At 43.7% G+C, this 72,089-nt stretch overlaps 1 long non-coding RNA gene across 1 annotated transcript; it reads right to left on the bottom strand.

Moving 5' to 3' along the window:
- Positions 1 to 41,704: 41,704 nt before the first annotated feature.
- LOC307212043 lies at positions 41,705 to 56,920 on the bottom strand. The gene is made up of 3 exons (XR_013836762.1): positions 56,482 to 56,920; positions 48,678 to 48,737; positions 41,705 to 42,108 (listed from the first exon to the last, which is right to left on the bottom strand). It is a non-coding gene; the product is annotated as an uncharacterized lncRNA (long non-coding RNA).
- Positions 56,921 to 72,089: the final 15,169 nt, after the last annotated feature.

Raw genomic sequence — 72,089 nt, 5'->3', positions numbered from 1 at the left:
GACCGCTTGTGGCCCATGGGCCCTAGGTTGCTGACCTCTGCTCAATACCCCCCAACAGTTATTCAGTGAAAATAGGGACATCCTACCATACCCTGCAACGTTGCTCCAAAGAAAATAGGTAAAAGTAAAGGGACCCCGGACCATTCCAAAGAAAATAGGGACACCCTAAAGAAAAGTGGAATCAAATCAGAAAACAGGACGGCTTCTCTAAATCAGGGATATCCCTGGAAAATAGGGACACTTGGAGGGTCTGCAAAACCTGGGAGCTGGACTAGGGTCCAACTCTACAATTCAGGTTGTTTTACAAAGGAAGGTGACTTTATAATTTTTAAAAAGCGCAGCACTGGCTCCCTTCCTTGCTTGGGGCAAGATATGCAGGGATGAGTTCTGAACAAAACAATGGAAACACCGTGGGAACAAGGTGATAAATTGCTGAATTAATTTTTATATTTTGGAACGTAGGAGAGGGAGATGTGAGGAAGTCCAAAAAGGATAAGAAAATATGTTATGAAATGTGATGTTTTTTGTATGTTTTGTTTATTATGTTATAATTAAAAAAAAAAAACTATTAATAAATATTATATTAAAAAAAAAACACAATGGAAACACCGAAAGTTTCTAAAAAAAATGAGGCCCCCAATCGTACACAAAATCTGACTTCTTTTTTACCACAGTCCTCTGCACAGTTAAAACAAAGCAAAGAACTGCATTCTGAGTTCCACTGATTTCAACGTATCACTAGCAACTCTTCTTAACTTTGGCTTAACGATGAGGAAATTTCTAAGAGAAGATGGAGTTTGTCAGTGACACTCTCCAGCATCTGTCTCATTATACATTTTTATTATTTTCTCCAAGGCCTTTAAAATAAAATCCCATCAACACAGTGCTATTCACAGCTAAGAACAGGAGGGTTTTAAGGCAATTTGCTTATTTGACTCCCCCCCCCCCCCCCGTGTTTGGCTCCCCTTGAGGCTGAGGAAGGTTAAAATATATTCTCATCACTTCTTTTTTTTCCACAGTATGCAACAGGACACAATTTGCAAGGCAGAATCATGGACATGCATTTCCTCCAATATGAGACTGTCAGATAACTCAGATTGTCACCAGAAATGTGTGCACATTTGAAATGCTTTCACACATGCAAATGCACACACTGTTGCACATTCGGGCTCCCTCTGAGATGGTGCTGGTGACCACAAGCGAGTGTCTAATTATTTCCCCTGGAAGGCTGGTTTGTCTCCTTCCCTGCTGATGGGGAAAACCATTTAGAAATATGGAACTTTAGGCTGTCATTCTGTACTATAATTTCAATGGCAACAAGAACATGCTGTAAGGTGGAAGAGTTTAAGTTACATTCAGGACAGAATTAAGTGTGCATGTGTGTTTTTCAAATGGCCTTTTTAATTAGCATTGATGATTATTTGTGCTCCTGTTGGTATCAGGGTGTTTATATGAGATCCCGTTTTCCATACTGTTTGTGGTAGCCAAAGATTTCAGGCGGACATACTGTTTTGTTTCTGACTGGTCCATGCCCTGTAGCTTCCGGCTGAAATTTTTCATACCACAGAGCATTCAAGGGCGGGGTAGGGGGGGGTTCCTGCTTTTGTTGTGCTATAGCACAAGAGTGGTCCTTCAGGCAGCAAACAATAAAGTGGTAACATTGAGGGAGCATTGTGGAACAACTAATAAAGTAGAATAATGTGTAAATCCATTGTGAATGCACTGTTATTGTATCAATGACATGTTGCAGAATACACCCACCTGCTCCCCCACCCCCTCAAAAAATAAACCATGCAGTCTGGAGGGGCCATAGATCTGGGTTAGGGAATTTCATGAAAAGCAAAAGCTCAGGAATTTGTATCAAGTATTGTCCTGTATTATAGGGCTTCAGATAGTGATGTATAACACTGAGGTATTGAAGCCAAGGTTTTATATAACATACTATGTTATTTAACAGATGGCATTTTCATAAAGCTTGGACACACACACAAAAAGAAATCTAAAAGAAGTTAAAGTGTGCAATGGAAAGGGAGGAGAGATTTTAAGATGGCTGCCAGACTCAAAACCACAGTGGATGTCAAGTAGGGACCTAGTCAACATTCTGCTACCCAGCTCCAACCAAAGAAGGGAACTGCCGAGATTCTAACCAAGGAAGGCTCCGTATACCAAAAGACCAGAAGGGGTCAGCCCTTGGAAAATGTTCCAGGTCAGACCTGGTGGCTGAGCTGCAAACTTCATTTCTCTTCACTCGGGTCCATACAATATGTATAGGAATCAAACCCTTATTGTGATGGCATCTAACCCTTTGGAATAATCTCTACAGCGGTACAGTATCTTGGTTCTCAAACACCTTGGTTCCAAAACGCCAAAAACCCAGAAGTGCTCCAGTTTTCAAACGTTTTTCAGAAGCCGAACATCTGATGTAGCTGTCGGCTATTGTTTCCGGGGTGCCTGCACCAATCAGAAGCTGTGCCTTGGTTTTTGAACATTTTGGAAGTCAAATGGACTTCCGGAATGGATTAAGTTTGGCGCTTTTGTTTTTGCTATTTATTTTGCTTTTTTGTTTTTGAGGCTTTTTCGGTTAGTTAGTTTTTGTGAACTGTGTGGAACCCAGTTCAGCTACTGATTGATTGATTGATTGATTGATTGATTGTGTGACTGTGGAAATAGATAAAAGCCCCCCATCCAAATAATGACTATCAGTGCAGGTAAAAAAATAATAATAATTTTAATGTTAATCATCTACAATACTGTCTCATTTATTTTATAGTACAGTACATTGATTATTGCTTTATTGATTATTGCTTTATTGATTATTTCTCCTCGGGAAAAGCCCCCAAGAGCCACACACACACTCCACGCGGCTCTTTAAAGGGAGCGCTGACAGAGCCTCCCGCCTGCATTCTCTCCATAAGATGCACACACATTTCCCCTTACTTTTTAGGAGGGGAAAAGTGTGTCTTATAGAGCGAAAAATACGGTACTCCCAGCATGAGAAAAATCAGCGCAGGCAATGTGAGATTTAAGGAGCTGATTTAAGAAGCAAGACAGCGGCTAATCCACTGGGTTCTTCTGCCGATGTCAAATTAGAGATAAAATTAAAAGTGGCAATGTCCAAAATCAAACCAGCAAGCCTTATGGTGCCCGTCTGACCTACCCTCTCTCCTGCCTCCTGGGGAAAAAAATGGGACCAAGGCTAACAAGTCTATGGGCATTCAGCAGTTTATCCCTATTTATCCCTCTTTAAATCGCTTAATCCTATAAGGAACTTGTGCAGTCTTCTTCCAGTTTAGATTTTCAACACTCTTAAGGGAAGGGGTTATAATTAGAAGCAATGTAATTTATCAGACAACACAGCCATCTATTCTAATTGGAAAAGTCCCGTTGGCATAACTGTGTGCTGCCACAATCTATGCTTCATCCTCTAGAAATATGAGCTCCCGGCTGAAAAGTTTCTTTCAGTTCTGGCTCTGGCAGTGGCAATTTTCAGTCTGGGATTCCATGCCCTTCTTCCTGTCATTATCAGGGCCGTATGCGAGGGACCCATTTCCAGATGAAGTTGGCGAATGCTCTTGGCTGCTCGGATGGAAGCAGCCAGCTAGTTTATACAGGTCTTCCATTCTGAAATATGCAGTTCATTTGGCCAAATAGGACTGATAAGAATCAATGGCCTGTTTCTCAGTTAATAAACAGCATGCAAAGAGGAGGAGGTTCTGCCAGTGTATCTTGTTTACGAGAGAGAGAGAGAAATGTTTGGCGTCATATGTGAAATCGGAAATGAGCTCATCCTTTGATTGTTTTCACATCAAGGAATTAGCTCTTGTTGTTGAGGGACTGGGCAGGGGAGCTTGTCTTCAAAAGTCCTTGGTATGATGGAGTGATTTGATTATATAATATGTAGGGTGAATGTAAAAAGTGCTTTCATTTTCACAATAAAACTGGTTATAATTCCAAATCTGAACAAACTGTTGGGAAGAAAAGTTTCCCTTGCTTGGTTTCAACATTTTTGGAAAGAAACCCTGAATGATTAACAGAGGCCCTGTATCATTGACCGCACAGCAGCACTTTAGGATTCATTTGCTATCCTGAAGGGCACATCTGTAGGGTAGAAAGTGGAACTTTCAACAAATCGTTCTGAACCATGCTGCCCTCTGAAAAGTCTTCCCACTAGTGACAGTGAAACCCATCAGAAATGGCTCAGGAACTAATGCCTCAGAATTCCCTTAGCCACTCCTGAGTGAATTCTGGTCTAGCCTTCTAGAGTATCAGTTTCCTTTCTCCAACCCTTTATAACTTTTGCCCAAACCTACAAATTTATTAGAAGAATTGTGAGGGGTGCGGGGAGACAGAAGCAGCCAAGGGAGCTGTTTCTAAAATTTCTCTGTTATGCTTGTATTTATGTCATTTCTAGACTGCACCATTCCTAGGAGCACAGAATGGTTCACCACAAGGAATCTGGAACATAAAACAAAATATTGTATATTTGGAGTAAATTTGAAGAAGAATTTCCTAATGGTACAAGCTGTTCCACAGAGCAGAAGCAAATGTTGTCTTGGAAGATGGTGCACTATTACGATGCAGTTCTCGTGAATTTCCTGCTATCTCCAGGCATTCACCTTATTTCCTGCATTGGCAGGATTTGGCCTAGATCAGGGTTTCCCAAGCTTGGGCCTCAGCTGTTTTGGACTACAATTCCCATCATCCCTGACCACTAGTCTTGCTAGCTAGGGATGATGGGAGTTGTAGTCCAAAAACAGCTGGAGACCCAAGTTTGGGAAACCCTGGCCGAGATTCTCAGATCATCAAATGAGGTCCTTCTCTGTGTGTTCCTCCACCCTTGGCCGAAACAATCTTTAAATGCATACAGACTCTACAAATCATATATACAGGAGACGGTACAGTTGACTGAGTGAACAGCAGAATGATCCTGTTCTCTCTATATGCATTCACCATATGCATGATGTTTAAATGAACAAGACTTGTAATGATGACTACTACATACCCTTCAACATTTATCTGATGAAAATAGGGAAGTCCTATTCAATAATGACATGGGTGGCACTGTGGGTTAAACCACAGAGCCTAGGACTTGCCGATCAGAAGGTCGGCGGTTCGAATCCCCGTGACAGGGTGAGCTCCCGTTGCTCGGTCCCTGCTCCAGACAACCTAGCCAACCTAGCAGTTCGAAACCACGTCAAAGTGCAAGTAGATAAATAGGTACCGCTCCGGCGGGAAGGTAAACAGCATTTCCGTGCGCTGCTCTGGTTCACCAGAAGCAGCTTGGTCATGCTGCCCACATGACCCGGAAGCTGTACGCTGGCTCCCTCGGCCAAGATGAGCAAGATGAGCGCTGCAACTCCAAAGTCGGCCACGACTGGACCTAATGGTCAGGGGTCCCTTTACCTTTTTATTCAATAATGATAATAATAACTATTATTATTATTATTATTATTATTATTATTATTATTATTATTTCCACCCATCTTGGCTTCCAACACATATAAAAACATAATAAAATGTTAAACATTTAAAAACTTCCCTATACAGGTCTGCCTTCAGATGTCTTCTAGCAGTTGTATAGTTACTTATCTCCTTGGCTTGGGGAGTCACATAACTCCATACCCTCCAACATTTCTCCAGTGAAAATAGAAACCTCCTAAGGAAAATCAGGACATTCGTGGAGCAAATAAAAAACCAGGATGACTTCCATAAATCCAGGACTGTCCCTGGAAAATAGGGGCACTTGGAGAGTCTGTCACCAATATTCTGGAACACTCTGGGAGTGGAAAGGCTAGACACTATTCTTATCGTATTCACATAAGAAAACAGGAATAAAGGCTTTTCCTGACTCCTCGACCTCATAATATTTCTCACAGGCCCATTTCTTATTACAGCAGAAAAGCGATTGCCACCAAAACAATTAAGTGTGGGTTCTTCTCCAAGTTTCCATGTGACTGAGACACATTTAATCACACCAGCAAAGTATTGCATTACTGGTACTGGATAGCACTAAGGTTATGTAAACATAGTGCTAAGGATAAAATCTAGGTGTTCTGGGTTTTTCTGGAAGAAAATTCATCTGGAAAGGTTCTTAATGCAAGTGAAAGCAAGGAATAACAAGCTTAGGAGACATTTTTCTGCTGTCTTTGGACTATTCGTGCACATACATTTTGATGTGGTGTCTTTAATGTGGCCCAGTCCTCCTGTGGTGAGCGCAGCAAATCAGTTTCACGTGGGGAGGCATCTGAATCGACCCCCATATGAAAATGACAGAACGTATACCCAGAAAATAAGTTCGAAAAGTTGCTTATGCGTCTTACAAGAATGGACATCTGTAGTCTTGCATATCCTGCACTATTTGAATATCGGCAAGCAGAGTAGATCAGTGATTCGAGTGTTGGACTAGCGACCCAGGTTCAGAATAAAATTAAAGGTTAAGGTAGGCTTACCTAAACTCCAACTTTAGCAGGAGTCATAAACAGTACAAGAGAATTGATTCTGTCATGCTAAGCAAGCGCCCTCCCCCTCATGGTAATAAAAACCATTTTTAGTCCTGCTTAATGGTAGGCCTGCGAGAAGCTCCCAGCTCTCCATAGATTAGTGAAACTGCACACCTAAATAATATACACATTAAGAAAACACCAGATTGCTTTCGTCCTATGGACTGATATATCGAGATTTCAGGCACTGTGGCATATTCAAAGTTTCCTCTCTCACTCGCATTCTGTGGAGTTCCTATAAACTGCTTTCCTTCCTATTTGACAGCCAGTCTAAACCCAGGAACTGGCTGGTCCGGATGGCTGTGTTTGTATTGCCCAGAGGCTCCCCGCCCTGGCAAACTGCCACTCACGCTCCTGAGGAACTTTGCCTCACCCCGCCAGTAGAGAAACACCGAGCTTTCCCTCGTCTGAATTGTTTGCTCTTTGATTTCCTATCTGATGCTGCGTCAGCACTCAGCTACACAACCAAACAATATTTCCAAAATGTTTCTGAAAAATTCACTCTCCATGCCACTCCATCACAACCCAAAAGTGTCTCACAAGGCCCCAATGTCTGTCATAAGTGTAGTGGGAGCTTTATTAGCCCCTTTACAGTGGCTTCCCTCTTTCAATGTTATAAACAACAGAGCTGGCTTTCAAATGGGTCATGTCTGTTTTTCTTTTTTTTTGGGGGGGGGGGTTACAATAAACCCAGAAGCTGGTTAGAATCATAGAATCGTAGAATCATAGAGTTGGAAGAGACCACAAGGGCCATCGAGTCCAACTCCCTGCCAAGCAGGAAACACCATCAGAGCACTCCTGACATATGGTTGTCAAGCCTCTGCTTAAAGACCTCCAAAGAAGGAGACTCCACCACACTCCTTGGCAGCAAATTCCACTGTTGAACAGCTCTTACTGTCAGGAAGTTCTTCCTAATGTTTAGGTGGAATCTTCTTTCTTGTAGTTTGGAACCATTGCTCCGTCTCCGCTTCTCTGGAGCAGCAGAAAACAACCTTTCTCCCTCCTCTATGTGACATCCTTTTATATATTTGAACATGGCTATCATATCACCCCTTAACCTCCTCTTCTCCAGGCTAAACATGCCCAGCTCCCTTAGCCGTTCCTCATAAGGCATCGTTTCCAGGCCTTTGAAACGATGTGGCACCCCACTAGTCACTCTTCTCCAGGATGAAGAGGAACCATTGATGAGCACCCTGGGCTGCATCAATAGGAGTATAGCATCTAGATCAAGGGAAGTAATAGTGCCACTGTATTCTGCTCTGGTCAGACCTCACCTGGAGTACTGTGTCCAGTTCTGGGCACCACAGTTCAAGAAGGACACTGACAAACTGAAACATGTCCAGAGGAGGGCAACCAAAATGGTCAAAGGCCTGGAAACGATGCCTTATGAGGAACGGCTAAGGGAGCTGGGCATGTTTAGCCTGGAGAAGAGGAGGTTTAGGGGTGATATGATAGCCATGTTCAAATATATAAAATATAAAAGGATGTCACATAGAGGACGGAGAAAGGTTGTTTTCTGCTGCTCCAGAGAAGCGGACACGGAGCAATGGATCCAAACTACAAGGAAGAAGATTCCACCTAAACATTAGGAAGAACTTCCTGACAGTAAGAGCTGTTCGACAGTGGAATTTGCTGCCAAGGAGTGTGGTGGAGTTTCCTTCTTTGGAGGTCTTTAAGCAGAGGCTTGACAAACATATGTCAGGAGTGCTCTGATGGTGTTTCCTGCTTGGCAGGGGGTTGGACTCGATGGCCCTTGTGGTCTCTTCCAACTCTATGATTCTATGATTCTATGATTCTATGTATCCCTCCATTATTACATTCCAATCGTGGGACTTATCCCACCAGGTTTCAGTGATGCCTATTATGTCATATTTAATTTGCTGTACCAAGAGCTCAAGCTCATCTTGTTTATTTCCCATGCTTTGCGCATTAGTGTACAGACATTGAAGTCCATTCATCATTCCCCCATGTCTCTTATTTAAGGATTTTTTCCTCCCACCACTAGGTCTGCGTGCTGTTTGCTCCATTTGGTCTATGGCATTTGGATGATCATCTTTATCAATTGATAGACTCCTACCTTCAGGAGCACTGTCACCCTCCCCCACATTAGTCAGTTTAAAGCCCTCCTGATGAGGTTTCTGAGATTTTTGGCAAAAACATTCCTCCCAACCGTTGTGAGGTGCAGCCCATCACTTGCCAGAAGTCCATCTTCAAGAAACTGCAGTCCGTGATCTAAGAATCCAAACCGTTCCTGTTTACACCATTTGCGAAGCCAGCTGTTCACTTCCACTATTTTTCCCTCTCTCCCTGGGCCACGTTGTTCAACTGGGAGGACAGATGAGATGACAATTTGTGCATTTAATTGCTTCAATTTCCTGCCCAGAGCCTCGTAGTCTCTTTTGATCTTCTGGAGGCTATTGCTTGCAGTGTCATTGGTTCCCACATGAACCAAGAGGAAGGGGTATTTGTCAGTGGGTTTTATGATTCCTTGCAGTCGTTCAGTTACATCTTGGATCTTAGCCCCGGAGAGACAGCACACTTCTCGAGACATCTTGTCAGGCCCACAGATCACTGCTTCTGTTCCCCTCAGTAGGGAATCCCCTTCACCACTACACGCCTCCTCTTAAGTTTGGTCGGGGTTCTTCCGTGAGCTGTCCGTTCCAAGGACGCCTGCACATTCCCTGAGGACTGACTTTGCTGCTCGTCTTCATATACCTGATCGACTGTAATGAGGGAGAGATCCTCAAATGGAGTCTGCTCTTCTTCTTCCATGCTAGGGGAGAGGACCTCAAAGCAATTGTGTTATTCTAAACAATCAGAGCGAACCCTGGGCCTCCTACTTCTTTGAGTCACGTTTCTCCATATATCTGGCTCCTGTGTTGGTGAACTAGCCTGCTTCTCAGGGGAGTCCCCTGTCTCCTCCTTGGTGGAGACGGTGTGCTCTGTTGCTTCCAAGAAGAGCTCCAGCTCTCTAATTCTTTGGAGCGTAGCTACACGTTCCTCCAGTTGCTGGACTTTGTCTTCTAAGAGGGCAATCAACATGCAATTGCTGCAGGTAAAGCTGCCTGCAACCTTTGGCGAGATGGCAAACATTGCGCAGGAACCGCAGGCGACTGCAGCTGTTCCCTCACCCTCCATCTTGAGAATGTGTTGTTGGGGGTGGCTACGGCGGTCCTCCATCATAAAAAAAGCATGAAGACAGGACAAATAACTCCCCCCCAAAATACCTAGGTCTCCCCCAACAAACATTTGAGACTAGCTCCCCTAAATCTAAAAGATGGATCAATCTGCGCGCGCTGCTAGGCAAGCTCTGATAAGCTCCTCCCACAGCTAATCACCTGCCTCAACAGAAACCCTGCCCTCTCTGACCCTTGCACAGGGAGAGCAGCTAATCAGCCACAAAGAAACACACACACCAGAAAACCCTTTTTGCTCCTTCTTCAGCTGCTGCCCTGCAAGCTCTGAATTAACAGTTCAGAAAACTGGACAACAGAATAGGGTGCCGTGGTTAGCTTTCCTCCAAGGACCAGAGGGAGAAAAAACCCTGCTTGCCACTACTGCAGGGATAACTAATATGGGGCCTTCCAGGTAGTTGTTTTTTACTACAGCTCCCATCAGTCCCAGCTAGCATGGGCTATAGTCATGGTTTCTGGGAGCTGAAGTCCATAACATACTGTTCCGTTTCTAAATCATCCTACTTAGATCCATTACTCATTATATACCTACCACCAACCACCCCACTCACTGAATATATGAAGGGGGTCAATTAAATATCTCATGAAACTGCCTTTTTAAAAAATGAAAACGGATTACAGAGAAGTTTCAGGATACCAGAATTAGAAGCTTTTCCTGGTTTGGGGATAAATAATTGGCTAAAGGTAAAGGGACCCCTGACCATTAGGTCCAGTTGTGGCCGACTCTGGGGTTGCGGCGCTCATCTCACTTTATTGGCCAAGGGAGCCGGCGTACAGCTTCCGGGTCATGTGGCCAGCATGACTAAGCCGCTTCTGGCAAACCAGAGCAGCACACGGAAACACCGTTTACCTTCCTGCTGGAGTGGTACCTATTTATCAACTTGCATTTTGACGTGCTTTTGAACTGCTAGGTTGGCAGGAGCAGGGACCAAGCAACGGGAGCTCATCCCGTTGCGGGGATTCGAACCGCTGACCTTCTGACCTTCTATTATTTTATTATTATTATTTATTTTTATTATTTTGGGACACGGGTGGCACTGTGGGTTAAACCACTTGTTGCCTAAAACTGGTCATTCAAATGAACCCGCTATCTTGAAATCTGAAGGTTTGCTTTTTTCCTTTTATAGCCGTGATCAAACAGGGCTGCCAAGATTGCATTTACATTTATATTAATGAATTGTTCTCTGTGTTTGCAGTCATTCTTAGAAAGCCCGGCAAGTGACAGCTGCCAGAAATACGAGACTATACCAACCCCATTGTATTCCAAGCAAGCTCTCTGCATGGTATCACACCTTTCAACACCTGCAACCACACTTAAGGTTTTATCGCAGTAAGAAAACAGGCAAAGCGCAGTTAACAACTTTTCCTGACGGTGACACTGGGCAGTTGTACTTGAGCTGTTAAGTCTAGAGGGCTGTAGAGACAAAAGGCCTGCTTCCAAAATGTCTCCCAGGAAAATGAAACCAGAATCCGGTACAAAATTATTTCACTTGTCTTTCCATGCTCAATCTGTGTTTTAGAATACTGTTGCCATTGGCTGTGTTCACATGTACTGCTAAACCATGGTTTAGCATTACAACAGTTACTGCAGCTACCACACTCCCTTCTCCTTTTCCAGCATGGTCACAAGGAAGAGTTTGGGAGCTTCACTTACCCAGAATTTTTTTTTTGTTAACCTTAACTATGGTTTGTTGAAACAAGCCAGGTTTGTAAGTGGGCTTGTTTCAAAAAACCATAGTTAACAATAACCAAAAATTGACCAGGCTCAGACATAACAACAAACTGTGGTTAATTTAAAACTGAAGGGAAATCTTCCAAACTCTCAGATTTCCATGCTGCGGGGGGCTGGAGAGGGAGAAGGGCAGGAGTCGAGGACTCACTTCAGCACATCCTCGCAATGCTAAACCATGACAGCATGTGAACCACAACACAACCAACCTTGAAAATTCACAGTTTTCTGAATATTGCAATGCAGAACACAACCAACCTTGAAAATTCAGTTCTCTGAATATTGCAGTGCAGTTCTATAGCCAATCATATGTACAAAAATGTATATGCTAGGGTTGCTATATTTCAAAAAGTAACAACCAGGACTCCCTGAAAGTTGTTAAGCTTTTTTAAAAACAACAACAACACTAGAACATTTTTTTGATTGATTTAATATATTCATATTCCACCTTTCTTCCAAATTGGGATTCAAAGTGGCTTACAACATATTTTGAAGTTGCAGAAAAATACATTTATTAGTGAACATGTACGTAGTATATTAGGAGGAAATGCTCTGCAAAAATGAAGCAGATTCATAGAATTGTGGAGACCACGAGATTCATCTAGTCCAACCCCCGGAAATGCAGTACTGACAGCTAATACCCATTAAAATGTGTATGTTGGACAAGCTTGCATACAAAAATGTGTGCATTAGGAGAAATTCGTGTGAAAATGCTGGTGGATTTTCATGGGAACACGAAAGCAAACTGGTGTGAAAATGTGGAGAACTGTAATTTAAAATTATTTTATATTGCAAATATAAACAATTACAAGCAAACATAACCCGAAATCACTCAATAAAATAAACCCAGCTGCATTTTGACCTTATGGTCTTTCTCCAGGATCACTAATGCACAGTTTGGCATGTACATAGTACATAAATGCAAAGTATTCCGGACAATTGGAACAAACAATGAAAAAAATATCTCCATAAGCCAAAAGTAGCAACACCAAACAAAGGCTAGTTCTCATAGTCCATAGTGCTAACGAGTCAATATTGATTTTGGGGGGATACAATACTTCCTTGTGGTTCTTTACCTGGGCCACTTTTAGATACATGTTCCAATTTGAAGGGCAACTTATAGCTTTGCTTGAGTTTCAGTTCTGGTTTACAAACACACATAGGTGGCACTCCATGCCATCTTTGCCTAAATGCCGTCTTAGACCATCTTTGTATAAACACCACTTTCTAGCTTTCAAGTTTTGCTTGGTGCCTTCCTTAAGCAGCTGTCCCGCTGTCAAACTGGCAGGGGCTGCAAAGGCTGAAGCCAACAGGAGTGAAATTAACAAACCCAGAGTGAAATGAAGAATGGCAAGCTGAAATGAACATGCTCCTTGACAAGATGACAGCTAATTACCCGGTCTCAGCAGTAACCAAAGTAGGCAGAACCCAAAAACAACCATAGAAAAGGAAGAAGTGCAGCTGAAAAACAGCTCCTTTGGCTGAAGAGGGTGGAAAACAAACAGCCTTTAAACAACACTTAGTAACTGACCTGAGCTTCAAAGGAGGCGGGGAACAAAATCACAGGAACATTTAGGCAGGAACAACCAGCTGCACAAATGTAAGATGGGGAAAACCTTGCGTACATGTGAAAAGGATCTAGGGGTTTCAGTAGACCACAAACTTAGCACGAGTCAACAGTGTGATGCAGCATAAAAAACCCAACCTAATGCTATTCTAGGGTGTATCAACAGAAGTACAGTGGTACCTCGGGTTAAGTATTTAATTCGTTCTGGAGGTCCGTTCTTAACCTGAAACTGTTCTTAACCACTTTAGCTAATGGGGCCTCCCGCTGCCGCCGTGCCACCAGAGCACGATTTCTGTTCTCATCCTGAAGCAAAGTCCTTAACCCGAGGTACTATTTCTGGGTTAGCGGAGTCTGTAACCTGAAGCGTATGTAACCCGAGGTACCACTGTATAGTGTCCCAATCAAGGGAACTAGCAGTACCACTCTCTTCTGCCTTGGTCAGACCATACCTTGACTACTGTGTCCAGTTCTGGGCACCACAATTTAGGAAAGTTGCTGACAAGCTGGAATGTGTGCAGAGGAGGACGACCCAGACAATCAAGGGTCTGGAAACTAAGCCTTATGAGGAACGGTTGAAGGAACTGGGTATGTTTAGCCTGGAAAAGAGGAGACTGAGAGGAGATATGACAGCCATCTTCAAAATATCTGAAGGGCTGTCACATGGAAGACTGAGCAAGCTTCTTTTCTCCTGCTCTGGAGGGTAGGATTCAAACCAAAGGATTCAAGTTACAAGAAAGGAGATTCCACCTAAACATCAGGAAGAACTTTCTAAAAGGAAGAGCTGTTTGACAGTGGAACAGACTCCCATGAGAGGTGGTGGACTCTCCTTCCTTGGAGGTTTTTAAGCAGAGGTTGGATGGCCGTCTGTCATGGATGCTTTAGTTGAGATTCCTGCATTGCAGGGCATTGAACTAGATGAACCTCGGGGTCCTTCCCAAATCTACAATTCTATGATTCTATGATCTCTCCAGGATTTCAAGCAATGGTCTTTCCCAGACCTAGCTGGAAATGTCAGGGATCAAAGCCAGCACCACTGACTACTGAGAGCTTCATGCTTGTGTGTGGCCATCTCACAGAGACAACCAAATGCTAGCCCCGTGCCATGGGATCGCACCCTGCTGAAGCAACTCCCATGCTGCTGGGTATGTGTGTGAAGATAATCATGTTTGTATAACAAACTGAATGCTGGGGACTTGTGTTCGGTGTATCTTATACTGGCTGTGGCCATGAGCAATGAGAACATGCTTTAAACTATGGATGCTTGAGGAAGTCAGTCTATGCAGATTTCAAGACAAACTGACCTGATCTAAACCCTTCGGGCTTCACCCTGTCTGCCACTAGCACATGACCCCTAAAAGGTTGCCCAGAATGGAATGTTCTCCCTGGTTTGAAAAACATTGCCCACCCCTGACCTACAGGTATCATGGGGAGATGGAATAATTGTTAAACCAGCATAAATCTGCCCATAAATGGGGATAAGAAGGGAGAGCTGAACTCAGCTCCCCACTGGGAGCTTGCTGGGTAGTCTGGTGCTAACATTCTCCCAGGTCTCCCCAATCCAAATTCAATTCTACACTGTCAATGAAAATGTTCAGAATGGAAATGAGCGTTTCTTAATTTTTCCATTGTGGGATGAGTCTTTCCCATTAAATCTCTGTTCTTTCTTGGTTGCATTCTATTATCTTTGAATGCAGGACATGAGATATCTAGTTTCATTTTTCATGGGTTTCATAGCTTTCAAGCAAGCTTTCCCATGATAAAACCACTTGTAGCTGGCAGGGAATCCAGGTGTTCAGGTGTGCCTTCCCTTGATCTCCTGCTGAATCTTATCGAAATGCTCAAGAATTTTAATTGCAGCCTCTTCCAGGAAAGGAGTTGGTTGCACAAGACCTCCCAATTAACTCTAATCCCACAACTTGCATTGACCAGCATGCCCCTGAGTCCCACCTGAAAAAAACCTGGTGATATGGAAGTGCTGCAAGTCTGCATTCCCAATCACGAGCAAGGAAGCTGTGCTTTTAAGTCCCACTGGAGTCATGGGAACAAATTAGCTGTGATCTCCTGAAGTCTTGATGATTTCAGTTGTGTTTTTCTGGACTGAGGGCCTAAGAAGTTTCAGCAACTCTACTGCTTGCAAAATTGCAGCCATTGTCTGTAGGGAGAAAAGGAGTCCCTGGGGATTTACGGTGGCACTTTGATAAGACCTTTTTGGATTTCAGCTCTACAATTAGACTGTCTAAATCTGCAATGCCATATAGCATATCAAGTGCCATTTCAGAGTAATTCCCCCTCCTGTCCCCTAAAAAAAGACTGATCCAGCATTGGTGCACAATAAAACCTAGCCAGCAGCACTGACCTTAACATGTATCAATGTTGTTATTATAGTACAGGTAAAAAAGAGAAGGGATTGTCTTTCCCTCACGTATCACATCCATTTATAAGAGATTTGTTTGGGACTGAAGACAACTGTGCTTTCCACATATACACTGTAAAAGGCTTCTAATTTCAGACTTCCAGCCAACACTCCTTTTGTGTACCATTCACATGCTGAAATTTAAGATTTGATTAGGGACCGCTACACTAAAGGCCTATTTTACAAATGCTGTTGAACAGCATTTGTCAGATGGGAAATCTCTGCTTCATCTCATTTGGAGAAAAGCACATTAAAAAGCAAGCAGTTGTTTTTGGCTGAGCTAAAATGAACGTGGAAAGCACTGCGGCGTCGCTCTTGGTGGTTGTAAGTTGCCCAAGGCTCACTTCCATAAAGCAGCCTGCTAGACCTTCGTTTTGGTCTTGGACGTTAGCATCACATTCTCCTATAACCTTTTGGAGAGGTGAGCCATTGTCACAGCTGCCTTGTCAATACACTTGTCCAGCTCAGCATCAGTGGAGAGATTCTGGCGATGGTGGAACCCAGGTGGACGAAAATGTCTACCACCTCTAGCATGTGGTCACCAATACTGATGCATGGAGTGCTGGCGACATCCTGACCCAAGCTATTGGTCTTCGTCAGGCTGATGGTAAGGCCAAATTCCATCAGAACTAGGCAATAATTGCCCAGCATCCAACTTTAGGAGTCACCGGCCAGCTCCATGCAGTGCTAGATGGAGCTGATTACCTGCTTTCCGTGTGTGTTATGCCTCAGTATCAAACCAAACCTGTCACCAGAATGCACACAGATCTCTCCATGGGGTCGCAGGTCTCCCAGCTGGTAGTATGTACGAAGCCGAGTACAAGAGCTTGCCTGCAATCATACCTTGCTAGTTAGTATAATATTGTCTGCCTGGGTGTCTTGGAACAAGATCACACACTTTTGCTAATGTACATTGCATTTTGAAATTCTAGAAATGTTAGCATATTCAGAGTGAAATATTGGGTAGCATAAAACTGTGCAGAGTTAAGACCGCTAAATGTGAAAATGTCATTTCTAGAGAATAAGGAAAGCATATAGTTTTAAGACCATCTTGCAATAATTCCTTGGCAGGACATAGCTCTATACCCTGTGGAAATGGTTTGTCCATATGGCTTTTTCAGTGCTGTGTGATAAACCCCTTGTTCACTTAATGTAAAACAAATGTACCTATTTTCTTCCATCATTCTTCACTTCTGCTGTGCAGACAATGTGCTTCACATGCTGTTCTAAACAATCCCAGTGCCTATCACCATATACCAAAATTATGTAAATTGACCATGTTTTCCTTCCAGTTGCATCTACTTATTTGAATTGCAGGTTTGCGAACTCCTTGCCGGATTACTGCCTCTTGTGTCTCAACAACAAACAAACAAAACACAACAAGCCCATGCCCAGCTGCAGCTGCTTGGGAAACTGTGAATTTTCCACTGAATAGTCACACCTCAAAATTCAAAATTGATGCAGATGTATCTCGGAAGTCGAACGGAATCCATTCCAGAAGTCCGTTTGACTTCCAAAACGTTTGGAAACCAAGGCGGGGCTTCCAATTGGCTGCAGGAAGCTCCTGCAGCCAATCAGAAGCCGCAGAAGCCCCATCAGACGTTCGGGTTCCAAAGAACGTTCACAAACATTTACTCACTTCCAGGTTTGCAGCGTTCGGGAGCCAAAACATTCGACTCGCAAGGCGTTCAACTTACAAGGTACGACTGTATTATATAGTCCAATTATTCAAACATGTTAGCTGCTTTGAACACTCTGTCATTGATGACAGGCAGGACATAAAACCTGTAAGCAGATAAAGTTAATTAATCGTTTAAACGTTAATATTTAGATGTAATCCAGGTAAGATGGAAATGCTGCAGGGATGGAATCTGCTGATCTGGGAGGAAAGGTATGACTGATGTTGTTTGAGGCTGCACTTCACAGAATCATAGAATCATAGAACTGTCCCAAGCGTCATCTAGTCTAACCCCCTGCGATGCAGGAACTTCCCCAAAGTACTAGGTGTGTAGTTGGGTGTCTGTAATAGACTCACCGCTATCAATGGAAGTGCATGTTGCACTGGTGAGCAGGCTTGCCCTTATCAGATTTGCCAACTGCAGCCATGCCTTAGTTACATCCAGACTAGACTACTGTAGCACGCTCTTTGTGGGGGCAGCCTTTGAAGGTGGCGCCTGGTTGCTGGTGGAGGACAAGAGATCAATGCCTCACTCACACACCCCTCTCTATCATCCATTCCAGACAAGCGAGAAGTGTCATCGGAGTTTAAGAACACATACCAATCAGGCACAAACACTAAAAATCCTATGATTGGGCACTTATTGTGGTTCCCCATGCTACTGAGGTTCTGCCAGCCTTTACTAGGAACCACGTCGTTAGCATTTTACGCATCAGGTTAAAACGGCTTTATATCAGGAGGCCTTTGCACCATGTTCTAATGTTCTGCTCTCATAGAATCATAGAATTGTAGAGTTTGAAGGGACACTGAGGATTATCTAGTCCAACCCCCTGCAATGCAACTGTCCCATATGGGGATTGAACCTGCATCTTTAGCATTACTGACGCCATGCTCTAACCAACTGAGCTATCTAGCATCCTGGATAAAGCAATTGAGCAGAATCTCTGTTGTTTTAATCTATGTTTTCAATTTTGTATATGGTATGCTTTAAAATTTGAATATAGTATAAGTTGTTTTGAGACTTCTGGTGAAGAGTGGGATATAAATTTCTAAAATGAATAAATATTAGAGCTAAAGTGCACCACTTTTGGAGGGTAGAGCAATCAACACCAGATTAGTGTTTCCTTCAACACTCATGTAGAAAAGTACAGTGGTGCCTCGCAAGACGAAAAGAATCCGTTCCGCGATTCTCTTCGTCTAGCGGTTTTATCGTCTTGTGAAGCAAGCCCATTGACGGCTTAGCGGATTAGCGCTATTAGCGGCTTAGCAGCTTTTAGCGGCTTTTAGCGGCTTAGCGGATAAGCAGATAAACGGCTTAGAGGCTTAGAAAAAGGGGGGGAAAGGGAAAAAAGTCGATAAAAGAGTAATCTGGGACGCAAGTAAAGCTGTAATGAGAGGCTTTTTGATTCAACAAAATGCCATAAAGAGAAGACTTCAAGAGGAGAGAAAAGAAAGGGTTTTAGAGAAAATTAGAGGAGGAGAGAAGAGATTAAGGACTAAACCTAAGTCACAGGAGATTTTGCGAGAAATTAAATTACATCAGGCACAATATTTGAAAATGGTCAATCAGGACATAGAATGGAAGATTAAACAAATGAGTCAAAAAACTTTTGAATCGGCCAATAAGTGTGGAAAGCTGCTTGCTTGGCAGCTGAAGAAAAGACAAAAATTAAACACTGTGACTAATCTTGAAGTAAATGGTAGGAACATACAAAACCCACAGGAGATTAAAGACTGTTTCCAGAGATACTTCAAACAACTGTATGCACAAGGGCCACAGAACGAAACCAAGATTGAGAAATTTTTAGAGACAAACGGATTACAAAAAATATCTCAAGAGAATAAATTAATATTGAATGACAAAATTTCCGAACAGGAGGTTGAAGGTGCCATTAAGAATTTGCAATTAGGCAAGTCTCCAGGCCCGGATGGATTAACCTCCAAGTACTACAAAGTTATGAAAGACTATTTAATTCAACCGTTTATGGAGGTTTGCAACGAAATTATGGAAGGGAAAAGAGCGCCGGAGTCGTGGAAAGAAGCCTACATCACGCTTATACTGAAGAATGAGTCTGAAAAGACACAACTTAAGAACTACCGCCCCATATCCCTACTTAACGTGGATTACAAAATTTTTGCTGATATTTTGGCTAAAAGATTGAAAAAAGTTCTATCAGGAATGATACATAAAGACCAAGCTGGCTTTCTCCCAGGTAGACATTTGTCAAACAATATGAGGAACCTAATTGACATTCTGGAAAAACTACAAGTTAATATTAACACAAAAGCTGTCTTGATATTTATTGATGCGGAGAAAGCCTTTGATAATATTTCTTGGAGTTTTATGAGGAAAAATCTGCAAGGGCTGGGGGTTGGAGAAAGGTTTGGAAACGGTATAGGTGCGATTTACTCAGAACAAAAGGCAAAATTAATAGTGAACAATGCTGTCACAGAAGAAGTTAAGATAGAGAAAGGGACACGACAAGGCTGCCCAATTTCCCCTCTACTTTTTATTTCAGTCCTGGAGGTCCTGCTGAACATGATTAGAAGGGACCAACAGATTCAGGGTATACAGGTCGGAGTTAAACATTACAAACTTAAAGCTTTTGCAGATGACCTAGTATTGACACTGCAGGAGCCAATCCCAAGTACTAAAAGAGCTTTGGAAATAATCCAAGAATTTGGTCAGATGGCAGGATTTAAATTGAATAAATTCAAAACTATGGTTTTAGAGAAAAATTTAACACCGATTGAGAAGGAAAGGTTTCAGGAAGAAACAGGCCTAACATTGGTGAAAAAAGTAAAATACCTAGGGGTGAATATGACTTCTAAGAATGTTAATCTATTTAAGGATAATTATGAGAAGTGTTGGTCAGAAGTGAAAAAAGATCTTGAGATTTGGACAAACTTGAAGCTTTCCTTACTGGGTAGAATTGCGGTTATTAAAATGAATGTATTGCCAAGAATGTTGTTTTTGTTTCAGACGTTACAAATTATTGACAAAATGGACTGTTTCGAGAAGTGGCAAAAAGAAATTTCTAGATTTGTCTGGCAGGGCAAAAAGCCCAGAATAAAATATAAAATTCTTACCGATGCAAAGAATAGAGGGGGGTTTGCCCTGCCGGACTTTAAGTTATACTACGAAGCAGCAGCTTTCTGCTGGCTGAAGGATTGGCTACTTCTTGAAAACACGGACATTCTAGATTTGGAAGGATATGATAATGTTTTTGGGTGGCATGCATACCTGTGGTACGGTAAGGCTAAAGAATATAAAGCATTTAAAAACCATATTGTCAGGAAAGCATTGTTTAATGTCTGGATGAAGTATAAAGACTTTTTGGAAAATAAAACCCCAAGGTGGCTTTCACCTATGGAGGCAAAGGCCTTGAAAAAACTAAATATGGAATCGAACTGGCCTAAATATTGGGAAATTTTGGAGCAGGAGGGAGATAAATTGAAACTGCAGAGTTATGAGAAACTTAAAGATAAGGTGCGTGACTGGTTACACTATTTTCAAGTAAGAGAGGCCTACAATTTGGATAGGAAAAATGGTTTTCAGGTGGAAAAATCAAAGTTGGAAACAGAGCTGTTAGAACCCAATGCTAAGATATTGTCGAGAATGTATAATCTGCTGTTGAAATGGAATACTGAGGATGAAACGGTAAAATCTGCTATGATAAAATGGGCAGAAGATGTTGGTCATAATATTATGTTTGCTGACTGGGAACAGTTGTGGACCACCGGGTATGAAATTTACGGCATGTAATGCCTTAAGAGAGAATATTATGAAAATGATATATAGGTGGTACATGACCCCAGTCAAGCTTGCAAAAATCTATCATTTGCCCGATAATAAATGTTGGAAATGTAAAGAGACTGAAGGTACATTCTTTCACCTTTGGTGGACGTGCCCAAGGATTAAGGCTTTTTGGGAAATGATATATAATGAAATGAAAAAGGTGTTTAAGTACACATTCTTGAAGAAACCAGAGGTCTTTCTCCTGGGTATGGTCGGCCAATTGGTGTCAAAGAAGGACAGAACTTTTTTTATGTATGCCACAGCAGCAGCTAGAATACTTATTGCAAAGCACTGGAAGACCCAAGATTTACCCACTCTGGAAGATTGGCAGATGCAAGTAGACTATATGGAACTGGCAGAAATGACTGGCAGAATCTGGGATCAAGGAGAAAAGCAGGTGGAAGACGATTGGAAGAAGTTTAAAGCCTACCTACAAAAACATTGTAAATTATATGAATGTTGAGGACATTGAAAATGAAACGAAGGGGTTCTAGTGATCAAGATAAATAAGAGTACAAGGGAGGGATAAAGGATGAAAATCAATAACGAATGAGTTTGCTGAATTAAATTTTTAAGTGGAATACAAGAAAGGGAGGCGGGTGGAAGTAAGGGAAATAAGGCTTTGAAGGTTATAAATTTGAAAGAGAGTTTTTTTATACTAAGTTTGCTTTTTTATGTGCTTTTTTCTTTTATTTTTTTGTTCTTTTGTTTTTGTGATATCTGTTGTTTTCTTGATGGTTTGTTAATTTTTCTCTTTTGTAAAACTTTGTAAAACCTAATAAAATATTATATATTAAAAAAAAAGTCGAAAAAACTCGCAAGACATTTTCGTCTTGCGAAGCAAGCCCATAGGAAATTCGTTTTGCGAAGCGCCTCCAAAACGGAAAACCCTTTCGTCTAGCGGGTTTTTCGTCTTGTGAGGCATTCGTCTTGCGGGGCACCACTGTAGTCTAGAGAGCCACTATTTAGGGACATTCCTTAGTTTAGCACAAAGTATTTTTCTTTAAGTAAGGATGGCAAATGCTCTTAAACTATACCCTGCCTTTTGAGATTATATATATATATATATATATATATATATATATACAGCAGACTTTAAACTTGTTGTGATTGCTTCTTCCACACCTGTCCTGGAAGGCTTAGAAGACACACTCTTCAGGAAGCTAGACAAAAACTTTATTGTCTTCTCAAACAAGAACAGCAACAGGAAACTCCTGACTTCACTGAGATTCCACAAAGTAAAGTGCCATCTAGTGACCAAACCAGATAATGACACTATCCACACAACCCCCTAAACCTGACATGTTACTCTTGTATTGCAAACTACTGTGACGTGATAAGTTATTGCTGCACGAAACATTGGATATCTATCACTTTTTTCCAGACACTAGTAACTTACCTCACTTAGGGTGCGTTCACAAGACTCACTTTAACCACACACAAAATGAGACCATCGTGGTGACTTTCTTTGAAATAAATTCAGAAATCATGTGAACAGGTGATTTCTAGGATTTGTTTCTTTGTTTCCGGAGAGCTTGTGAAGATTGGTGCAGCCTTCCAGGAATCTGGGGCAGGCATGCGATAATTCATTGCTCTCACATCCTGGTCTGTAGCTTCCTTCCAAATGAGATTTCCGGGATGGAAAGTTAGCAGCTCCAGTGTGTGACAAGTTTGTAACCCTAGCTCCTCCCTCGGCTGTAATTGTCTAATGCCAGAGTGGGCCGCTGAGCAATAGCAAGAGCTGCCTGCGTATCATCTTTAAATGTGGGGTGTGAAACAGTTGGAAGGCCTCTTTTTAAATGTGTAACTTGAAACACTGGAAACCAGAACTCACAGTGGGGCTTAGCAACAAAATCAACAATATAGAGATAGTTTATGACATGTGATCACCAGAGCAGCAACAAGGTTGCTTAAATATAGATCTAGTAGGTATTAGAATATTTCTGAGAAGTGCACATCAAGCCTGAGACAGATGCTGCTAATAAGTTGAGAGCTTTAGACATTTATTTTTACTTTTAACTGCTCGGCTATATTTATCTGAAAGATTTACCGCTACATTCTTGACATATAGGTATGCTAGTCACTTTCTGCTGTCTAGACGGGACAATATATATAAAACCAGAGAAGATAAGAGGTTTGGGAGTGGAGGAGAGAGGAGACAGGCGCTCTTTAGGACTCTTCCTCAACAAACAAACATAAGGCAGCGGATGACGTGATTTTCCTCTCTTTCGATTTTAATAGCTTTTTTTGTGACTCCCTCAAGTTCTGATACATACACATAGCCTGCCAAGATGGGGATGAATCATATGCTCATTTCTGCTTGCTATATGTGCTTGAGGCTGTGCGCATGACAGCATTCCGATAGCCTGGAGACAATGTTGTGAAGTTCTCATTTCCCATGGTACAAGTGTAGTCAAGGTTACAGTATTGTAAAGCATTGCGCATGGGGCTGCCCTTGAAGGCAGCTTGGAAACAGCACATTGGTACCAAATGCTGCTGCACATAACTGGTGACATGTGAAAGTCAGCAGAGCCATTATCACGCCTTCTGATAGTGAACTCAAAGAAGTCCTCAGAGAAGATAGGGAAGTCCTCCAGTGGGGCTGGAGCTACAAGTGGACCACAGAGAAACAAGAGGGAGGTATCAGCATGCCTGAGCAAATCTCAGGCTATGTGGAAGTACCCAAAAAAGGGGGGAGAGGAATCCCAAGGAAGAAAAACCCCTGTACTCGCACATGAAGATTGAGGACTGTGTATGAATTGTCTTCAGAAGTTAGGGGGAGTTGATTGTCAGTTGGAAAACCCAGCCTGGGTGGGAGGAGAGAAGAGTGAACTGGTTAAATAAACATTTACAATTTTATTTACAGAAAATAAGAAGTATAACAATGTGATATCTTAGTATTATATACAGACAGCAGAATGTATCATTTGATGTAATAAACCAGAAATGAGGGAAATTGATGAGGGAAGTCAACAGGGAGGGAAGATGAAGGAAGTCAACAGGGAGGGGGGAACTTGAAAAATGAATGTTTAGTAATGATACTGGATATTTGTTATGGGGAAAAAAACAATAAAAATTATTTCTTTTTTTAAAAGGAAGAGTGCACTGGCTTGCTGCAGCCTGTCACACCTAATAGTATACAAGATGAAGGCATGGAAAGCTGGCTGGCTGAAACCCTGAACAGGAACATTCCAGTTAGGGGGTCATGATATACTGCAACATTTTGTTGCAGCTCTCCCTTGTTACTCTTATTCTGAAACAAGTAAATTGGCTGCCACTGTATTTTCAAGCCCAATTCAAGGAGTTGGTGTTCACCTACAAAACACTAAATATGATACAATGTGTATTGTATTGTATTGTATTGTATTGTATTGTATTGTATTGTATTGTATTGTATTGTATTGGCCCATCTAGTCCAATCATGGGAAAACCAAAAGCGGCTCCCAAGCACAACAGCACCCTCCCTCCTATGGGTTCCAGCAACTGTTAATGGGCATTATTGTTTTGAAACCTGGAAGTTTCAGGGAGGTTGACAATGACACACAAAAACACTGACCCAATTCATAGCAGAATGTTGGACCAGGTGACCTTAGAGGTCCCTCCCAACTCTTAAAAAAAACCACCTTAATAATTATTTATAATTTACATCAAGCTTTCTTGTCTTTCCTTGTCTTCCGAATTTAGCTAATCCCTCTCATACATAATAAGTGAAACCCAACCTGGCTCAAAATGACACTTTGCTGGGACACTTTGTGCTCGCCTGGCAAAATTACAAACTCCCCCCCCCCCCAGAATGTCTGCTCGTTGAATATGAGGTGCGACATGAGTGCGCATTTATCTGTGTCACCTATGCCTCCCGCCTCGGTATATTATAAAGGCGCATATTGTAATGGAGAGAAGATGCCAAGAATATAGTCATGACAGAAGAGGGAACGCCAAAGTGGATAGCCCTTCTGGGAACGTCACTGTCCATGGGGTAGACAGCAAGATGGCTTAGATCCACCTTCCATTCTCTTCACCTCATCTGTGCCAACCATTAACTCAGTTCTTGGCTCTAATTCACGAGAGCTGTTCAGTTTGCTTTTCTATTCATCTCCGTGTGCCATGACTCTCTCCTGGGTCAACTCCAGTGTAAATCAGGCCTAAGCATGTTTGCATCACTTGAGTAATTGCTATACCATACTCATGCCGTTCTGCGTCCAGCCCTCCGGCATCTTAGCAGGCCTTCCAGACAAAATTCAAGGCGTTGTTTATGATCTAGGAAGGCTTTCGTGCTTTGGCCTAAGCTCTCTCTGCCATCGTTCTGTCACTCCAGCTCAATTCTCCGACTGCCACACTTACGTTGCTAAAATGGCATTTCCCACACATAAGAGGAAGACTCGGGAGCAGTGGCGTAGTGTGGGTTGCCAGTGACCAGCGCTGCACAGAGGGAGGGGGTTGGAGGGAGGGAAATGGACAGAATATGCATGTGCATTCAGCTGCCTAGCAGCATCCACATCACCCAGGAGATCGCAGCCGCAGAGATAAGAAGAGCCATTACATTGTCTGGAGAAGTCACTTCCTGGTCCGCATAGAGCATGGGTAGGCAAACTAAGGCCCGGAGGCTGGATCCGGCCCAATCGCCTTCTAAATCCGGCCCGTGGATGGTCCAGGTATCAGCTTGTTTTTACATGAGTAGAATGTGTCCTTTTATTTAAAATGCATCTCTGGGTTATTTGTGGGGCATAGGAATTCGTTCATTATTTTTCTCAAAATATAGTCCGGCCCCCCACAAGGTCTGAGGGACAGTGGACCGGCCCCCTGCTGAAAAAGTTTGCTGACCCCTAGCATAGAAAGACCATTTTCAAAAGAGACAGTGGCAGAAGCACACAGCTGTACTGAGGCAGCACCGGGTGTTGAAGTTTTGTGCCCCTAACAATTTTGCACCCAGGGCAATCACTCCTGTGCCCCCCACTCAGCAGTTGGTTAACCCCAAGGTCTGTAAAAGTATATATAAAAATATATTTTGTGGCAAGAGGGAACCCTAAGGGGAGGGAATCCCCTTGCAAAGCAGCCCAGTGAGAACTCATGGACTACCCAGACATTTAAGAGGCTGGGGGAGCTGAAAATCTGATGGGATAGGGCAGTGGTGGCACACATAGCCCTCACAGCGCGCCATCAGCCCATCCACACTCTTCTTGTTTTTTTCCATTTGTTCTCCCGCTCTCCCTCATGCTACAGCTTGCATCTGCTATTAAAACCCAGAACCTCCCCCCCCCCTTTTTCTGCCAGTAGCCAAGATTGTGTTCCGCGATTGGTCTGTTTTTCAATTTGCTGTGTCAGTGGCTGTTTCTGATTGGGTGTGACAGCCTTTGTTTTTTAACCCTTTCTGTGCTCATTTTTTTGGAGATTTGGCAGACGACGATATCGGTGCTGCGTATTAGTTCCAGCGAAGGTATTATTCGTCATTTATTTCTGTTCTCTCCCCCCCAAAAAAGCTCAACCACTCTGGGCACTTTGCGATAAATAAGTGGGTTTTGCTTTGCAGTTTGGGCACTGGGTCTCTAAAAGGTTTGCCATCACTGGGATAGGGCACAGAATGGAGAGACTGGAAAAGGAGGAAGAAGCACATTGATAGAAGAACAGTACAGAGAATCACATCATTGTCTACATAGGTCGCTTATTAGCAGCCCCAGCATCAATGATTGGCCTGGTCAGGCACTGCTTAAGGACCCAGGACTCAGAAGGGGCCCTCATGGGCCAGTGGGTCAAACACGCACTGCCTGCATCTTCCACCTTCCTTGCCCTGCCTTGTCTGGATTCTGAAAATACAGTGGTACCTTGGGTTACAGATGCTTCAGGTTACAGACGCTTCAGGTGACAGACGCTTCAGGTTACAGACTCCGCTAACCCAGAAATAGTACCTCAGGTTAAGAACTTTGCTTCAGGGTGAGAACAGAAATCGCACAGCGGCAGCGGGAGGCCCCATTAGCTAAAGTGGTACCTCAGGTTAAGAACAGTATCAGGTTAAGAATGGGCCTCCAGAACGAATTAAGTTCTTAACCCAAGGTGCCACTGTAATGACCAAGGCAGTCTTTTTTTCTCAGACTCTGGCATTTTAAAGGCTTTTTAAAAAGCTTTCTATCCTCCACAGCAACCCATCTAGTCCAGCATCCTGTTCTCACAGTGGTCAGCCAGATGCCCGTAGGAAATCCTCAAGCAGAATCCAAGCACAAGAGCACTCTCTCCTCCTGCTGCTTCCAGCAGCCGGAACCTGCAAGCCTCCAACAGAGCACAGCCATCTTAGCTAGTAGCTATTGATAGTCTTTTTGCCTCCCAGGAAACAATAGTGTTACGAAAGTCAGGTGCCGCCATCTCCACTCTTTGCAAAGCGGTAACAAGATTCCAGGGGATTCCAGGCACTCACCCACACATATTTACACTGCGAGTCTGCATGCAGGGAGTCCAGATCTTATAACAGGGTCGTCTCAAAAAGGGCTTGAGAGCCAGTGTGGTGTAGTGGTTAAGAGCGGTAGACTCGCAGTCTGGTGACCTGGGTTCACGTCTCTGCTCCTCCACATGCAGCTGCTGGGTGACCTTGGGCTAGTCACACTTCTCTGAAGTCTCTCAGCCCCACTCACCTCACAGAGTGTTTGTTGTGGGGGAGGAAGGGAAAGGAGATTGTTAGCCACTTTGAGACTCCTGAAGGGGAGTGATAAAGCGGGATATCAAATCCAAACTCCTCTTCTTCTCCCCACACCAGTGCAGCACTAGAAACCAAGGCATCTCTCCCAGCCAGTCTTCAGCCAATCTGCCCAAGATGTATCTCAGTCTTTGTTCTCTCCCTTGCTAAAGACACTCCTTTCCTGTCACCTCCCACCCAGTTATACTGGCAACCTTCTGTCTGTTCAGGCCCAATAATTCCTCTCAGATGGACCATCAACACCTTTGGTCTTGTTAATGCCTCCATCCCAGGTGAGGCCTTGGCTTGGAAAGGAAGCTTCGCCTTTATTTTTCCACTGGCCTGCAATCTTCCCTTCAATATTCCAAATAATATAAATCCTACCTTTTATTAATTTGTAGAGTCTCCCCCCCCCCATCCATAGCACCATGATAAGGGTCACACAATGGCATTTCCATGTGCTCTGGTTTCTATCACAGTGTCCCGTTGCACCAGAAGCAGTTTAGTCATGCTGGCCACACAACCCGGAGAGCTGTCTGTGGACAAACGTCAGCTCCCTCAGCCTGAAAGCAAGATGAGTGCTGCACTCCATAGTCACCTTTGACTGGACTTAACTGTCCAGAGGAGTCATTTACCTATTAACCTTTGCAGGCAAGACTCAGAAAACAGAGGAGCTCTTTAAGGATTTTCACACACACACACACACTGAGCTGATTCCAAATGGAGCCTTGCAGCATTCACCCACAACTCTTCCAATATTATGAATCACTGGGGAGGGTGGAGGGGACCTTTACTAACTATGCAATCCCACGTGTTATTGAATCAGTTACACTTTTCCAGATCACACTGAAACCATTTATATAGTTGCTGACTTTCCATTCTTCTGATCTTGTCAAGAGGTCAGATACATGGTGTTGGAAACATTCTTGATTTGATTCAGTTGTGCTCTGGCTTCTTGGGGTTTTCTTTTGTTTTTTTAAGTACCAGTTGCTATCATTTCCATACATATATCTTGGGTGTGGGGGCTCTCACATCCTTACATGAAAATGAGGGAAACGTTGCATTAACTACTGCAAGGCCTTTAATGGAAGCCCCAGGCAGAGTAGTTAAAAGCATGTAGAAGGGGGGGGGAGCTGACTTTGGGGGCGGGCATTTAAAGTATCCCTTTAAAATTTAAAAGTACTTTAAAAAAAAAGTCAGAGTGAGGCAGCAGCCTCAAGTGGCAGATGTTGAGGTGTGGGGAGTGAACAGAGCTATGAGTGCCCCGTGGCCTGCCCTGTATCATCAAAGCTAGCCTGCTGCCCTCAATTGCAGTGGAGGTTACTGTCCTTTCACCAGCGCTGGAGTAAGATTCAACTACTGGTCCAATGAGCTTTCGTATGTGTCGCGAATTCCTCGCAGCGCTGTAGCAGAAATGCTCAGAGTCCCAGGTTCTTCAGTATTATTTATTGTGAGCTCTATATACAAATAGGGACGCAGGTGGCGCTGTGGGTTAAAGCCTCAGCGCCTAGGACTTGCCGATCGAAAGGTCGGCGGTTCGAATCCCTGCGGCGGGGTGCGCTCCCGCTGCTCGGTCCCAGCGCCTGCCAACCTAGCAGTTCGAAAGCACCTCCGGGTGCAAGTAGATAAATAGGGACCGCTTACCAGCGGGAAGGTAAACGGCGTTTCCGTGTGCGGCTCTGGCTCGCCAGAGCAGCGATGTCACGCTGGCCACGTGACCCGGAAGTGTCTCCGGACAGCGCTGGCCCCTGGCCTCTTAAGTGAGATGGGCGCACAACCCCAGAGTCTGTCAAGACTGGCCCGTACGGGCAGGGGTACCTTTACCTTTACCTTTACTATATACAAATATCTATGGAAGCAGTTCATACAGTCAGAGAGAGTACCTGGCTGTACCTTGAGGCAAATAGGAAGATTCTTTCTCTCTGACCACACTCCTCTACACCACCCTCTGGCCACCTTTACTGCTGGACAGGTTTCCCTTTTAAACCGATGACCGCCAATCAACTGTCAGCACATTACTGCTGAGTCATTCTGACCCAGCACCTCCATAGAAAGTATTGCATCAGCCTGTTGCATCAACTAGCAGACTCAAGCCTGCAGACTTACTTACAAAGCATTCTGTGAATCCCGACAGTATGTGCCTAAGGGGAGGTCGCCATCTTGTCTTCCACCTCAGGCAGCAAAATATCTTTTACCAGACCTGACTCCACCTATCCAGCTGGCTCTCAAAAAATCTCACAGATCACACACACCTCACCCCAAATCTCACAACAAAGAGGGTTGCTAGAATCTGCTGGCATCACCCTAGTCTCTCATTCTAGGCTTGCTTTTATGGGCAAGTTGATGCCGTGCGGTTGCTGGTAAAATATGCATATTAGGCAAAGTTGCCTACAAAAATGTTTACTATCAGGAGAAATACGCACTAAAATGCTGACAAATTTCTGTAAGGTGTTTTTTTGCAAAGAAAAGAAAAGTGACATTGAAATGCGGAGAACCAAATTTAAGATTGGAAAAATGAGAAACAGCAAGAAAATGGAATTGACAGATTTGTCCATCCCTACCAAGACATTCTGGACTCATGTTCTGCACCAGCTTTCAACACATAGCTATTATGTTCAATGTTCCGTTTCTAGAATGAGAAGAGCAATGGCTCAGTTGAAACTCCTCCTTGTGTCCCTGTGTTTGATCATCCTCACAATATATGGCCCATGGAACCAACCACTATAATAGTTTCGGGGGTTATCAGGTAATGTCACCCACCTTCAGAGCAAAAACAGCTAGGGCTGAGGCCTACATGCTGCTTATGATGCTGTCTCGTTTCAGTTCCACTTTAAGACCCTGGGTGTGTTTTTTCTCCAGGACTCTCTGTAGGCCAGGCCCTGGTTATCACATGTACTATCTTGCTTGACAGCTAACCATGACCCAGCATGACAGCTGGAATCGTCAACGTGCAGAGCCAAGAATGAAGCTCAGAGGAGTGGGTGGAGGGGAAAATCAGGCCTCCTTGGCGGGTGGCCGACATCCCTGAAACACTCTCCTAACAGGCATCTGACTGAAAACAGAGCGTTGTGTTTTCCCAAGTCAGATGAAGACTTTTCTCTTTGCAAAACCTCTCAGTGCAGCACAAGTTCCTGGTTACTTCTCTCCCCACCACCCACCCAAGGAACAAGAAATAAACAAGGAAGAAGGAGGGGGACAAAGATTTATGTCCCTTCCCCTCCCACCCCACACCAACAAATCCAAAAATGCAGCCGTTCAAATGCCACATTTCTAAAGTCACCTCCGAGCTAAGGTACCATGGTGATCCAGGAGGCAGGGAAAGCAGGCACCTTGGAGAAGCAAAACAGATGAATGTTTGCCATGAAAACATAAGGTCTCGAAAGGAAGACGCCTAAACTTTCATTGTGGCCTCCTTCAAACAGTGTGTGGAGGCACAGCTCTTTTTAAATAATATTTGTGTCCATATTGCTGCAATCCTTTGGGGCAAAGTTTGTTCTTCGTAGTTGTAGATACCCATGTGCACTATCTCGCTTGCAATTCTCATCCCCCAAGAAAATTCCAAAGGGCTTCAAAATGGGAGTCGCATTTGCGTGTTCAGACCCAAAAACCTCCCCCCTAAATAAATTCACACTTGACTCAATTTTTTTGTTTGGTTTTTGGTAGAATTTAGGCCACAACTTTATTGATTACAGAAAGTGACTGGTTGCATAGGCTCTGATTCGACTAGCTCCCTGCCATGCAGGTAGTGCAGGTTCCAGCATAGGTCAGCAAAGGGTGAACACCTGGATAAGCAGAAAGCCAGGAACAGGCTAACTCTTCCACCCAAGTGTACCCCTGGACTCAGGTACGGGCACAACCCCCTCTCAGGGGTTGACCAAACCATCGAGTCCCTGGATTCCTTTAACAGAATACCCTTCACATAGGGATGGCGAGAGTGTTCTCCCATCCCTATCAGAACCAGAGCCTATTCGCAACCTTACAAGTTGTGATTATTTGCTACACAGCAGGCGAAACCCAAATGGCAACAGCCAAGTGAGGAAAATTCCTGCCGTGCCCCTGTCCCAACGACAGACAACAAATGATGGCATAGCAAGGTCAATCACAAAATTACCCTAAAATTAGGGAGAGGTGGGCGGGTGTTCCGAATGCACACACCAAAAAAGGAAGCTCTGGGACACATGCATGGGCATAAATTGGTCCCTTGAACTGTTTGGACTGCGTCCCATTGGCCAGATTGTACCCAGCTTTGAGGGACCTACCAATTGGGTGTTGTGGCTGACCAAATGTCCCCACCCACAACACAGGGTGTTGGTTGTCCAGGTCTCAACGCAATACGTGCCCTCTTTCAGGGAGGACCTGATTTCCAGTAACTCTGAGACAGGCTGGGAGAAAAAGTGTCTGAGGCAATGGGTAAGGCCTGAAGGATTCAGCTCCTCTTATTAATAACATAAGAAGAGGCCAATGGCCCACCATGCTGTTCTCACAATGGCCCACCAGACGCCTGTAGGAAGCCTGCAATAAGTCTAACTGAACTCTGCCCACTTGCGATTCCTCTGGTTTTCAGGCGCATACTGCCTCCAATACTGGAGGTAGCGCATAGTCATTGTGGCTAGTAGCCACTGATAGCCTCCAACTGACACGGGACCACGCAACACATTGCACCGAATCCAGAAGTGACTTTTGAAATTGCAAAAACAGCCCTAGAATACCCCAGAAAGGACAAGAAAACAGTACCTAGCAATCCCACAATCCCAGGAGCCCTTGCACTGACTGTTGAGGCATGTGGAGAGTTGGAGTCTGAGAAAGGTTTTTTTTTTGAGGGGAAGCAATTGTGATGGAGTTTGCCACCATTTGTCTGTTAAGCGCTGGTGGTTTTTTAAGAGTTTTTTGAGAGTTTCCAGAGGTTTGGAGGGTTCCCAGGCCAGAGTAGCTGGGGAAACCCAGCCAGATGGGTGGGGTATGAATAATAAATTATGATTATGATTATGATTATGATTATTTTCCAATGGTGTTTCGAATCGATGCGATTTCACTGGTGTGCACGGTGCCTTGAAACGTAACCCCCCACATAAATTGGGAGTTGCCTGCAAACAGGTATTATATGTCTGTATATAACAGATACACACAGACTGCATAGACACCATGCATTTAAAGCATATGACTTCCCCCAAATAATCCTGGGACTTGTGGTTTTGTTAAGAGTGCTGGAAACTATAGCTATGTGCGGGTAAACTACAGTACCCATGATGCTTTGTGGGAAGCCACATGATTTCAATGTGCTTTAAATGGATGTTGTTTACACAGCCACACACACACACACAAACTCTCTCAAAATGCAAATACACCCACACCAATAAACTCAGAAATGCCATTCTTATTTAATTGCGAGCTAATGGGGGTACTTTGCTTTTAATTCCATCGCTGCCAGTCGCTCTGTTGGGATGAAGCGAGCTACAAACACATGGACACACCAAAAAGAGAAGGGGGGTGGAATTGCAAGGAAAGGAGGGCTGTGAGAAGTGGAGTAAAATGACAGACAGTTCAGTTTATTAATCTGTGATGAAAACCAGGCTCCTGTTGGTGCAGCGGGGAGGGCAAGGAAAAGATAGACCGGTCTGTTTAATGCTTGGCTCGGATTTAAAAGCAGGGAGAAAGAAAGGAGCTGAGCGCCCTGCTCCTGGCTGACGTTCCTGGTTGCCGGTGCTCACAAAGAGTGTGTTATGTAATGCACTCCTATCAGGAATCCAAGTTCAAAAACATTTCGCGGAGTCTCATGCTGTGCCTGCCGAAGTAATTGTTTCAGATAATGAAAAGTCTTTATCAGTGCCTTTCAGCTGCCTAAACTCTCGGCATGCAAGAGAAGGGCTTCGCCCTCCCCTCGGCCAGGTCTCCAGGTTGCAATCGCAACTTTCGTTCCCGGAGGGGAAAGATTTCTCCTGAAAAGACCTCTGAGGAGAACGGAGGCCAAGATCATACCCAGGTGTCTCTTCCTCTGAGAGCTTCTATCTTGGGTGATTCTTAATGTTATTTTATTTGTTTTCAAATCTTTACTTAAGGGTTTCCAAAGGGACCCACAGCAAAGGACTTATTCAAAGGCAAATGGGATAAAGATCCTAAACATCAAACATAAAGAAGGATTTTACATAAATTATATAATTTACAGGCAGGTCATAAAGTTGATAAAACAGAGTCCCCATCATCTCCAGGTTCTGTCATCCAGGTTGTGACATCACAAGATGTCTTCCTGAAATTTGATCTTGATGCTGGCTGGAGGGAAAATTGCCTCTTCTCGGCCACCTCAGCGGTTCTCTCAAATGGGTTGGCACTCAGGGAACTGAAGTTTACAGCCTTGTTCTTAAGGGGTCAGGGTCTTGCAGAATGGAGACACACACGGAAACGCCATTTACCTTCCCGCTGGAGCGGTACCTATTTATCTACTTGCACTTTGACGTGCTTTTGAACTGCTAGATTGGCAGGAGCAGGGACCAAGCAACGGGAGCTCACCCCTTCGCGGGGATTCGAACCACCGACCTTCTTGATCGGCAAGTCCTAGGCTCTGTGGTTTAACCCACAGCGCCACCTGCATCCCTACCTTTGTATAGGAGGTGTGGCTAAAGAAGAGATGTAACCTGGGCAGAGTCCCAAGAGCCAGACAGAGAGACTGTGGAGGGCCACATTTGGCCCCTGGAGTTTCCCACCCAGACAATGAGGTATTGTATAATTCATTCGACGTTTCTAAAAAAAATGCAGATATATGGATTAGATAGATTAACTCAAGAATAGCCGAGGTGGTCCCCTCCATTTGCTGTTGGACTACAACTCCCGTTGTCCCCATGCATTGGCTAGGCTGCCTGTGGTATCACATCGGCTACCCCTGGATTAGAAAGATGGATATTGTACCATGTTCCATTGGACAATAAAATAAATGAAGTACATGGTGTGCATCAGCCTGTTCCTACATGCACAAGCATTATGAATGAAATATGCAAGGAGAACAGCTGGATACATATCGACTGCAATCTCTGGGAAATTTTTATGACTCGAGGTCACTGGATATCATAGTATCAGCAAAGGGAACTATTTACTGCTTCGAGCTTTATGTGAATGCATGTGTTTTCTTCTTCCAAAAGAATTAATGATTGCAGTCAGAATGACTCATTCATAATGTCTGCCTCATTCAAACTATGCTTACTAGGGGGGGGGGGGGAGTGTATTGTTTCTTATTGCTTGTGGCAAAAGTAGTGTGAGCTATATTTAGAAAAGAAAAACAATTCTCCCAGACCATTGTAGCTCTAATACTGTGGAGTCACGATACGGTGGTACAGAACATGCTTTGCTGATATATAGGAACATCAGATGAGCCTGCTGGATCAGACCAAAGACCCATCCAGTCCAGCATGAATCTGGGATAGCTCAGTCAGTAGAACATGAGACTTAATCTCAGGGTTTCACGCTGGGCAAAATATTCCTGCATTGCAGGGGGCTGGAGTAGATGACTCTGGGGGTCCCTTCCAAATCTACTATTCTATGATTCTGTGATCTTGCTTTCACAGTGGCTGACCAAATGCCTGTGGGAAGCCTGGAAGCTGGACATGAGCTCAAAAGCACTCGGCTCACCTGCCATTCCCAGAAATGTGCTGATTTCTTGGTCCTCTGGTACAGGACAATGCAGCTGGAAACAACTTGTGCTGACCTCCCTTCCAGCAGAATTGCAAAAAAATGGCCCAAACCCTAGATGCAGTAAGAGCATGAGCTTGATAGGAGCACGCATATTAAGAACTTAAGAAGACCCCTGCTGGATCTCTCCAAAGGCCCATCATGTTTCACATCACAGCTGATAGTCCATCCCCAAAAAAGGACCTTAGTGCAACTGTCACTCCTACCTGTGATTCCCAGGAACAGACAGTGGAACAAAGCCATCACGGCTAGTAAGCAACTGATGCACTTTACCCTTCATAAGCTTGTCATATCCTCTTTCAAAGCCGTTGGGTGGCCATCGCTACCTCTTGCAGGAACAAATTGCAGAATTTAACTCGATGCCGTGCAAAGTAGTACTAACTTTGAATCTTTCAGCACCCAGCTTCATTGAGTGGCCCTGGGTTCTAGTTACATTCCATGAGCTTGAAGGCAACTGAAATGGTGATGGAAGGGGCCAAAGCTCTCACCTGTGCCATTCCACCCCCCATCCACCCCCAAAAAAGTTTAATTAACACATGAAAGGAATGGATGGGTTTCAGTCTCTCAACATTCCATTTAATCAGTATTAGTATATAGAACTTTTCAATTGTATAGCGTTACAAGCTCATTATCCTTGAAAGATACCTGTCCCTGGTCGATCACTGCCCTTATTGTTTCCCGTTTTGTTAGTGTGGCTTGCCATTCTTCAGGACTTTAGAAGCTCTTGACATGAGACTACGACTATTACAAATTGATGAGAGTGTACCAGTTTTCATCTGTAAAATACTTTTGCACAGGAAATTACCCAAAGGGGTAGGGCAGAGGAGAAGCAAGTGTTGGACTTGATTCTGCCATCACTAGTGGGGTCGATCCAATTGTTAATTGCACCTCTGAAACATTAAAAATAAATTCATTCCTTCTAAGAATTGGCCAAAGAAAATCTGTACAGTCTCATTCATTCAAGTACTTCCATGGGAACTTTCTACTCAGAAGTAAGAGCCGTTGAGTTCTATGGAACATAACCCCCAGGAAAACATGTATAGTGATTTCCATCTTAGTCACCTGAAAAACACTATGAACTACCAGAATTGTGAAGGGAGAAAGACTTTGTGTGGGCCATCAGGCAATGGCTTTTTCCACCTGCCTTGCCCTGTCTTCCAGCCCTAGGAGCCTTTCCCAGACCATGACTTAGAGAACAGCGGAAGCAGCTGGAGAGAGAGAGAGAGAGAGAGAGAGAGATGATAGATAGATAGATAGATAGATAGATAGATAGATAGATAGATAGATAGATGATAGATAGATAGATAGATAGATAGATAGATGATAGATAGATAGATAGATGATAGATGATAGATAGATAGATAGATAGATAGATAGATAGATAGATAGATGATAGATAGATAGATAGATAGATAGATAGATAGATAGATAGATGATAGATGATAGATAGATAGATAGATAGATAGATGATAGATAGATAGATAGATAGATAGATAGATAGATAGATAGATGATAGATAGATGATAGATAGATAGATAGATAGATAGATAGATAGATAGATAGATAGATAGATAGATTAAGTTGTGTGTCCTTGTTTCTCAATTTCATGCTTTTGCATGATTTTGTATGTTTCATGATATTTTATGCATTGTGACTTGCCATTATTTTTATTGATTAAAGGTAAAGGTAAAAGGATCCCTGACCATTAGGTCCAGTCGTGGCCAACTCTGGGGTTGTGGCACTCATCTCGCTTTATTGGCTGAGGGAGCCGGCGTCCAGCTTCCGGGTCATGTGGCCAGCATGACTAAGCCGCTTCTGGTGAACCAGAGAAGCGCACGGAAATGCCGTTTACCTTCCCGCTGGAGGGGTACCTATTTATCTACTTGCACTTTGATGTGGTTTCGAACTGCTAGGTTGGCTAGGTTGGCAGGAGCAGGGACTGAGCAACAGGAGCTCACCCCGTCACGGGGATTCGAACCGCCGACCTTCTGATCGGCAAGTCCTAGGCTCTGTGGTTTAACCCACAGCGCCACCCGCGTCCCATTTTTAATCAATGTTTATTGATTACAGTTTTGTAATTCCTGTATTGTAATTGTTAAGTGTAAACTGTTTAATTATTATTTGCTGATATTTAATTTTGCTGTTTACTATTACATTCTGTTTTTATTGTGACCTTTTTGTATTGGATCAGACTGTTGTTTGGTTTGTTATTGGGAGTGTGATCTTTGTGACCTCTATTTTGTTGTTTCTTCAGCTTCTAAACTGCCTTGTGTATAGCAATATAGAAAGGCGGTATACAAATTAAAAAGTGAAATTAAATGAAATAAAACTAAACTACCATTTGGCCCTGATGAGTTTTCGGTCCCAGTTAAAGCCACATTTGTCCACTTGGGCCTTGGGCTAAATTGTTATTGCTGGACCTGCTGATCTGTTGTTGTTTTAAAGTTATGCTTGTTTTATATACAATGTGGTCTTATTACATTTTATGGATTGTGTATATTATATTGTACCCTGCTCTGGGATCAAATTTAAATGAAGAGTGGGCTGGAAGGGCCTCAAATAAATAAACCAGCAAACAAAACAAGAAGCCACCCATAGGAATGATGGGGTGTGGAAGATGTCAAAGAATCATCTTTGTAAAAGCAAAGTATAACTGCTCCTGAGTGCTTCGTGCAACTTAGCGTTCAGTTGCCATTGTGAGAAATTCTCCAGCTACTTGGTCATTGTAAATCTGCTTTCAGTTTCAGGCATGTTCTCTCTCTCCCTCTCTCCCTTTTCATTGCAATGGGGATCTAATTCAGTACTTTAAATCTGTGTTCTGCAATGCATAATTAATCTGGCTTCATAGAGATCTGGACAAAAGGCCCCATTCAATCTTGAGCTCCTTCCCCCAAGATATTGTTATTTCTAAAAACTCCGGCCAGCTGGGCTGGAGGGAAACTTCAGCACTGTGGGAGAATGAACAAACTGTAGGCCTCCGAGGGATTTGGACTAACTAGCTGACTAAATTGGATTAGAAAGTATGGAAGAGAGGGGAAGGCAGAGACAGAGGGTGGCTTCGAAGGCTACAGAACTTCACCGGATTGGGGGTGGGGGGAGAGAGAGAGGAAGGCCTCCTAAAACTATTGCAAAATGGTGAAAAGTTTCTGGAAAGGCAAGAAGAATTTTTATTAAGTCAGAGTAAGATGATAAATTGCCTAAAGGCAGGATGGAGCAGAGCAGAGGAGCAATTTTGCAGTGGGGAAGCAGGTAGGAGTTTGTTACATCTGTTTCTGGGCTTTTTAGCAGAGCTTGCTAGCAAGGAGATTGTATAGGCCGATTATAAACAGGCCTGCACAATGCGTGATGCAATGCACCCAATGCAACTCACTAGCCATGTGGTGTGTCCTATTGAGTCACCACTAGGGATGGAGAAGAAATTCAATTCATCTTGCATCTAAAGGTGAACCTAACCTAATTCTCACTTCGCTGAACAATACATGAGAGGAAATGCAGTCATAACCTAGCATCCTCACTGGTTTGAATTTTGTAGTGTGGTTCCCGTGCGTATAAAAATGTTAACAATAATATATTAGGGAAAATATAAATATTAGGGGGTACATTCTTGGGGGGGGGGAGTAAGCATAATGTTAAATTTTATACCTATATGTGCATATTGGGTGAAATTCGCTAGGATGAATTTCCCCAACGATGTTTTAAAAAGGAAAATCAGACATTGATGTGCAAATGTGGAAAACACTGAAACTGAGAGAAACTGAAATTGACAGTCACCCATCCCTATTTGCAACTTATTACCTTTATCACCACCAGTACCATTTTTACCCTTGTTCTTCTGCCAATAAAGGCTCTGAGAGTGGTTTTCAGATATCAGTGAGAAGACTACCTACCCTGAGCCTCACAGTCTAAGAGGCACAACACAAAGGGAAAAGAGACAGGGCAGGAGTCTGGGGGGAAAAGCAAACTCAAGAGATTACATACGGAAATCTTGCCATGGACTGGAAAAATTGGCAGAGGAGTCAAAATTTGCCGATACTGACGGAAGTGCTCTAAACAGTCATACCTTGGGTTGTGAATGCTGCGGGTTGCATGTTTTCAGGTTACAGACCGTGCCGAACCCGGAAGTACCAGAATGGGTTATTTCCGGTTTTTGATGCTCGCGCATGCGCAGAAACACTAAATCAAGCTTTGAGCATGCACAAAAGTGCTGAATAGCGTCACGCGCGTGCACAGACACAGCACTGCGGGTCGCAAACATGCCTCCCGCACGAATCACGTTTGGAACCCGAGGTATGACTGTAGTCCCATCTCTCTCCCTCTCTTGCAATTTGAGGGAATGGCTGCACCTTCTTCCTCCCAACCCCCCAGCCCCATGCACAGGAGCCAGCTCCTAGGGTCCAAGGTCCCTTCATCCCTCCAATAAAATATTTGAGAGGGCTGCCCCCCCCAAGGTTAATGGGCATTGCCATTCAAATGGTGTGTGCTATGTCATATGATGGATTGTGTGAGGCACGCTTTCCTGCCCTCCCCCCAATGTTTTATTCATTTTGGCACCCATGCAAGTTTAGGAGTCCTTGGTAAGTAGAACCAATAATAAATTATTTTAGGCCAGGGTTTCCCAAACCTGGATCTCCAGCTGTTATGGGATGCCTGATGACTGGTCCTGCTAGCTAGGGATGGTGGGAGTTGTAAACCGAAAACAGTGGGAGACCCAACTTTAGGAAACCCTGGTTTAGGCCCTAGTGAACTTCCGTAGTGGGGATTACACTTCCACTGTTTCGTTTCACATTCTTATGTTTCAGGGAGGGCTGCTGTGTTTGACACGGAACAAACCCTTGTTGCTGCCAGAAGTGTTTTCTCAATGTTCTTTCTGCTAGTTATCTCCTGGCCTTGTGCTCTGCAAAGGCAGAATAAAGGTTGGGGGAGGGCCGTCAATCTGCCTCGTGAAAGACTCTCTTGGAAAACTCATCCCTCTGGCTCCTCCTGAATCGATGACCTCAGTCCATGTGCCAGAGTGCATGAGCGCCATTACTGCTGGAGCACTTCGTACGAGACAGAGCCAACCTTTACTACAGAACTGGAGCTATAACTATGCAGACTTTTGGCAACTCTGCGTTTATGAAAGCTGAAGAGAGAATTTGGGTCTTCAGAAATGGAACCGTTCCAAAATACAGGCATCTCTCCAGTTTTCAATGCTCATTTTTATGAGACTGACGCAGCACTTAATGCAAGCACACCCAGATATTCCACAAGAAGTACTTCTACGGTTCAGAAACCCACCCTGTAGAGAGCACTAATGCAAAGCATATTGCCACATTTGCTGCAAAGCAAAGAGTGCTGTGATCCTCAAAATCTGAATCCCTCCCCTCTCTCACACACATCTATAGACCATATGGTTCTAATCAGAACTTCTGGAAGAAAAAGAGGGGGACAGCATACCAAAGTTTGAATCTAAGAAAGGAAGTTCTGTGGTGTTTTCGAGCAGATCTAAATTGGGCATCGAAAACACACAATGTTGCCTAATAAAATAGGAAAATTAAGACAAGGCTCTCACTTGGCTATAATGTTTAATTGCGCATACAGAATAACTTCAGGACTCAGAAATGCCGGGCTCAGTGTTTTGATTTAATGCCCCTTTTAATCATGCTGAAATCTGCGGTCTATATATGAAAAATCTAAAGTTCAGTCAGCCATAAAGAACTATAAGGGGGAGAAATGAATTGGAAGCCTGCATGTGCCATTGAGTCAGATTTGGGACAGATGCATTTGTAAAAAATAAAAAGGCACTTCTTGAGTAGGCCTGACTGGTGACAACATTATAAGCAAGTGTTCATAACAGGGAGGGGGGTTAATGCATGCCTCAACCCAGCAATATCCCATTAAATCTCATTTTATTTCATTCTGTTTGAGCTTAAGTGTTCTCTGTGTGAGAAAACAAAATAATAGACCCTGACAGCAAGGGAGACCTACACTGCGCAACATCAGGTATGAGGAACCTGAGTGGTGTTGACTACAATGTCAGTCATCCTTGACAATTGGCCATACTAGCTGGGTCTGATGGGAACTGAAGTCCACCATTGTCTAGCCATTAAAAGTCTTATCGTCCATGGATTTGCTTAAATCCCTTTTCAGATTGTCCAAGTTGGTAGCCCTCACTACTTCTTGTGGGAGCATTGTGTGAAGCACTTCCCTTTGTCACTCTTGAATCTTCAAACATTCAGCTTCTACTGTCATGGAAGAGAGAGAGAAATGTCTCTGTCCCCTTTCTCTGCAAGCTTCTGTGAAGATATTTAGGATGGTTTGGAGGTGTGAGCACCTTATATTCGGCCCAGAAACCAACTGGCAGCCAAGTAACTACAGGGATCCATGAAGGGAGTTTTGGTGAATCGGCTACTTCAGATAAGTAGCTGATTCACCAAAACTCCCTTCATGGATCCCTGTAGTTACTTGGCTGCCAGTTGGTTTCTGGAGTGCTGCTGGCCACCCCTAGTGGCACCATCACCTCTGCTAATCAAGACTCAAATAATATTTAAATGCACATTCCTCAAACTGCACACAGGAAACAATGTTCAAAGTTGAACATAAAAGTTTTGCTCAGCTAATTTTCCAGAGGTGGTCATACCCCATAATAAAATTCTTTTCACGCAACATGGCATACTATATCCTTTGAGAGCTAATGATATTCTGCAGCTGGGGCAGCATGAATCTGAGTTTGTTTGGAGGGCTCTCTCTCTCTTTCTCTCTCTCTCTCTGTGCTCTGAGTTATTTACTTCCAAAGGAGAATTCTCCATGGCAACTAGCCAAAGGGGCTTGTCTCTTTAGTGTGTGAAATGTGAGCAGATACAAACTTGACACCATATTTCATCCCATCGTCTTCCTTCATGTCTGCATTCCTGGAGGTAAATTATGGGGTGTCGCCAACCATTCAAAGGTGACAAGAAGCAGTTGTAGAAAAAGAAAAAGAAAGTTTGAGAAAATGGAGGGAAAAGATTAACTATTTCAAAACACTCTAAGTAAGAAATTTTGAGCTATCATAAGTTTTAGAAAGAAAAAATCATTCTCTCTCTCTATCTCTCTTTCTTTCTCCCTCCCTCCCACCCTGTCCCCAATTAGGTTCTGGGCAAACACTGTGAAGTACTTATTCATGCAACTCACAATGAACTTACAGGTCACACAAGCATTTATTTGCTGTTAAATTGGACTACTACAATGTGTCCTATGTGGGGCTGCCTTTGAAGACTTCAGCCAGCTTAAAAAGCAGTGGTAAAAGTTTTGACTAGAGCCTTTTTACTGCAATAACAGTGTATTGTTAACATTAATCATAGAGTTGGAAGGGACCACGAGGGTCATCTAGTCCAACCCCCCCGCAATGCAGGAATCTTTTGCCCAATGTGGGGCTTGAACCCACAACCCTCTCAAGAATCTCATGCTCTACCTACTGAGCTAAGGGCATGATGCTTACCATGTTCCTAAAAGGTCCACTATCAAATAAGCAAGAATTTAAAAGGGGGAAAGGAATGGGGAGTGGAAAGGAAAGCGAGCAAATCTAGATCATTTCTTTCCTTTTAAAAAAAGTACTCTAATTCCCATCAGCCTGAACCAGCATGGTCACAGGTCAGGGATGATGGGCACTGCAGTCCAGCAATAACTGGAGGGCACACTGCTTCCTCATTGCTGAAGTAGCAGATCTGACTGGAGAAAGCATCCTTGCTTGAGAGATGTTGCAGCTGGAAAAGATACATAGGTAAAAAGCCTGACATGATTTAAGGGAACTTTGTATATGTACTTCAAAGTAGGTTGTCAAAATCTGATTGGTAACTGGGGACATTCCAGCTGCGATCTGAGAGCAAAATGTAATGCTGGGAAATAAATTGTAACCCAATGTTCAGCTATGTGAGCTGGTCCAAAAACAGCTATCTAAAACAGGCTTCAAAGGGTGAAACGGCAGCACCAGGCTCTCTTGGGAGGAGCTCATCTGCATAAGACACCTGCTGTTTTTGCTAAAGTCAGTCACACAGGAGGAGGGTCTCTTCCACCACCACCACCCATCTATACACTTTAATTCTCCATCAAATTGTTTCTGGCACAAGTAGGCGGAGAAATTTTGTGTTCAGAAAATGGCATTCTGTGTGAGTGGCACTGACCAAAGTTGTCGTCTGAAACAGCTTGAAGGTACAGTGGTACCTCGGGTTACAGACGCTTCAGGTTACAAACGCTTCAGGTTACAGACACCGCTAATCCAGAAATAGTAGCTCGGGTTAAGAACTTTGCTTCAGGATGAGGACAGAAATCGTGCTCCGGTGGCAGCAGGAGGCCCCATTAGCTAAAGTGGTGCTTCAGGTTAAGAACAGTTTCAGGTTAAGAACAGACCTCCGGAACGAATTAAGTTCTTAACCCGAGGTACCACTGTACTAGGTTGGGGGAGCCTGGAGTAGATAGTACTGGACTTAAGAGGGACCAGATGAGTCTGGTTCAGTTTTCAAGGCAGCATCTCCTGCTCTTGGCTTAATTTTGCTGCTTGGTTGTATTGGAGGCTACATATTAGCACATTCTTCACATTCTCACCACAAAGTGGCCCTCCGTCAAGACATGCACAATATCACAGTGGAGAGGCAGGAGGCCAAGGGCGGGCGAGATTCCTAAATCCAAGTCCTGCAACCGTATCGCTGCCGTTGTTTCTTAGGCAAGCATCCAGCAGATCTCAAAGAGCCAGGCTCCTCTGCTCCAAAGGGGAAAGGAGACTCTGGCCTCAGCTGGCAAGTGTGGGAGGAAAGATCCTCCCCCAAATATCCCCACAATCGTAAAACTGGAGGTACACGCCGTGCTTCCAAGCTGTACTTGAAGGCTTGCAGCTTGCAACATTTTCATAACTTGGAAAATGTCCTGACAGCTGGATTAACTGCCGAGATAACAGAAGTAAAGGCAGGCACTCTTCCGTGTGTGTGTGTGTGTGTGTGTGTGTGTGTGTGTGTGTGTTCGTTTGGAGCATCATAAAACAAGCCTTCAAATTTCCTAACCAATTTATCAGAAACCAAAGCTCAAGGTAAATAATTCTAAGACAAAATGATTGGGGGGGGGGGACCGTGAGAGAGAGAGAGAGAGAGAGAGAGAGAGAACACCTAGGGAGCACACTCTTGTGTGACCAGCTTCACAAAACTGGTTTGAATAAGAACTGAAATATTCTTTCTGCCAAAGTTGTAGTGAATTATCCCCATTTTTTTTTAAAAAAACACCAAACACCTAAACTCAAATATCTACCATTTAGATAGTCTCAAATCCCTTCCAAACAACAACAACAAGAGGTGGCCACCCATCCTCTGCTTAAAAAACCTCCAAGGAAGGAGGCTCCACAACCTTTGAAGAGAGCCCATTCCACTGTCAAACGGCTCTTCCCATCAGAAAGTTCTTCCTGATGTTTAGTCAGTATCTTCTTTCTTGTAGCTTGAAGCCGGTGGTTTGAGCCCTGCCCTCCAGAACAGGAGAAAACAAGCTTGCTCTATCTGCCAGCTGACAGCTCTTTAGATATTTGAGCTATTTCACCCAAAAAATGTCAGGGGGTCCAATAATGAATCTCCCATTTCACATCTAGTTTGGCCCTCAATTCTACAGTTTTAGCAAAATAACAAACTCTGTATCTACACTGTATTTTTTATTTTATTTTTTGCCAGCAAGGACTGTCTGATTAAGTACTTGCTTGTATGTGTGCTTTTTTTCCAATGACTAAAACCCCTGTGCACCAAAACAGAATTATAATAAATGTCTGACCTGGCTGGAATGCAGAAAGGTTGAATGTATAAATTTTCAGGTGTGAAGTTAGACATTACTATATATCGGGCCCTCCCTTAAAGAAGGCATGTATTGCAGTGAGACCTGGAAACCGACACCCTGTGTTGTGGGTGGGTAGGATTGGTCAGCCACAACACCCTCTTTTCAGCTCTTTTGCTGAATTTGTACTGTTCTGTTCCATTTGGAACAGTTTTGTGTATTTTAGCATTGTAATGATTTTATTTGTTTTTATAATTGTATATTTTGGTGTTGCAACCCACCCTAGGACCTTCCAGACTGCAACAGAGCATGTACAGTGTACATACAGAGTTTATTTGGGGGGGGGGATGAAATATCTCAAACAGAGTGGTGGGTTAATTCCGTTTTTGTTTGTTCTGCAGTGCTTCCCTAATGCTACCTCATTATTGCTGTCTATAGAGAGGCTATAGCACAACGAAAGCGAGACGAAAATGGACCACGGCATTTGTGGTAGAAAGAGTTGCAGGATTTCAGCATTAATGGGATATGTGCTGCTTAAAAATGAAGCAATGTGACCAACTCCAAAACATTCGCAGGCATGAAGAGTAGTGAAAGCATGATTGTGTGTGACCACCCTGATAGCATTGTGAGTGCAAGTCATCATGAATAATCATGCAATGAAAAGGTATGTCTATAGGGGCCCCTCGTGCTGAAGGGCAAGTAAGAAATGGTATCAATAAATGAATATGAGGATCAGTGAGGCATAAAAGTTAACATTCAAAGACTCAGTCCAAAGAAAACTTACCATGTACTGGATGGTGGATTAGGGAAAACAGGGAATGGTTGTTACATTTTGCCACATAGTGGGGATTAGGCCCATGGCAACAGTGGCAAAGAGGAGGGGAACCCACTCAGAAAAGGGGCTTACTGAAGATAAAAGATAAAGGTAAAGGACCCCTGGATGGTTAAATGCATTCAAAGGCGACTATGGGGTTGCGGCACTCATCTCGCTTTCAGGTCGAGGGAGCTGGTGTTTGTCCACAGACAGCTTTCCAGGTCATGTGGCCAGCAGGACTAAACTGTTTCTGGTGCGACAGAACACCATGACAGAAACCAGAGCACACGGAAACGCCGTTCACCTTCCCGCCGCAGCAGTACCTATTTATCTACTTGCGCTGGCGTGCTTTCGAACTGCTAGGTTGGCAGGAGCTGGGACAGAGCAACAGGAGCTCACCCTGTCGCGGGGATTCGAACCACCAACCTTCTGATCAGCAATCCCAAGAGGCTCAGTGGGATCTAGCCCTAGAGCTACAAACCCTGGTCCTACCATTGTGATACACCCTGCCCTCCTGCTTCATCTCCAGATCTCCAGCTATGACAGAGTGCTTCCCCTCCTACATAGGGAGAGAAGGATTGGGAAAATATAATGTTTCCACTAACGTAGGGAACTGAAAGACTAGAAAACAAGGGATGGGATCTGGAAAATATCTTATTACCAGGAAAGCATGAATGTGTGTGTGTGTGTGTGTGTGTGTGTGTGTTTGATTTGTGTGTACAAGCCCCAAGTCAATGAAATCAAGATTGCCCTCCCAGTACAGCTCCTCAAGTTCCAGTGATCCATTTGTGTATAAGCAAGAAGTTGAAGTAATTCAGACAGCAGCACAATGCGTGTCAAGTTCTGTTTACTTTGCTACTCAAATTAACAGCCTTTGGAAGTGCCTCAGTAATTGATGGCAAATCAAGCTCTTTTGCTTTCTTTAGGATAGGGCTGGATTGCAGCTTGGTTGTAAATAAATACACATTTCTACTCCAAATATGTCATCTGGAGTCCTGAGCTATTGTTAAGAATTCCTGGATCACTTGCATGAGTATGAATTAATGAATCCAGTGAGTCAAAGTTATGTACCCACCCAGGGGGATACAAATCCTCTTGGACAGGATTAGCCTTTAGCCCACCCCCCGCCCTCCCAAACAATTTATGAATGTTAATAGATTTTTATATTTAAACTGTTCTTTCCCTCCTCCTCAAGAAATATGTGCATAAAAGCAGCCTTTTGTCATTGTTGAAGTGGCACCATAGCAAGACGGAGAAAATCTCAAGCATGGATGCTATAGCGTAGCTGCCATTTTCCTGATAAGGCAACATAGCCAAACTTCCATGAGTGTATCAAAAGACCCCAGCCACTCTCTTCCTTCACACCATCACCACTGGAATACAGATCCTCCAAGTGTTCCTATTTTCCAGGGACAGTACCAGGTTTACAGAAGTCATCACGGTTTCTGATTTGATCCTTGAATGTCCTGCTTTTCCTTAAGAGGTCCCTACAGTGGTACTTTGGGTTAAGAACTTAATTCATTCTGGAGGTCTGTTCTTAACCTGAAACTGTTCTTAACCTGAAGCACCACTTTAGCTAATGGGGCCTCCTGCCATGCCACTGCCACACGAATTCTGTTCTCATACTGAAGCAAAGTTCTTAACCTGAGGTACTATTTCTGGGTTAGTGGAATCTGTAACCTGAAGCGTCTGTAACCTGAAGTGTCTGTAACCCAAGGTACCACTGTATTTTTATTGGAGAAATGTTGGAGGGTATTGAGCTATGCAATCCCTGAGCCAAGGAGATAAGTAACTATACAACCTTTAGAAGACATCTGAAGGCAGCCCTGCATGGGGAAATTTTCACGTTTAATGTTTTGTTAAGTTTTTCTATATGTTGGAAGCCACCCAGAGTGTCTGAGTCAACCTAGTCAGATGGGTGGGTTTAAATATTAGTAATAGTAGTAGTACAGTGGGACCTTGGTTGTCGAACGTAATCCATTCCAGAGGACCGTTTGACTTCCCAAACATCCGACAACCAAGGCGCAAAGGGCTCTGGGCAATTTCAATGGGGGAAATGAGAAAACATGCCTTGGAAGCCGTTCGACTTCCGAGGCGTGTTTGAAAATGGAAGCAATTACTTCCAGGTTTTCGGCGTTTGGATTCCAAAACATTTGGCTTCTGAAAAACAAGGTTCCACTGTATTATTATTACTATTATTATTATCAAATAGGACAATCCTATTTTCATCAGAGAAATGCTGGAGGGTATGGGAATGCTCAGTTCACATTGTTTATTAGGGACAGGATGTGACATTGCGCTCTATTTCCCTACTGAATACAATCTGACTGTTCCTTGTTGGGGTGTTGAGGCCTCACCCCTCATCCTGTGGCCTACCAGCCCCTCAAGAGCCTCTCCAAACAGCACATTCCCCCTGCTAGATATTGTTTACATTGGATATAGTGTATACTGACCTGAGGAGCTTTCCAGAGTCTTAGGCAGACCATTTTCCTATCACCAGATCCTTTTTAACAAGAGATGCTGGGGACTGAAACTGGAGCGTTCTGCAAGCCAAGCAGCTGCTCTGCCATGAGCTATATCCTTTCCCTCATAAAATTCTAGCTTTGCTTTCAGGAGATCTCAAAATAACAGTCTATGGAAAGTGAGCCCTGAACTGATAAAAGTACGTAGGTCTCTTTGCAAAGCAACTGCAAAATTGTTAACTTGAGCATTTTTTTTTCTGGCTTCAAATGGCTATGGAGGGTACTTCCCTTACTGGAAACACAAAGTTAATGAGACAGTTCACCAAATAAATATTTATGGTACACATGGAGTGGTTTTAGTTGCTTTTGTAAAACAAAACAAAACAGGAGCTTACTTTTCCAAAAGTTCTGGAGTACTTACTGTCCATAACCCATGATAATGTGAACTGTGATGATGAACAGCTAATATTTTTTTCCAGGACTGAAAAAAAGGGGGGATAGGAAGATTATTCACTGAAATAAACACCCATTCTGCGAAAATGAAGGAAATTTGGCAGGCAGGCTAGAGGTTTTTCAACCTAGTTCAAGAGCAGACTTTGATTGAACACACTGTTCAAATATCATAAGATAAAACGAAAATGTAAACAGCATCCAGGATGAAATGAAACCCAACTGGGAAGAGTTCATTTGTGCTTTAATGAGCTGGTTCTTTATTTTAAAAATAACCTGACTTTGGAAATATGTAACGTGTCCAATAAACACATAGTTCAGTTCGCCTTATGGGTCTGCTGGCCATGCTTCCTACTGATCTCCTGAGGACTAGTCTGATAAGATTAGTGGGCGCACATGGAGATGAATGTGATCTGCTGTGTGTTCTCTGCTGACCATCCCTATATACTTCAAAAGTCCACTTAATTGGTTCTTGTAAGTAGCTATTAAAAAAATAAGGTCACTTAATCCTAGCTACGTTTCCTAATTCTAACTAACAATCCAACTAACCAGGAACATAAAAGGAGCCTTTTGCTGGATCAGGGGGCCAACCAGATAGGAGGATCCAAGTGCTCTTTTCCCTCCTGCAGTTTCCACCAACTGGTTTTCAGAAGCATGCTGCCTCCAGCAGTGGAGGAATAACATGGCCTATAATGGTTAAAGGTAAAGGGACCCCTGACCATTAGATTCTGTCGTGGCCGACTCTGGGGTTGCGGCGCTCATCTCGCTTTATTGGCCGAGGGAGCCGGCGTACAGCTTCCGGGTCATGTGGCCAGCATGACTAAGCCGCTTCTGGCGAACCAGAGCAGCGCACGGAAACGCCGTTTACCTTCCCGCCGGAGCGGTACCTATTTATCTACTTGCACTTTGATGTGCTTTTGAAACTGCTAGGTTGGCAGGACCAGGGACTGAGCAATGGGAGCTCACCCCGTCGCAGGGATTCGAACAGCCGACCTTCTGATTGGCAAGTCCTAGGCTCTGTGGTTTAATCCACAACGCCACCCGCGTCCAGCCATCAATAGCCTTGTCCAGGAGGGTTTGCCTTAAATAAAAAGAAAAACCCTAATGAAATGGGTTGTGCCTGTTTATGGGTGACATTACTTCCCGGCAGCCCTAGACTGGGGCTCGAGAGCACAAGTGACCAATGGTTGTAGCACAGTTCTCCCCAGGCAGGGAAGAAAGGCAAAATCCCCCTCGGCTGTTGATTGATTCATACCCTCCAAGTGTCCCGATTTTCCAGGGACAGTTCCAGAATTACATAAGCCACCCTGGCTTCTGATTTGATCCTGGAATGCCCTTATTTCCCAGCTTAAGGAGGAGGACAGTCACTTGTCCCAAATGGTGGTGGTGAGGGAGCATCCCCTTGCCTCTCCATGGCCACTGCTGCTGGTTTCCTCCTTGGGCAGCTCATAGTGGTTGCTGGAGAGCTGGCGAGGGGGAAGAGAGGCGCCGCTCCCATGGCCCACCCGATGCGTCAGGTCTGAGGAGCAGGCAGGGCCATGGGAAGAAAGAGGGAGAAGAGCTCAGGGAGTCTTGGTTTAAATAATAATGATCTTTGTGCATCTGCATCTAATCTTGCCCCTTTCTCAAATTTATTTATTGGTGCGTGTTCTTCTTTTTGTACATCGACCAAAGAATAAAATAAAATGGGGATTAACGGGTTTTCTCAGGACAGTGGAGTTCATGTGTGCTTGGTCCTGTTGGTGTAAGGGTGATGGCACTCTCCCTGCTTATGATAGGAAATACGTTGGGGGGGGGACACAAAAATGGGGGGTCCAGGTGAGTCAGATGTCCGGGAGTGAGATATGTCCCCATTTTCACATGAGAAATGTTGTGGGGTGTGTTAACCAGGCTGATCTCCCACTTGCTTGAAAAGAGGGCTTGAAACATCATAGGAATCTTCAATCACCTGTCCAGTGAATGAAGCCAAAATTACCAGGGACAGGCCTGAACGTGAAGGGATGCCGGGGGATAGTTCTGTATCTGAAAGTGTCTTCTTGCTAGTTCCATGCTGACTGACCCTTAAAGCTTCATTTTCTATCCTGATATACCCACGGTGGGGGGTTGAAGCACAGCTCTGGCAGGCCAGTTTTCGAAACCACGGAATGCAAATAAGTCCCTGAAATTTCTCCCACATTTTTCGGCACACCACCAGAGTGATTTAAAGTGTGGTGAAATGGTTGTCTTTCACCCAACTCCTCCATTGTTTTCTTATGAGAGAAGGGTTTTTGGTTTTTTTCCTAACTTGCGCTGGCAACTGTGCATAAGGAACCAAGGAGATATACCGTATGTGTCTCAGCTTAGTTATTCAAATGTGAAGAGAAACACTCCCCAATCCAGCAGGGGTGGGGACTAGGATGGCCATGTGCCCTATTTTACAGAGGACAATCCTCTGGCTGAAGGGCTTCCAGAGGACAATCCTCTGTTTGAAGGACTCTCTGAGCCAAGTCTGGATTAAAGATAAAGAAGCACAAGAAGGGAGGGGGGCTTCAAACATCAGCAGTTCACTTGAGGCCTCTGGTGCAAGTAATCTGTCCTGCCTCTGGCAAACCACTGGGTGGGGGGGGGGAAGAGTGTGGAAGAAAGAGAAGATGGAGAGACAAGAGGAGAGGAGAGAGGGAGAGAAGAGGAGGCAGAAAGGAAAAGGGAAAAGAGAGAGGGAAAGAGGAGGGTAGGGGAAATTGAGACAAAAGGAGATGCCAGGGATCGAATGGTGGCACATCTCATTTCAGCTCCTGAGGTGAAACTGGAAGGTGCTATTCTGCCCTGCCTCCACTCCCAATGAAGCTTCCTGTTATGTACTGAAGTTCTCACCCTGGGCCAGCAGGGGTACTGTACTATACTGTAGATAGTTTTCACTCAGGTCCACATATGCAAATAAGGGATCAAAAGTGACGTTCAGTGATTGGATAGTTACAGAAAATGGTTACTGTTGCGTTCTAGTGGAGCTCTATATAAGCAGGCTGGCTGAACCCTTCAGTTCAGTTCAGTTCTGTTCTGGCCTGTGAATAAACAAGAGCTGTTTGAAGAATAGCTGTGTCGTCTGATATGTTCACCCACAATGTAACACTTCCCTTAACAGCAAAGCAGTGGCAGATTCAGGCAAGATATCGTGGAGCGCACAATATCTCGTGAGATTTTGGCGAGATCTTGATTCCAGTGCCCTTTCTCCAGCAGAGGCAGAGGTGACTGGGCAAGGCGCACACAGGGACACTGTCTCTTGGACTTCCGCCGCCTGAGCCCATCTCCTGAACCTAGGTGGGCCCTGAACCAGGGAACTCCATACCATAATAGCTGAGCAAGAGAGATCCTCATTCCAGCTACAAGTTTGTCACTTTCTTTGGGAATAGGAAACCCTATCAGAAGGAAGGGTCACTGAAGTACATACAATGTGTACATCAGCCCTTATAAACATATACAGTACATACATGCGCATGCACACATTTTGGCAGTTGTGAACAAGCCTCCCTATCTGGGAGGAGAGGGAGGACCAAAAAACAACAACCCCCATTTAATTTGTTTCAGACGGTGGGATTTACTCACCGAGAAGTCCAAGAAATGGTACAAAGGTATAAATGTAAATGTTGCCTTTGGCGTGACCTTTGTAATATGCATGCGCTCTCTCTCCTCCCTCTCTCTTCTGCCTTCCTCGGTTCTGCTGGCCCTGAGCCAAGAACTACATAACTTCTCTGGCAGAAAACCAGTGGGGGGGAGGTGGGGGGGACAACATTTTAAAAATCACCTTTTCCTTTCTTCAGGAGCTCCTCGGGGATCCTGTTAAAACTGTCTGACTTGTCTGCTATAGTTTAGGAGCCACCTTGCCGGCTCAGCTGTCAGCTATTATGGTATGAAGCGTCCAGAAACAACATCCCTCTCCCTCCTGTTTTCTCTTTCTCCCCCCACCCTCCATCTCTTTTTTTATCCTATTACGTTCAAGGACGTCCATCACTTAACTTTGAAAAAAGAAGAAGCTTCCTCTGTCTCAAATAAATTTCCCTCTCTCCCCACCCCACAGCTTAACAGGACCAAATTCCAGCGTGCTTGAAACAGTGAGACGTGTCAAGGCAAGCCGTCAAGGCTCATGGGCCCAATATTTATTTGCTGGTGATTATTATTTACACAGCGCCAATGAAGCACAGGATGCTTTGCAGTGGAATCTAAGCTAAAGAAAGAGACTGGTCCCTGCCCCAGTTTGGGTACAGGCGTTTTGAATGAGGTCGGTCCCATTACAGAGGAGGGAGAAAGTCAATCCCCTTTGCATCTAAAGGTGAACCTACCTAGATAATACGCAAACCGTAACCCATCCATTCTTTGAAATTCACACTTTTGCAATGCAGGTCTGAAGAGTAATGTGTACAAAAATGAATATACAGTCATACCTCTTGTTACGTTTGCTTCATCTTATGTTTTTTCAGGTTGCGACCCGGAAGTACCAGAAAGGGTTACTTCTGGGTTTTGCTGCTCGCGCATGCATGCAAAATGACATCATGCGCATGCGCAGAAGCAGTGAATTGCAACCCGCGCCTGCGCAGACGCGGGTTGTGTTCCTTTCATGTTGCGAATGGGCCTCCAGAATGGATCCCGTTCACAACCAGAGGTACCACTGGACTGTGATAAATGCATTAAAATGCAAATATTAATGTAGCTAACATACTAGAATGTGCTACGGTATAGGAAACTGCTTTTCCAAAAAAAATTTATATTAGGTGAATTACATAGTGACCAAATGTAACATCTGTAAGCTTCTTTACATAATATTTTAAGGTAAAGGTAAAGGTACCCCTGCCCGTACGGGCCAGTCTTGACAGACTCTGGGGTTGTGCGCCCATCTCACTTAAGAGGCCAGGGGCCAGCGCTGTCCGGAGACACTTCCGGGTCACGTGGCCAGCGTGACATCACTGCTCTGGCGAGCCAGAGCCGCACACGGAAACGCCGTTTACCTTCCCGCTGGTAAGCGGTCCCTATTTATCTACTTGCACCCGGAGGTGCTTTCGAACTGCTAGGTTGGCAGGCGCTGGGACCGAGCAGCGGGAGCGCACCCCGCCGCAGGGATTCGAACCGCCGACCTTTCGATCGGCAAGTCCTAGGCGCTGAGGCTTTAACCCACAGCGCCACCTGCGTCCCAACATAATATTTTATGTATTAGCTAATATTATTTGAACTCCAATTGAGTTACAATTCTCAGAGTGGTTTATCAATTAATGCCTCTTCCCAGGCAACTCTGAGAATTGTAGAGCTGTGAGGAGAACAGGGTGTCCCAACAACTCTTAGCACCCATTACAAACTGTATACGGTTGAAGCCTCCAAGAGTGGCCGGGGTAACCCAGTCAGATGGGTAGGGTACAAATAGTAAAGGATTATTATTATTATTATTATTATTATTATTATTATTATTATTATTATTGCAGTGCCCAGGATTATTTGAGATAAGCCACAATTGTTTAAAGTGATATAACAGTGCTTCAAATGTATGGAGGGGCCCGAAAATATAGATCTAACCTGTAAAGCAGGTTTGGCAGCATCTTAGCCGGCCCTGCTATTAGGCGGAGTGCCTCAGGTAACAGATGCTGGGGAAGCAGCAACGGCAGCTGGGCCTCCTGAGCCCTCAGGCCTCTGCTGGAGATCAAAGTTGTGCATGCCACAGGCCTGTCATGCACCCTCTAAATTGGATTGTCATCAGGTGCACCGGAGGATGCTATTCTAAGGCTAGTGTTGAAGTAAGACTTAACTGACAGTGCAGTCAGCTTCCGTACCTGGGAGAGAAGCTACCATCTTGTCCTTTGCCTCAGGCAGCAAAATGTAATGAATGGCATGGTGGGGGAACACACTTGTTGAGCAATACGTTCCCCATATTTGCTTTCACCGATATATTTAACAATCTCCAGACGCAGTTATAAATAATAACTACAGAATGCTTATTTTTTTAAAATTGTTTTAGGTACCTAACTTGCATTATTTTGCTATGAATGAAATGGTATGGAATCCACAGCCATTTCAGGAAGCTGGTTGCTGTTACTCTTGAAATATATCACTAAGAATGTGTGACTCATCTGAAAAATGTCATAAAGCTACTTGCTAATAAATCTCTCACCACTGACGGTGCAGCCCTATGGATTGCAGATTTCTAGATTTATTATTTCTGGGAATTGCCAATGCTTATATTGGCCCTTTAATTTCTGATTTAGTTTTCATCTTCAAAGTTTTTGGGGAAAAATATTTACCGGTACGTGTAGGATTCTGGCATAAGAGTAGCCGAGGTCTTTCAAAGTATAATTCAATAGCATCTCAGTTATTCCTTCCCTACCTTCCCAGAAGTGTGAATTTAACCATAAGCAATGCAATTCTAGGACTTGCCGATTGCATGGTCGGCGGTTCGAATCCCCGCGGCGGGGTGAGCTCCCGTCTTTCGGTCCCAGCTCCTGCCCACCTAGTAGTTCAAAAGCACCCTTAAGTGCAAGTAGATAAATAGGTACCGCTTTATAGCGGGAAGGTAAACGGCGTTTCCATGTGCTGCGCTGGTGCTGGCTCGCCAGAGCAGCTTCGTTACACTGGCCACGTGACCCGGAAGTGTCTCCGGACAGCGCTGGCTTCCAGCCTCTTAAGTGAGATGAGCACACAACCCTAGAGTCGGTCACGACTGGCCCGTACGGGCAGGGGTACCTTTACCTTTAATGCAATTCAGGATATATATTTTTCCACCAAGTTCTGGATTTGACCCTTTACTATATTTCTGCTTGTTAGTTAGTTCAACACTGGTAGTCATATTTGTATTATGGGTGTGTGTTTCTTCTGTTCTATTCTGGAATTCACATCTTGCCAGGTCTTTGTATTTATGTCCTTCGGAGATAGTGTGAATTGACACTTCCTCTCAGAGTAAGTTTCTACAATCTATATTTATGGGCCTCTGAGATTCCTCTTTATTTTAAGAATATTCCCAGTAGCAGAGCTAGCCAACATAGTGCCCTCTAGAAGTTTTTGGACGGCAGTTCATATCATCCCCATCCAGTAGCCCTGCTGATGGGGTTGCTTGACTGACAACATCTGACATCATTGTTAAAACACCTGCACTGGCTCCCTGAGCCAGGTTCTAATGGATTATATTAATTTACAAATCCCTGAACAACTTAGGCTCAGGGTACCTCAGGGTACCTGAACTCTTATATCGCATCTTGAATACTGAGACCATTTGCTGGAGCATCACTGGTCATTCCCCAAGGAGGCAAGGCTCATCAACAAGGAACCGAGCCTCTAGTGTCATTGGCCCAGTCCTGTGGAACACTCTGCCACTAGATATTCAGCAGGTGCCTTCTGTTTCAACTTTTAAACACCAGCTGAAAACTCTTCTATTCCATCAGGATTATACAGGCAATTAAAATTACATCTTTCCACCTGGAGATACCAAGAATTGAGCATGGGACCTTTTTACATGCAAAGCACTGTTTTTGTTTGTTTGTTTGTTTACATTATTTATAGACTTGGGGAGGGGGAGAAAGCAAATTAAAAATAGAGCACAGCACAATAAAACACAGCATTAAAACACCAAATACGACTGAAAACGTATCAAAGACAATATAGAGCAAGGAAGGGGGGAAACATTAGAATCTAAAATCTTATTTAGAAGGCTTCGGGAAATCAAAAGGTATTTCCTTAGTGTTGAAAAGACATTAAAAGAGGAGCCGGGAATATCCTGCCGATTGCTGCAGCAAGGCGCTGGTTTAGGACTTCTGTTTCCTCACCTGGGTTGAATGAAAACTGGAAGCAGAGCTGGACTGATCTTTGGTTTGAAATTCATTCAGATTCCCAAAGCATGTTTTGCAACAGCCATTTCATCGCTTGCGCGAATTTAAACTGCCAGGAGGTCGGACTCTGCAAGGAAAGATCCATTTTGCCTTTGCATGTGGCGCCCTGGGGAGGGGGGAGGGGGAACATGACACCCAAGTCAGCAGTGGTCAAGTACCGCATCACAGTTTCCTGCAGCTGTCACTGCAAGAACAGACTCATCCTGTAGTCAGCTGGGCAACTGGCTTCTCCAGGAGGTCTACGAACAGGGGCTCTCTCATGCGGCATATTTTCAGCTCACACCATAGACACTTCAGGCATCTCTGCCATCTCAACCGTGTCAGCACATCTGACTTCCTACATGGCTTCTGCTCCACCATCTGTAAAAAGGTCAATTTCTTTGCTCATCCAAACCCGGCAGACAAGCTAATTTTGGCACCAAGTCAGGGGGTATGCTGGATTTCTTTACAGGCTTCTCAAATGTCTGTGCTGTTGTGGCCTGGTACAAAAGGCTGGGTCCTAAACTCATCGGTGAATGGTTTTTGAGAAAATGGAGGGGAGAGTGGTCTTGTGCTCATGTTCTGCTCACTGGTTTCCCACAGGTATCAGGTTGGCCGCCACAAGAACTGAGTGCTGGACTAAGATGGGCCATTCGCCGGATCCAGCTGTTCCTATGTGCTTATAAAATCCAAGAAGCAAAGATCACCAGTGCTGAAGCAATGATTCTTCAACATCAACTTTGTTGGACTGGTCATGTTGTGCGGATGCCTGGTGATCGTCTGCCAAAGCAACTACTCTATTCCGAACTTAAAAATGGAAAGCCTAATGCTGGTGGTCAACAAAAGAGGTTCAAAGACTTTCTCAAGGCAAATCTTTAAAAATGTAGTATAAACACCGACAACTGAGAAAAAACTGGCCTGCCAGCGCTCCAATTGGAGAACAGCCTTTACCAAAGGTGTCATGGGCTTTGAAGACGCTCAAACTCAGGACGCAAGGGAGAAATGTGCTAAGAGGAAGGCACGCTTAGCAAACCCTCGCCGTGATCAACTCCTTCCCGGAAACCTATGTTCCCATTGTGGAAGGATGTGTGGATCTGGAATTGGCCTCCACAGTCATTACGTACTCACTGTTAAAATTGTGTTTATGGAAGACAACCTTACTCGGCTACGAGTGATCACCAAAGAAGAAGAAGAAATCCATCAAAGATGGATCCTGGTTTGATTGTACAGGGACAAATTGCAAGCAACCCCATACCGCAGCAGTTTCCACATGGGTCACATCGCACAGACAAAATGGTGGCACAGAAACGGCCTTCGACATAGTTGCTGCCATGACATACTCATTTAAAATGGCCTGTAGGCCATATCTGCTTCATTGCCCAAAGTTACCCTATAAAGCAGGCGGGGATGACTGCCAGCAAAGCTTTGGGAGAGACTGCATTTTCCTTCCAATATAACACAAGTAAAAACACTGCTACTTCTCTACACTCAGTTCTCCTTTTCCTGAAATGGCTTTAGTCTTAAAAACCTAGCCCATTGTGGCACTGTTGCATGTGTTTAGTTTCGGCCTCTGAGATTCGCCCCCCCCCCCAAAAAAAAGAACTTAGTAAGATTATATCTGACTTTTCATTTGAAATGCCTTTCAGTTTGCAGCAGAAAGAATAAACGAATCTATAAATTGTGACTTTCTGAGAGCTTAGTGGTCAATTAGAAGCAAGGGGAAATCTTTTGACACTTTCCATCGTGCAAACAGTGACTGGCTCCCTGACAGCTCGGCTAAGTCAAAAGCAGATTTAAAACAATAGCCTGGGCTGAACCAATGCGTGAGCTACCCACACAAGAGAAAACTAGAGTGGGACTCAAATGTGTGCTTGAAAAATATTTCTGGCATGAAGAGAAGCTTTCAGGAAATTATGTTTCCAAATATTTATTCTGATCCACCAGACTCTCTATCGTTCCCACTCTTTTTTAAAGTTTTTGATTCTTCAACATCTTCCATTCCTTTTTCTTTTCTTTAAACAAACTCCCCTACCTCCTGCCCTCTCTGACTCTTATTATGTTGGTTAATTTGACCATGTATATAACACAATGAGTTTCACAACCCATTCCTCAGTGGTTGCAACTTTTATTTTATTCCAGTTTTGCAGAGATCCGGAGGTGCAGTAGCATTTCCATATCTATAGACAAAACCGAGTCCCTTACAAAACCAATTAAATTCAATTAGAGGATCTAATGGTAATCTATAACCCGTTCTTGTTTTTATTTCATTTATTTCCTCTTTCCAAACATTACTTATTTTTGCAGCTTTTAACTCTTGTTGGTTGCATGTTTTTAACACAATTTCCCCTATGACTTTTGTTTCTGAACTTTTTTTTTTAATGTAGGACAGCTTATGAAAATAATAATCTAGTGCAAGTGGATAAGGGAGCTGCAAATTGGCCAGAGGTGAATAGCCTCGGAGTGCAGAGTCTAAATAAAAATGTAAAAGCCCTACTAGATTTTTACTTTTTGAAATATGGTAACCCTAGCCTATGGGAAACCTGAAAGCAGGACATGAGTGCATTGGTCCTGCTCCCACTTGTGAGTCTCAGGAACTGATATTTATCTGCTGGGGGGAGGTACTCTGTCTGCACTCATAAAGCAAATATTGCAAAGACGTCCAAGGTTTCCAGTGCTCTTTTATCCAAAGGATGCAGACCCTTCCAAGTGTTCCTATTTTCCAGGGACAGTCCCGGATTTACAGAAGCCTTCCTTGTTTCTGATTTGATCCTGGAATGTCCTGCTTTTCCTTAGGACATCCCTATTTTCATCAGAGAAAAGTTGGAAGATATGGAGTTATGTGACGCACACATAAGAAACTATGCAACCTTTAAGTAACTATGCAACATTTAGAAGACATCTTAAGGCAGCTCTGTATAGGGAAGCTTTTTAATGTTTTATTGTTTTATTATGTTTTTATATATGTTGGAAGCTGCCCAGAGTGGCTAGGACAACCCAGTCAGATGGGTGGGTTATAAATAATAAAGTTTTGTTGTTATAGAATAGGACACCCCTATTTTCATCAGGAAAATGTCAGAGGGTATGAGGATGTTCAGTCTAGTAGTGCTCTCTCTCTAACTTCTGATTGGTCAGGGAAGTGGGAACATGTAACTCTGTCTTGAAATACGGCCCTTTGCAAAACAGAATGACAAAAGTGTGTTGCTTTCTGCTATTTCAGCTATTTTGCCTGCTGTCCTCCCATTCATGAATTTGCTTCTAGCGTCTGAACTCGTTGGCCTCTGTTTGATCACTTTAACGGCTTCTGGCATAAGCTTTCCAAGGCTACTATTGCCCTTCATTCCTTGTTGCGTGGAAAGAGAGAGAAAAAGCAAAGGGCGATTAAATGGCTCGCATTCCTGGAGTCAGTAACCTTCAGGGCATCAGAAACCCCAATGATCAACTCTGGCATCAACACGCAATGCTGTAAAAATAGAATAGCTTATAATTGCAAAGGAGGCAATTGATTGCTTTGCTAAGGCCATGAGAAATGGAGCTTGTTATTCTAACCTCTGCATTAAATGCCTATCCTGGCTTAAGAGGACAGAAAGGGAATTTATGCAGAGGGCTGTGACTGGTCAAATAGGCTTCGCCTTCAGAAATGAAATGGATAGATGGTGTCATCGTTGGCAGCGGCACTAGAAAATCACTGCAGAAACAGGGAAACAATCGAAAAAGAAACATCAAAGCAATTACCAGGGGCCTCTTGCACTTCGTCTTGTTAACATGCTAAATGTTGGCTCATGCTATTGGACTATCTGGTCTAATATCATCATCACATTATCAGTGTATATGACACTTTACTTGCAGAGTTACAAAGACAACATTGACATATATGGATAACAACAAGGAAAAACAGAAGGTGGGGGGGAGAGAGGGTAATGTTGGTAAATGCTGTTATACATTAAACTTGGGAACAGTTTGGAAAGAGGATTAAAGAGATAGGATTCTGCCTTATATTGAGTCACTCCAGCGTAGGTTAGTGCAGAATGCAGCAAGCAGATTTGATTGAACTGAAATCTGGGACAAGAAGGCATGAACATACCATATTTTTCGCTCCATAAGACGCACCTGACCATAAGACGCACCTAGTTTTTAGAGGGGGAATGCAAGGAAAAAATATTCTTTAAAGGGGTATTCACTGACGGGCTGCCCTTCTCCCTCCTCGGCGAAAAGCCCCCAAGAGCTCCGTGCGGCTCTTGGGGGCTTTTCCGGGAGGTGGGAGAAGGGACTGAGGGGCTAAACCAGAAGCCAGAACAGCAAGAAGCCAGCGCTGCACAGCGATCCCTCTCGCTGTTCTGGCTTCTGGTATAGCCGTGCGAAGCCTCTTCAGGGCAGCGCAATGAAGGCTCCCCGTGCCCTGAAGAGGCTTCACGCGGCTAAGCCAGAAGCTAGAACAGCGAGAGGGAGCGCTGTTCTGGCTTCTGGGATAGCTGCGCAGCCTGCATTCGCTCCATAACACACACACACATTTCCCCTTACTTTTTAGGAAGGAAAAAGTGTGTCTTATAAAGCGAAAAATACGGTAATCACATCAGTTCTGGCCTGACTGCACTGGCCACCAATTTGTTTCTAGGTGTAATTCAAAGTGTTAGTTTTGATCATTAAATACGATTCTGAAGGCTCTCTCTTTCCCATATAAATCTGCCTAGACCCTGAGATCATCATGTGAGGCCCTTCTCTGCATGCTTTCTCATTTTCTTTTCTGTAGCAGCTTCCCACCTATAGACTGCTCTCCCCAGGGAGGCCTGCCTAGCACCAAATCACTTTTCCCCAGACATTTGGGTAGACTGACTGACTGACTGACTGACTGACTGACTGACATTTGGGTGGCAAATTTTCTGTTTCACAATTTAAAATATTCATTTATACAACCTTAAAATATCAATGACTTCCCTCCTTATCTTTCCGTGGTTCATTTTACATAGCATAAATCCCTGCATATTTTTTATAAACTAAACCAGTATTCCATTAATACTTCCATCAAAACTTATTTACACTGTTGAATTTATCTTAATGCTGCCAGCGTTTTCAAGTGTACACAATTTTCCCCCATATATTCAATAAACATTTTCCAATCTTCTTTAAACAAATGTTCTTCCTGTTCTCTTATTCTATACATTAGATCCGCAAGCATATTCCATCAGTTTAAGTTGCCATTCTTCTTTGGTTGGAACGTCACTTGTTTTCCATTTTGGGGCTAATGAAATGCGGGTCACCGTAGTAGCATACATAAATAACCTTTTTTGAAACCTGGGTATGTTTCTACTGTGCTTGTGTATTTTTATTACTGTATCTTATGCTAGTTGTAAATCACTTTGGGATAGCTCAGTTGGTTAGAGCAGGATGCTGATAATACCAAGGTTGCAAGTTTGAGGGATAGCTGCATATTACTGCATTTATGAAATAATTCATAAATTCAATAAACTGAACCTAACCTAAATATTCTCTTGGTACAGTATCTTATCAAGATAAATCCCTACCTCAGGATCCCACCTAGAATGAAATTATTACCTTTGTGTGGCTGACAAGAGTGTAAGAACTCAAGAAGAAGGAAGCTTCATGAAAATATATCACTCTAGTTACCGCGGTTCTGGCAGCAACCTTGTAAAAGAGCAATGAATGACACCCACACACACTCTTTGAGGCAGACAAAAGCAGGCCAATCATAAATCTCTCTCAGCTATGTGTGGATTGTCAGTTCCAGAAGTATCACTTCACGTTTCCACTGTCATTTTTATCATTGTTCAAATGTCTGTGCTGTCAGCAAGAATTATTTGAATTGTCAGGAATACAGGGTTTTCTGCCTCGCAGTTTCAGTTCAGCCAAATCAACTGTTGCACCAGAAGTCCTCGTGGGAAATGGTAGTAACCTTGTCTGTTATTAGATGGCTTTCATGGAGCATATAGTTAAACTGTGGGATCTACTGCCACAATACATAGTGGCAACTATCAACTTTGAAGGGGCAGTAAGCTTCTGAATATCAGTTGCTGGAAACCACAAAAGGGGAGGGCTTCCCATAGGCACCTGGTTGGCCATTGTGAGAACAGGATTCTGGACTAGATGAGCCATGGGTCTGATTTTATGTCCTTACATTAGTCAAATTAATTGAGAATAAGGCTATCAATGGTTACTGGTCATGACCAGTACACTATCTCCAGTATCAGAAACATCACACTCAGCTCTGATGTTGAAGACAGTTCAGAAACTTCAGCTGCTGTAGAACTTGGCAGCCAGGTTGCTTGCTGGGGCAAGATGGTTTGAGCATAGGACACCGATCCTGGCCCAACTACACTGGCTGCCAATTGGTTTCCGAGCCCAATTCAAAGTGATGGTTTTGACCTCCAACGCCTTAAACAGCTCACCACCGCAATACCTGTGGATTTGTAACTGGCTGACTGACCGAACTCAAAGGGTGCTCATCAATGGTTCCTCTTCATCCTGGAGAAGAGTGACTAGTGGGGTGCCACAGGGTTCTGTCTTGGGCCCGGTCTTATTCAACATCTTTATCAACGACTTGGATGATGGACTCAAGGGCATCCTGATCAAATTTGCAGATGACACCAAACTGGGAGGGGTGGCTAACACCCCAGAGGACAGGATCACACTTCAAAACGACCTTGACAGATTAGAGAACTGGGCCAAAACAAACAAGATGAATTTTAACAGGGAGAAATGTAAAGTATTGCACTTGGGCAAAAAAAATTAGAGGCACAAATACAAGATGGGTGACACCTGGCTTGAGAGCAGTACATGTGAAAAGGATCTAGGAGTCTTGGTTGACCACAAACTTGACATGAGCCATCAGTGTGACGCGGCAGCTAAAAAAGCCAATGCAATTCTGGGCTGCATCAATAGGAGTATAGCATCTAGATCAAGGGAAGTAATAGTGCCACTGTATTCTGCTCTGGTCAGACCTCACCTGGAGTACTGTGTCCAGTTCTGGGCACCACAGTTCAAGAAGGACACTGACAAACTGGAACGTGTCCAGAGGAGGGCAACCAAAATGGTCAAAGGCCTGGAAACGATGCCTTATGAGGAACGGCTAAGGGAGCTGGGCATGTTTAGCCTGGAGAAGAGGAGGTTAAGGGGTGATATGATAGCCATGTTCAAATATATAAAAGGATGTCACAGAGAGGAGGGAGAAAGGTTGTTTTCTGCTGCTCCAGAGAAGTGGACACAGAGCAATGCTTCCAAACTACAAGAAAGAAGATTCCACCTAAACATTAAGAAGAACTTCCTGACAGTAAGAGCTGTTCGACAGTGGAATTTGCTGCCAAGGAGTGTGGTGGAGTCTCCTTCTTTGGAGGTCTTTAAGCAGAGGCTTGACAACCATATGTCAGGAGTGCTCTGATGGTGTTTCCTGCTTGGCAGGGGGTTGGACTCAATGGCCCTTGTGGTCTCTTCCAACTCTATGATTCTATGATTCTATGATTCTTCTATGACCTCAAGGACCACCTTACCCCATATGAACCAACCCGGACCCTGTTATCATCATCTGAGGTCCTTCTTCTAGTGTCTCCTCCATGAGGGTCACAACAAAAGAATGGGCCTTTTTGGTGGTGGCTCTCTTTTTGTGGAACGCTCTCCCCGGGGATGTTCACCAGGCACCGTCATTATGTATTTTTTAGGTGTTGGGTAAAAACATACCAGGCCTTTTGACTGATTAAACAAAATGTGTTTGTGGGATGAGGGTTATTGGTTTGTTTTTGTTTTACAATACGATACAATATGATACGATAATCTTTATTGTCATTGTCCCATACAGAACAACGAAATTGAAAAAATCTACATCAGACATTCAAAAACCAACAAGCCTGCTATTCCAGCTATCCCAGCCTGGTTAGCCCCCTAAAAACTCTGATACCCCATAATTAAATACAATATACTCCCATAGAGACTACCTTACACTGCCTTTAAAACCAAAATCGCATTTGGATAGAAACTGTTTCTCAGGCGGCTAGTCCTAGTCTTTATAACCCTGTACCTTCTTTAGAAGGCAAAAGCTGAAAGAGATCATTTCCGGGGTGCGCACTATCCTGCACTATCTCTGCAGCTTTCTTATGGCACCTGGAAGCGCAGATTTGATCCAAGGTGGGAAGAGTGCACCCAATTATTCTCTCCGTATTTTGTGTTCTCATTTTGTATTTCTATGTTGGGGAACCACCTTGTCATCTTCAGATGAAGAGCAGAATATAAATTTAGTAATAAATAAATAACATAATATTTCTGAATACCATTCATTAGGGATAACTGCTAGAGTGAGTTATTTTGTTTGAGTCCTGCTAGTGGGCTTCTGGCGGGGACCGGAACCACTGTGATACAGAATGCTGAGCTAGATGAGCCTTTGGTGTGATCCAGCAGCAGGGTGGTTCTTAAATTCTTATGAAAAGCAGCCTATAGACGTAAGTAATCCAGAAGATATTTTTCCACAGCTTGGTTCCACTCCCACAAGATGATTCTGCTTTGTCCCACTGAAATCAATGGGAATTAAGATGTCATGAATACAGCTGTATTGGATCCTCCCCAGTTTCAGTTCATAGGGTAGATCTACAAACAATATGACCCACTCCAGCCCAAGGTAGCCAGAGTGGGATACTGAATTCTTCTGCAGCAGAAGGCACTTTTGTTCTAAAATGTCTTGTCCTGCAGCCAAGGAACACACCAAAATAACATGCCATTTCCTTCTTTAAAATCTGATAGGGAACAAATTTGATCTGGTGGAGGAAGTGTGCTTTGAAAGTCTAGCCTCATATTATGTCACCTGTTTCCTGCAGTTTCCTTCCTCTATGGAAACGGCAGTTAATTTTGCACTACAATAGCGGTCAGAATCAAAAAAGAGGAGAAACTCACAGTCCATAGAAAGCGTTCAGTGGAAGCTATGAGGGAGATATGTAGTAAAATGGTGGTTGCTGTCCCTTGAGGCTGATCAACACTTTCAAAACGGCATTGCTAAAGAAAGCAAAAGGGTCATAGTGAAGCCATGACTGACGTGGATCCAGCTTAAACCTCTGGCTTAAAGCTTAATGTCTTAACACTTAATATCAGGATATGGGTATTGCTCTCATACAAGCGTTGAAAAGTTATTCCTGCCACACCAACCTCCTAGTAACTAATCCTAGTATAATGCAGGTGTGCGGAACCTTTGGTCCTCCAGATGTTGCAGAACTTCAGCTCTCATCATCCCTGGCCACCATCCCTTGTCAGATGTAGTTCAGCAACATCTGGAAGACCAAAGGTTCCCCACGCCTGGTGAAATGATCCAAATTCTAGGCCTGAGCCAGATGTTATCATATTCATATGTACGCTTGACCTTTTGACAACATAGGACCACTGGGGATCAGAATTTCCCAACTGCACATACTCTCAAAATGCAGAAAACACGTCAAGGGGACACAGCTTTGGAGGAAAAACTGGTTCGTTTTGGACACATAAGCTGAAATGAACCCCAAACTGCTTAAGTAGTTTCCCTTCAACTGTGTTTCTTTGGTAATGTTGCTTACCCTCTAGGGCCAGGTGGCATTGCGTGATGGCAATCACATGTGGTATTTAAAATAGGTTCCAAGGCTGAACTCAGATGTGCTGTTTTTGTCCCTCTCCTGCATCTTGTTCCTTTTTCTCATGCCAGATGCATTTTCTATATTCCCAACAAACTTGTTTGATTGTATTCATTAAAGCTGGATTTTCTTTCCAGATATACATGTTCCTGGCAAAGTACTCCTTAGCCCCTACCATCTTCTTCCTCCTCCTCAGCATCAACACTTAAATTCAAGGAACTAGCTTTTGACCCTTCCGTACCCCCGTTCATAATCATAAATCCAGCCGTCCGTGTTTCTTGCTTGTAAAGCTAAATGGAACTATGCCGGAATGCACGGCAAAAATTCTTGTGTGATGCACAGCCTTTTGCCCCCCCCCCCCCCACCTCCATGCGGTTACTCATAATCAGATTTGGAATGTGTGGCTAGAAGGGAGAAATCAGAGACTGCAACCCATGCTCCAAGCAAAGTAGCTGAATCATTCAGTTAGCCCATATTTCTAGCTCAAATTGTTTCGTCAGGAGCCACTGTTCTCTCACCAAAGCTAATGAGAGCTATTTGTAACAGGAGGCAGGCAAGATAACTCACGCCACTTAGCCCGGTATGATTTCATATGTCCTCCATCGCCAACTTAATGTTGCTAACTTTGAAATAGTTGTGCATTTTACAATAAGAGTTACGCGCATTTTGCCACCGCCGCCATAAATTGTCTTGACAATTTTGCAAGTCTGCTTTCAACACAGGGACAACAGGGAATAAGCCCCAATGGTTTGAAAATATTGTTTAAGGAGTTAGGAGTGGCATAAGAGGGTGAGAGAAAGCTTTGCTGAAACCAAGATGGCACCAATCTAGACTTGTTAAAGCTGAGCAGTTTTAGTGCTTGACAGAGATGGGCAAATCCATTTCTTTGCATTTCTCTTTTCCCAAATCTTACATTCCGTTCTCCATATTTCCACAACGATACGTGATAGATATTTTTGAAGTTCTCGTGAAAATTCACCAGCATTTTTTTCATCATATTCTTGCACGCCACCTTGATTTCTGAGTGGCGCAGGTTTCCAGGAGTTGCAGGTGCTTACCCAAGATTCGGTTTTCTTGGAGTGAAGGACAGCAGAGACTGTGGTGTCTTTATAGCATATGGTTTATTTACACATATATACAAGTTGAACCTACAATGGAGAGGCTCACAGCATTCACAGCCCAAGAGGGTCTTGCTTCTCCCATAGTGACAACCTTGGATTCCAGAAGAAATCAGGCATGGCTCCGTATCTTGGCTGCCCAGCCTGCTTCCTGCTTCTATCCCTCACACCTCAGCTCTGGTAGTAGTCTTTCTAACTAACAGACAGTTGAGGGAGGAAGGCCTTCCCCTTTGCCACAAATGTCAGAGGTTCAGAAGAAGCAGGGATGCCACTAACATCTCTTATCCATTGCATTTTGCTCAGGGACCTTCAAAACTGCCTTTTGTCTCTGTTGGGATTAAATATTAGTAATTGCTTGGCAGGTCTTTTTCTCCCCTCAACTGTCTTTCCTGCTTTCCTCTCTTCCCCTGTTACTATTCATTGCAATAATGACTTGCTTTTGGCAGTGAGCTACTACTGGCTCTAATGAATAGTCCTAATTTTGTATTTCGTGTTATACAGACAAACGGTGCTTTTCAGCTCCCCTAATGATCATGCTCTGATGTTTCTGATCCTGTCAAGACAGCAGCTGCTTTCTTCTCTCCCTATTAAGCTCACAAAACTCCCCAGGATTGCTTTTCAAGGGGTGAGCCCCCAAAATCCATCTTCCTCAGGTCTCTGTGGTTACTTCATCTTGCAGTTGTTGGGGGCTGTATTTTCAAGTAAATAGTAGCTTCATTTCATTTCATGAAGAATCTCTGCAAGTTCTCTTGGAGGTCAATAATGGCACAGCAAATCATGAATACTGGTGACCAACTGCTAATGCTATTTAACATCTGTATGGTGCTGTTGGGCGTGGTCGTTGGGGAATTAGAAGAGAAGCGTCATCAGTATTCTGATGGCAATCAAATCTATTTCTCCATCCCATCAGAATCAAGTGAAGCTGTGAAGATGCTGAACCCATAATTAGAAATGGTGATATTCTAAGCTTCAGAAACCATGGTCACAGTTTGTTCTATATAAGGTTGCACTATCACTAAAGTATCAGGAGAGCATAGTCTGGGGTTAATCCTTGATTCCATCTTGTCCCTGGATAACGATAGTGGTAGAATGCCTAATGCCAGCTGGTTTGACTGCTACAGCCATTCCTGGACAGGGATAAACTGGCCACATGTGGATTTTCTTTGTCTGCAGTAGAGAGTTAGGCTAGAGCCTGGTTTGCACATCACATTGGACCATAGTTGAAAAAAAGCTATGGTTTAATGTGAATGCAGTGTGCTGATGCATGCAGCTGAAAAGTTCCAATTCTGCTGCTCCAATGCCATTATTATTATTATTATTATTATTATTATTATTATTATTATAATATTTATACCCCGCCCTCCCCAGACAAGACCTGGCTCAGGGTGGCTAACACCGAATATAAATACAGTAAAAATGTTCAAAACAAAACAAACATAAAACCCAAACAAACAGTTGATTAAAATATAAGTTAGAATACAACTTAAAATGCAACTTAAAATGCAGCCTCGTTTTAGTGGTAGCCTATAGATCAAAGCCATAAGGGGAGAAGACTTCAAATATTCACCAGGGCCAACTATCCATGCTAGTCCTACATGGGCCAGCAAAAAGAGCAGAGGGAAAATTTATATACAAAATCCCATATCAAGGGTTCCATCAAAATAAATAAATAAATGAGAGGGGGGGTTAGACTGAGTTGTTGTTGTTGTTGTTGTTACTTAATAATTATTAACATTATTTAATAATTATTAAAATTATTAAAATTTATACCACTGTTAGCATGCTTCTGGCAGACTCTGGCGAGAGTCTGGCTTGTTGGTGGTGGTGCTATATAAGAATTCCTGGGTACCAAGTACTCTTTGGTGAGAGAGCCCCAGCAGAGACTTAAAGTCACAAAATATACAGCAAAGCAAAGCAAAGCATGGAAATATAGGCTGTTAGATCTTTAAAATGTGCCCTTCCAAGTGAGTTACAAAATTTCCCTCTTCGCCTAGCATAGGAAAAGACAACATGCTCAGTATATTTAAAATTTTGTTTACCTGCAAATTTTATGAAGGTCAGTTTCATGTGCTTTTCCATACAGTGGTACCTCGGGTTACAGATGCTTCAGGTTACCAAGTCTTCAGGTTCCAGACTCCGCTAACCCAGAAAGAGTACCTCGGGTTAAGAACTTTGCTTCAGGATGAGAACAGAAATCGTGCTCCGGCGGCACGGTGGCAGCAGGAGGCCCCATTAACTAAAGCGGTGCTTCAAGTTAAGAACAGTTTCAGGTTAAGAACGGACCTCCAGAACGAATGAAGTTCTTAACCCGAGGTACCACTGTACATCGGTTAGAAAAGTTGTTCAGGCAATAAAACATAGCTTAGTTTCAAAGTGGTAAAAGTTCCTGGATTATTGGTAAAGGAACTCCAGAATGGCTGATGAGAGCCATGTAACCTCTTCACACACTGAGCTTCTCAGGTAGACTGAGGGAAACAATAGGCTTGATTACCTATTTCCTCCCAAGGCGAGTGACATAGCTAAGCCTGGCAGGACAGTTTACTCTATGGTATTAACCCCTTTGCGCATTAATTAGACTTAAGCATGTTGGTTATATGAGGCTGGTTATCCCACAGTTGTGACATCGGAACCCAGGCTTGTGGTTTGTTTCTTTGCAAATGAACTATGTGTGGTAACCAAGGTTTGTTTCTGGCACACTGCTTGCTCACTTGAAACCACAATTTGTTATTAACTATGGTTTAATGTAATGTATGAATTGGGCCTGAGTACTCATTTGATTGCTTCCGATTCAATGATTGCATCCTTGATCAACTCAAAATTTTCACTTCATTTGTTACAGAGGTTGGTCTGTCATTCCCTTTGTCAGGAAGATTGCTTGTCAATGGCTCAAGATGTTTGGTTGATGTTTCCTTAATGGGAGCTAATGATTGGAAGGTGGCTGGAGTTTTCTAAAGTGTGTTTGAATGGGAAAGGAACCAGAGCTTAGGAAACTCACATACCTCATCTTTCTTTCTCTCTTCCCCCTCTCCCCCTCTGCTGCCAGAAGAGTGTATGAAAAACATACACTCTTGATTTCACATGAAATGATAGGCTCACCAGCATTCTTGAAAGAAAAAGAGAAAGTTTAGCTCCCAGGAGTCAAACTCTAATGCCCATGTAAACCGTGGGTGTTTACTTTAATTGCAGCTATTTTTCAAAACCTATACATGTATTAGATGCACCAATATGAACCGTGAACATGCAAGCCGCAAAAGAGACCTGGTTAACTACATCAATCTTGCCTTTGGCTCCAAGCAAATCTGACTCATCTCTTTAAGTTCTGCTCATCTGTTTCCAATACTGAGCAAGCATGCAAATTTCAATTTCCCCAATCAGTACCAGGAAGCAGCAATGGCTACATGGCTGACCACAATGGATGACCCACGAACAAATAAAAGTCCGGAAGAATCCAATGTTTTTGGAAATGTGGTGGAGGCCCCCATGAGGTTTGGTCAGAGATCAGTGCAGTTCTTGCCTTAAAAGATGGACCAACAGTGAGAATATGGTGAGGTTATATTTTCAACAAACAGCCCTCAGCTCTTCACTTGAAACTGTTTGGGGGAGATATGTATATATGTTTCAGCTGGCTGGCTGTTTAAATTGCACATCTTGCTTTCTTTGTCTCTTTCTCAGCCTGTTGCACTGATCAGTTGTAAGAGGCATCCATCCATTTCCATGGAGGTGTGTGTTAGATCCCAAAGAAACAGGATGGTCCTGCTCCCCAATCTCTGGTCAAGCAGAGAGAGGAGGGAGCCATGTTCAGTGATTGATTGAATGAACAGAACCAGGTTGTATGTGCTGTAGTAATTTGCCTTTTATTATTTATTCATTTTAAATGACTGGGCTTATTCCCCGCCCCGTTATTTGATGATCCTTTCCCACCTCTTTCCTTCATTTTCCTTGAAGGATGTGCAACAGAGACAAATCTCCTACAGCACAAAAGTACACCTCTCCTACCTGTTTTCTTTAAAAAGTAGCAGAGAGGCAACTCCCTGCACAATAAGATTATCTTTCCACTCTTCCTAAGGTCGCCCATCAACTTATTAAGCATGGGTGAGGTACTTCACTTAATGCCACTTTGTTGGTGCTGCATAATGGTTATAGGAAATGTTTGGGGGGAGTTTCACCCAAATAAGCCCTTTCTAACTCCATTAACGGGTCTCGCGGGTGGCGCTGTGGTTTAAACCACAGAGCCTAGGATTTGCCAATCAGAAGGTCAGCGGTTCGAATCCCGGCAATGGGGTGAGCACCCGTTGTTCGATCCCTGCTCCTGCCCACCTAGCAGTTCGAAAGCACGTCAAAGTGCAAGTAGATAAATAGGTACCGCTCTGGCGGGAAGGTAAACGGCGTTTCCGTGCGCTGCTCTGCTTCGCCAGAAGCGACTTCATCATGCTGGCCACATGACCTGGAAGCTGTACGCTGGCTCCCTTAGCCAATAAAGTGAGATGAGCGCCGCAACCCCAGAGTTGGTCACGACTGGACCTAATGGTCAGGGGTCCCTTTACCTTTACCTTAACTCCATTAACAAAGTAATAAGCACTCCCTGATTAGTTTGGACATATGCCCTACAATGTCACTCATCCCAACCACTCCTTCCACTTCATTGTTATGACTTCTTTCCTCATCCCAACCCAATAAAAATCAAACAAATGTTTTGGAAAATAGCCTGTCCATCTTCGATGGGTCTTGCCGCCTCTCAAGGTATTGTTGCCAAACTTGGCATGAGTGTTCCTGAGGTGGGAGTGGCCGTCTTCATTCAGGTTTGGACACCAGGCGCCATTTTGAATCAACATGGCAGACCCAAACATGACTTTGG

This window comes from Podarcis cretensis (genome assembly GCF_951804945.1).
Source record: "Podarcis cretensis genome assembly, chromosome: 3".
Classification (NCBI taxonomy): Eukaryota; Metazoa; Chordata; class Lepidosauria; order Squamata; family Lacertidae; genus Podarcis; species Podarcis cretensis.
This window is presented reverse-complemented; position numbering and strand designations above follow the sequence as displayed.